This window comes from Salvelinus sp. IW2-2015, linkage group LG20, assembly GCF_002910315.2.
Source record: "Salvelinus sp. IW2-2015 linkage group LG20, ASM291031v2, whole genome shotgun sequence".
Classification (NCBI taxonomy): Eukaryota; Metazoa; Chordata; class Actinopteri; order Salmoniformes; family Salmonidae; genus Salvelinus; species Salvelinus sp. IW2-2015.
The window spans coordinates 57582499-57654587 of record NC_036860.1 but is presented as its reverse complement, the minus strand read 5'-3'; the positions used below and the strand labels follow the sequence as shown (position 1 = coordinate 57654587).

Here is a 72089-nt window from a genome sequence, read left to right as displayed (position 1 = left end):
CATCCAGTGATAGTGCATAGCCACATCGTTTCAACAGAAATACTCATCATAAATGTAGATGATAATACAAGTTATACACATGGAATTATAGATATACCTCTCCTTAATGCAACCGCTGTGTCAGATTTTTAAAAATAATTACAGAAAAAGCAAACCATGCAATAATCTGAGACGGAGCTCAGAACAATAGTAAAATTAGCCACCATGTTGGAGTCAACAGAAACCAGAAAATACATGATAAATGTTTCCTTACCTTTGATGAACTTCATCAGAATGCAGTCCTAGGAATCCCAGMTCCACAATAAATGCTTGATTTGTTCGATAATGTCCGTTATTTATGTCCAATTAGCTACTTTGGTTAGCGCGTTTGGTAAACAATTCCAAAGTCACAAAGTGCGTCCACTATAACGTGACGAAATGTCCAAAAGTTCCGTAACAGTCAGTAGAAACATGTCAAACGATGTATTGAATCAATCTTTAGAATGTTGTTAACATACATCTTGAATAACGTTCCAACAGGAAAAATCCAAACAGGAAGTGGAACTTCTCAGGTTTTTGCCTGCCATATGAGTTCTGTTATACTCACAGACATAATTCAAACAGTTTTAGAAACTTCAGAGTGTTTTCTATCCATTACTAATAATAATATGCATATATTAGCAACTATGACTGAGGAGCAGGCCGTTTACCTCTGTGCACCTTTCATCCAAGCTACTCAATACTGCCCCTGCAGCCATAAGAAGTTAACGAGCTAGCTGTGTCAACACAATCACTATTATTGTTAGCTGGATAATACAACAACTATCTAGCTATGCTTAGCTAGCTATATGCCTAAACTATAGAAGTCGTGATTTATGATAACTAGGGGCAATGTAAAGTGTTTATGCTAAATGGTCATACATTCTTCTTCTCTACCACAGATTACCACAAGGTCTCAGACTCTAGGATGGGAAAATACTTACAAGAAAGAAACAGATTGAGACAGTTGTCGATTTCCACTGTTACGTGTAATGTTAAAAAGGAAAGAAAAAAGACAATCCCATGTTTCTAAATTAGCTAGCTTTCTAGAGAAGGGTGCAATTGTGCCCCCCAATTCGGGGAGTTCCTGCATGTGATTATACACACCATTAGGCTACCACTAATTGCATTCTGAAAATACAACTATTCGTTTCAGAAAATTGAAAGAAATCACATGAAAGGAGGCATTATCAATTTCATTCAAGATCAGAACAATATTTTTGGTTTACTATTGCACTTCCACTCTCAGCACATACGTTTCACTTCACTGACGTTTAGGCCTATACTGGAGATGCAAATGATGGCAAAAATAAAAGCCATGGTCTGCTCAACAAATTATCCAAACAGTCCTCCTGACTTCCCATTCCTCAACAGATATGAAGCAGCCTTACTCCCTATTACTTTGTAGCAGTGCATTGTATGTGGGGGAAATAACAGACAAAAGAGAAAAGGAAACTTACTGTTGAGATGTATTAGCTCATAAAAACATGGCTATATTTTCTCTGAATTCTACGAGACAGGCCAGGCTAAAACTACAGACAATAGAAACATAGTACAGTAGAGTAGGCCAACCTCAGACAGCTAAACTACATAGGGTTCACTGTGGGTGACTGACCACCAAGAAAGATCGATGTGTACATACATAAGTACAGCAGATCGCAAGTTGATTCATGTCAATTTGCTGCTAGCAGAGGAAGAGTGCCAAAACAAAGCATGAGGTGCTGACGAAACAGAAGGGCAGAGGGCTGTGAGTCATAAAGCAGCTGACTCGGCACAGGATTTAGGCTGATCAGCAACATCCCTCCAGTGCATAACTGCATCATCTCCTTTATATCACCCCAGAGAAAACACTACAGAGGAGGAGAGGGGGGAAGGGTGGGAAAAATAACTAAATCCGAAATGTTAATGAATGCTCTGACTCACCATCTTCCCTCCATTGGGCCACATTTGAAAAGGTGAGAGGATGGAATAATGTGTAGGCTATGGTTCACATATCAGCAGACTGAATAAAAGCAGTCAGGGGGATGCAGTTTATACAGTGTTATCAGCCCTGTACTCTGCAATGTCCTCTGTGTGTAAGTCAAGTGGATTTTCAACAGCTGAGCTCGGTGTGTCTCAAAATGGAGAACAAACTCTTTTTGTACGACCTTCACAACTTCATAGGAAACTTCTTAACAAGTTGTCTGTGTTTACTGTTACAGGAGGGCCTGGCTATCTCAGATTGGTGTCATCATGAGTTTGTGCTCTTCACACTAGAATCTCAGCCTGATATCAACACAGTGAGGAGGCAGAGGACACTCTCCCCAGGAAGTTAAACCTGGCATCTAGACTCAGTCACAGAGGGCCCATTCATGTTTAAACAGCAGTAAGCTTAGGCGTCACACCCCCTAACCAAGTGGTGGGCCAACTCCCCTGTAGAAATGCATTACAGATTAGACACCTACTGATGTTAGCCATGCTCTGACTGGGAGGCTGAGAGATTCAACTTTGAGCGCTGGCTGTCTTCCCCCCAGGCAACACAGAGTCACAGCATATCACGGCAGGCGAGCTGACAGCAGTGCTTTTTAATCCACTTTAATAAGGAGGCAGTGGGCGGGCAGATAACTGGGGGGGAGATGTAGCGATATAAAATAACCTTGTGTAGTGCTGCAATCAACTGTGCTATCACTAATATTACACACGTTTCAGCAAGGGTCACATGGGTTTCGACTCTAGGCACACGTGAAGGTTTGTCTGAAAGTCTGAAACTTTCTCACACAACCCTAGGGAAGATCTTATTCTACTGGGAGAACTATTTTGCAGCTTCCAGTAGTAGGAAATATTTTAGCTTATTTGACTTGATCAATACCGTATTTATTACTAAGCTATTAGGCTACATATCAATACCTTATTTATTACTAAGCTATTAGGCTACATAGATAGTAGCCCAATAAACACGGCAACTAATAGGGACAGCACTCACTTACCAACAGTCCATTTAGCTGTGTATTGGGACATAAAAACGATTCACACACCTTGACTTTATAGAGATTGATGACATTTCACAAAGGTGCTTTCTTTTTTCTCCTGATTGCAAGCTTACGCTCATGTGTTACAATACATCTCCTTTCCTCAGAGTTCTTCTTTTCAAGAACAGAGTTCCTTTCCTCAGAGTCCTTGGAAAGAGTATCCAGCAGAGCTGCAACAATCTGTGAAATGTTCCTCCTCACAGACTATGACAGAACAAACAAACTCATACAGTACATTATTTACATCCCAGCGCCAGCCTCAGGCCCCAGGTGGACACATCAGAGAAGGAAACAAACTAGCTCACTGCTAAGAAACTAAGACCCATGCTGATGTGCAACTAAACACCGGAAGATACACAAATTTGGCATTTAAACGACAATACTACAGTCCCAGTCTGCTCCAACAAATTTTAATTTGTGAGCAAATATTTCCTCAGTTACATAACATCTCCAGGGGAGGAGTCAATAGAGGAAACATGAGAGAATGAGAGGGAGCGAGGGATGGAGCTAGGGAAGAAGAGCGCAAGAAGGATGGGGGAGATAGGGAGGGAGGAAGGGGGAGATGTTTAGTCAATGCAAGATGTTTGTAAGCATTTGTGACATCCTGACACTTGTCCATTGAATCATTATTGGCAGAATGATTGAGGAGATTTTGGGCACCACTATAGGCATATACTGCAAGACGAATTCTTACTAGCCTACTCTTTTCATACACTGTTTCTTCATATGAGAGGCTATTACACTAATTGCACATCAAGAAAAGAAAGGATTTGGAAAGGGAAAGGGTAACTGTGCAGTGCCATTCCCTAAGGTTGGGTTTCAAATGTCAGTGTTACTTATTAGCTAAATTGAATGACGTATCAGAGCAGGACTTTAGGCTACTGCATAAGTCCTGTTCTGATACTGTTGAATTAAAAGCTAGTTATTAAGTTATTTCTTTGAAAAGGAAAGAACAAAGTACCTAGAGATATAGTCCCATATTTCAAATCCCATGGCAAACGTTCACTAAGTGCTCGTCCTTAGTAGGCCTTTCCATGAAATTGGATATAAACAATATCTAAAACTGACAAATAATTACAAAGCGGTACTGAAGCACCCCATCTCAGTCACTCATTGATGCAAATAACTTACTTCAGCATTACTGTGCATATGAACCTCCTAATCCAAATCACACTTGTCTGTCACTGAAATGCAAGAATCCACCACTACACAGTCTTGAGTGACTACAGTGGCCCTACAAAATAGACTAAATAGAAGAATTTATAAATAGCACGATGATGCTAAGTGAAAGGATGAACGAAAAGGCTCAGTCCCTCTCTGGATTTTGACAAAGTGCCACTGAACTGGCAATTTGACTATCCTACAGATTGAATGAAGACCTGAACGTTTGGACCATGTGATTGTAAAACAGAGCAGACATACAGTCAACAGCGGTTGCTGCAGTTATTCCTGGCTCTGCCTCTGTGGGTTTGAGTTGAGACAGCCGAATGCTCCACTCAGCCCATCACCGGGAGCGTGTGTGAGATTCAGACTGACACAATGAGGACGTGATTCAGAGTTCAGAGCCTCTCTCAGTCCACTATTGGATGGTGTCGACTAGAGGATGGATCTGCCCGGAGGAGAGTCATCATCAGGCCCGGAGCTCCAGGTTACACACCCTTTCAAAGACCACAAGGTATTTCAGGGACACATCTGAGTCATTTCACTTTGATCCTAACAAGAGTCTTAACGCTCTGCTTCAGTGGCTTCCTTCAACTACTGTATTATTCTCTGAAATCCCAGACCACATTGGCACATTATGAGATGCAACTAGTCTGTCTGGACTCTAGAGAGACTACTACTGCATCACTGATGACTTCAAAATGTAATATTTTCCCAACCAACCTACTAACGTTACTATTTGATCAATGGTTAGGCTATACTGGTGGGAGAAACTTTTAACAATTTACTGTTCAAACCTCAAAGTCAGTTGCGTTTGGGATAGGTTGGTGAATGACAAGCCACAATGGAAGGTTTGGGAGCTATGTCATAGAGCTCTGTAAATTGTCTTTTGCTTTGAGTCAAGAAACTTGCCATGAGGCCTACAGGAGGACACAGACTAACAGAGTTCAAGGAAACAACTCTGACTCCACAAAACCAATGCTGGGTCCATCCATTTCAGTCTTCAATCCACAGCCTCTTGGGAACATAGTTACTTTATAGGGGAGATCGATTTATCAGGTAACTGCCTAGATGCCTGCTGTGTCATCATGGTTTGATCTTACAGTAATTGCGGGAACACTGACACTTACTGTAAAATAAATTTCTGAAATCACCTCCCTTCCTGAATAAATTAATTTGACTGTGAATGTACAGTATAATCATCCATCACCTAATCTACTCTGCCTTTATCAGTACATCCTTCCACCACTACCAATCCATTAGTCAGCTGTCTGCATGAAATTATGGAGACACATAATAAAAATGATCAAAACCTCAAACTTGCTGGCGGCCCTTTTCACCTCCCTCGGCCCCTGGCTGCTCGGGCCAATCACACAGCAGCAGTGTCAGACCAGAGTCACGTAATCTGGTTTGATGGCACAGTTGTAGCTCTGCAGCAGCCCAGTCAGTCTCTCTCAGTGGTCTTTGCCTTTACCCAGACTGGGCAACATTCTAGGGGCGGACACCATACTGTATGTGACTGTCATGTTTACACTGCTGAGAGAGACTGACTGGGCTGCTGCAGCGCTACAACTGTTTGCCATCAAACCAGATGACGTGACACTGGGCTGACACTGCTGCTGTCCTGTCTTCAGTCAGCTGTTCATTCCACCCCCCCAAAAAACTGTTAAGATGGCTATTTTATTTTTATGATGGTTTTCATCCATAATCATCGGTTACACAATTGTACAGTAATTGTGCCAGCCATAACAGCAGCCCCTGTTGTAGCAGTGTAAGCAACAGTAATGCTTAGGAATAACAGCAGTAGCTACCTTTATAAGTAGAGCTCACTGGTGCTGAAGTAAATCAGCTGCATTGATTGAGTCTGACTTGATTTGTACTGTAAAACTCCCTCTACCCTCTACTCTTCCTCTTTCTCTCACTCGTTACATTCCATTTCTGGTACTGGCATTCCGGCATTTTCCTTCCTTCGCTCCGCTCTTTGCTGTGTGATTTTCTTCAGGTCGAAATAACAACAAACAAGATGAAAGCCCTGTAACATGGCATAAATCATCTTCTACAGAGGCAACAACAGTATGCATGCATGCAGCTTTTGCATCAAACTTGCATCAAACCATTAGTCTATCTTATCAAACAGTCCATCACAACACTATTTCCAAATGTTTATTGCAAGTTTGGACAATCATCATTAATCAAGTAGCCAAAATCCTTTTAGAGAATTACAAGCACATACTGTACCACAGTGAGAATGAATGTTCACAGTTATCACAGCATGCCTTAGTTAGATAGAATGTGGAATTGTTGTTTCTCTTCCTAATTGTGACAATATTCACAATTGCCTCTCAAATGTCATAGATGGAACATCGGACTGAGAAATAGTTTAAGGGTGCAACAGGGTCATCCTAAGTCAACTCCTCCCTGTGCCCATTTGAGTATAATTTCTTCTTGCAGGCCTGGACATTTTAAGAACTTTGAAATATACTGAACAAAAATATAAAACGCAACATGAGCTGAAATAAAAGATCCCAAAATATTCCATATGCACAAAAAGCTTATTCTCCTCATATTTTGTGCACAAATGTGTTTATATCCCGGTCATTGAGCATTTATCTTTTGCCAGGATAATCCATCCACCTGACAGGTGTGGCATATCAAGAAGCTGATTAAACAGTATGATCATTACACAGGTGCACCTTGTGCTGGGGACAATAAAGAGCCACTCTAAAATAGTGCAGTTTTGTCATACAACACAAGGCCACAGATGTCTCAGGTTGAGGGAGCATCCATCCACCTGACAGGTGTGGCATATCAAGTAACTGATTAAACAGTATGATCATTACACAGGTGCACCTTGTGCTGGGGACAATAAAGAGCCACTCTAAAATAGTTCAGTTTTGTCATACAACACAAGGCCACAGATGTCTCAGGTTGAGGGAGCATTCCTGTTGACTGCAGGAATGGCTACCAGAGCTGTTGCCAGAGAATGTTAATGTTCATTTCTCTACCAATGTTGTTTTTGAGATTTTGGCACTAATCTCAAAAATATTTTGCACAAATATTTTGCACAAACTGTTGTTTTGCAGAAACCATCTTGGGGAAGGTCATCTGAGTGCTCGTCGTCCTCACCAGGGTCTTGACCTGACTGCAGTTCAGCGTCGTAACCGACTTCAGTATGCAAATGCTTACCTTCGATGGCCACTGGCACGCTGGAGAAGTGCGCTCTTTGCATACGAATCCCGGTTTCAACTGCACCGGGCAGATGGCAGACAGCGTATATGGCGTTGTGTGGGCGAGCGGTTTGCTGATATCAAAGTTGTGAACAGAGTGCCTGATGGTGGCGGTGGGGTTATGGTATGGGCAGGCACAAGCTACAGACAACGAACACAAATGCATTTTATCGATGGCACAGAGATACCATAACGAGATCCTGAGGCCCATTGTCGTGACTTTAATTTTCCGACATCACATCATGTTTCAGCATGATAATGCATGGCCCCATGTCGCAAGGATCTGTACACAATTCCTGGAAGCTGAAAGTGTTCCAGTTCTTCCATGGCCTGCACACTCACCAGACATGTCACCCATTGCGTTTGGGATGCTCTGGATTGACGGCATGTTCCAGTTCCTGCGAGTGGGACAACGTTCCACAGGCCACAATCAACAGCCTGATCTTTAATGACTTGTTACTTTAATTTCTTATCCGTATTTTTTTTAACTGCATTGTTGGTTAGGGTCTCATAAGTAAGCATTTCACTGTGAAGTCTACACCTGTTGTATTCGGCGCATGTGACTAATACAATACGATTTGATTTGGCTGATACTCCTCCTGATACGTAAATGTTTTGATTCAATTAGTGTCACAATGGACCTCTACATGTCCCACGGCCCACGGAATGGCTTAGAAAAAACAACAAAACAAAGCAACCTAAACATACGGTACTTATGGTATGTAAGTTATGCTTACTGAGTACTGTAGTAGTACTTTTTTATTTTATTTATTTAACTAGGCAAGTCAGTTAAGAACAAATTCTTATTTACAATGACGGCCTAGGAACAGATATGTACCTTATCAGCTCAGGGATTCAATCTAGCAACCTTTCGGTTACTGGCCCAAAGCTCTAACCACTAGGCTACCTGCCACACTAGTACTGTAGTGTATGCCTTTATTAAGAAGCCTGGTGCTTAGCCCAGAGCTAAGAAAAATTATGAGTTATGAGCTGACACTCAAATTTGAATTATGAGTTTGTTTCATAAGCTAAGGCATTTAGGGAAATATTGAACATTAGGGATTTTTTTTGAACATATTTATGCAAGTAATCATTTCTTCCGTGACTTATATAAAAGCCTAAGGGGAGCTCACTTGGCAAAAAAATCTATTTTGATGCCAGAGCAGTGAGGGCACTGATTGGCAGGTGTTCTCTCTGCAGTTGGTTCTCTCCAAATCATGTTTCTCAGATGGTGTGCTGAGGCATTGCAAGTTGTCCTTGCTAGTTCCCGATCAAACCATCTTTAATTATGGACCAACACTGATAGCCCAAACACAGTAGGGGGAAAGCCAAGTTCCTCTGCCAATGTGAACAAAAGACGGCCTACATCAGACCCATTTCCACACTGATTAAACTGGGATTAGTTAGAATCTGTGGTTCTTGTTAAACATGGACATGATTAACCATTCTCCAGATTTCAAACTCTTCAAAAAACGAGTTGAAATGCAAAATGAAGAACTTTATAATTAGTGCCGTGGGTGCAATCTAACGTCGGCCCATCGTCATTTGAAGTGAGGACAAGGAGACCGTGCTAAATGAATGCGGAACCTAGATGGATGGAAAGCTGCAGTGGCTTTGTGACAGATCTGAAGATGTCTTTTTGCTTAATACTTCTGTTCTGATGCCACACCCTGTCCCACCCACCCCCTAAAAACACACCAGTATACATACAATAGCCTACCCACACACTTTGCCAAGCCATTCTTCACCTGAGAAACCAACATCAAACCCGAATGCACGAGCATCATTTACCCTGAAGTGACCTCCCATAGGCCCATTACGCCACTCCTTTCCTCTGTCTCAACATATACATCACCCTCCTAAACCAAGCCAATCTATCCTCTCTGCCCTTAGATGTGGTTCATACAGAAGTCATCAGAATCACAATCAACAACAGTTAATGGCCAACTAATCCTTGTTGATAGGATATTGTGGTGGTGTTCAGATAGGCCCATATCTGTAATGTATTCTATAGGTCTTCTCTAAATTGTATGCTGTTAATGAATGTGACCATATTTGGGGAGAATTTCATTTTGGAGGCAGTTGTTTAAATTTGGTCTGTTCTGCCATGTCAAATACTGCTGTGGTGAAACTTTAGTGAAGACTGATCGTAATGAGCCCCAAGCATGTCTCTGAATGACACGTTTTTAAATGACACTCAGCTGAGTATGTGTACCTCTACGCTCCTCTCTCCCAGTCCTTCCTTTTCCACTGTGAAACAAAAAGAAACACAACTGCATATTGGGCGGAAAGAAGTTTATCCTAGAAATATTGTTCCCAATTTTTATAAAATACACAATTGGCCTAGGGTCGTCCGAGTTTGGCCGGGGTAGGCCGTCATTGTAAATAAGAATTTGTTCTAAACTGACTTGCCTAGTTAAATAAAAAATGTTTTATAAAAAGAATAGGACCATATATGGTAATGAAACTCCCATGACTTGTGATGTTTTGCATCACAGACCACAATACTACAGTTCATCAGAATTCAATCACAAAGAAGCAGTTAGCTCAGCAAAAAAGAAGGGATTCTGCACTCAGACATCAGCCTAAATAATAGGAGACATCAACAAAACGAGGACATAGTACCACCATGATTCTTCCTAGTAGAGACACAATAGCTAAGAGCTCATCTTGTCATGACATGAGGAACAGAGAGGGTAGTCAAAGCATTACCTGGAGTGATTGTAGGGCCGGGACGATAGCAGTATTGCGATACTCGTTAGTATCGTGGCAAAGAAACAAAACACAAAGCAGATTAGTTATTTAGGAAAACAGCCCTAATGTCGCAAACAGACATCATTATGTTGTCATCTAGAATCAAATTATTTATAAATTATTTTCCAAGCTATAGCACACAATATTTTACATTCAGCAGCTTTTTAAAGGATCAAAGGGTTAGGTTTGCTTCGTGTTTTTATTTTTGCAATACTGCTATATTTGCTATCCACCAACAGCTGTTGTTGTGAGTAATACATGCAATCAGTGCTATTTAGCAAACTGACAATGTAGCCCGTGGTCATGAAAGAGTGATGCCATTGCTTATTGTTGAGTACAAAACACAGGCTCAATGAGGATAGGATAGAATAAGACTATAACCCTGCATCCATTCACTTAGTAATGGCTTTGACTACTAATTAGCTGAGCCCTACTCTCTCCCTGCCTCTTTCTCTCCTTCTGATCACTCCATCACACTTCCAGCAGACTTAATGAAATTGCTTTTTTTTATTACCATCGGCTGCTGCACTGGGTCGATACAATCAAGCAAGAGTTGGTCCTGCTTGCTTTGTAGGTGTCCGAAAACACAGAAGAGATACACAAGGATGTTTATGATCTCTACAAGGAAACATTGTCACGCCCTGACCATAGTTTGTTTTGTATGTTTCTATGTTTTGTTTGGTCAGGGTGTGATATGAGTGGGCATTCTATGTTGTTTGTCTAGTTTGTCTATTTCTATGTGTTTGGCCTGATATGGTTCTCAATCAGAGGCAGGTGTTTGTCGTTGTCTCTGATTGGGAGCCATATTTAGGTAGCCTGTTTTGTATTGTGGGTTGTGGGTTATTGTTCCTGTTTTATGTGTACTTGTGTTCACGTTACGGGACTGTTTCGTCGTCGTTTGTTTGTTGTTTTTTGTTTTTTGTTTTGTTCAAGTATTCTATTAAAATGAATACTCACCACGCTGCATCTTGGTCCTCCTCTCTTTCGCCCGACGAAGAACGTTACAGAATAACCCACCACCAAGGACCAAGCAGCGTGGTAACGGGCAGCAGCAGCAGCAGCAGCGATCGCAGGACTCCTGGACCTGGGAGGAGATTCTGGACGGCAAGGGACCCTGGGACAGGCTGGAGAATATCGCCGCCTCAGGAAGAGCTGGAGGCAGCCAAGCCGAGAGGCGGTGGTATGAGGAGGCAGCACGAAAGCGCGGCTGGAAGCCAGAGAGGCAGCCCCAAAAATGTATTGGGGGGGGGGGGGGGCACACGGGGAGTGTGGTTAAGTCAGGTAGGAGACCTGAGCCAACTCCCGTGCTTACCGTGGAGAGAGAGGGACCGGGCAGGCACGTGTTATGCCGTGAGGCAGCAGGTGTCCCCGGTGCGCAGGCATAGCCCGGTGCGGTACATAGCAGCGCCTCGTTTGGCGGCTGCTAGAGTGGGCATCGAGCCAGGTGGCCATGAAGCCGGCTCAGCGCATCTGGTCTCCAGTGCGTCTCCTCGGGCCGGGGTACATGGCACCAGCCCTACGCATGGTGTCCCCGGTTCGCCAGCACAGCCCAGTGCGGGTTATTCCACCTCGCCGCACTGGCCTGGCTACGGGGAGCATTCAGCCAGTAGGGTTGGGCAAGCTCGGTGCTCGAGATGTAGTGCGCCTCCACGGTCTGGTCTATCCGGTGCCTCTCCACGCACCAGGCCTCCGGTGGCAGCCCCCCGCAGCCTGGTGCGGGGGGCTCTCTCCGTTTCTCTCCGTTTTCCTCTCTACAGGTACTCCTCCTGTCCAGTGCGCCTGAGTCTCCCTCCTGTCCAGCGGCCGCCTGAGTCTCCTCCTGTCCAGCTCCGCTAGCGCCGTCTGTCAGCGCCGCCTGAGCCGCCCGTCTGTCCAGCGCCGCCTGAGCCGCCGTCTGTCCAGCGCCGCCTGAGCCGCCCGTCTGTCAGCACCGCCTGAGCCGCCCGTCTGTCCAGCGCTGCCTGAGCCGCCCGTCTGTCAGGAGCCGCCGTCAGTAGGAGCCGCAGAGCCGCCGTCAGTCAGGAGCCGCCCGTCAGTCAGGATCCGCCAGAGGCGCCTTCAGTCAGGAGCCGCCAGAGCCGCCGTCAGTCAGGAGCCGCCAGAGCCGCCAGTCAGTCAAAAGCCGCCAGTCGGAGCTGCATCTCAGTCGGAGCTGCCCAGTCCGGAGCTGCCCCTCAGTGCCGGAGCTGCCCTCAGTCCAGAGGCGCCCTCTAGTCCAGAGGCGCCCTTCAGTCCAGACGCGCTCCTCAGTCCAGTGGGGCCCTTTATTAGGGTTTCAGTCCAAGGTCGGCGGCGAGGGTCGCCACTCCTAAGAGGCCACTGAGCGTGTAATGATATGGTGGAGTGGGGTCCACGTCCCGGCAGAGCGCCACGCGAACAGATGCCACCCAGACCCCTCCCTATAGGTTTTGCGGCCGGAGTCCGCACCTTGGGGGGGGGGGGGGGTACTGTCACGCCCTGACCATAGTTTGTTTGTAATGTTCCTATATTTTGTTTGGTCAGGGTGTGATATGAGTGGGCATTCTATGTTGTTTGTCTAGTTTGTCTATTTCTATGCGTTTGGCCTGATATGGTTCTCATCAGAGGCAGGTGTTTTGTCGTTGTCTTGATTGGGAGCCATATTTAGGTAAGCCTGTTTTGTATTGTGGGTTGTGGGTTATTGTTCCTGTTTTATGTGTACTTGTGCTCACGTTACGGGACTGTTTCGTCGTCGTTTGTTTGTTGGTTTTTTGTTTTTGTTTTGTTCAAGTATTCTATTAAAATGAATACTCACCACGCTGCATCTTGATCCTCCTCTCTTTCGCCCGACGAAGAACGTTAAAAACATGGATGATCCGTCTTTTAACTTCTTTATTCAAATGAGTGTGTGCGTGTGTTCACGCTCACGCATGGCCATGGACTGACAGAATTGTCGTCAGGATGGTACCTTATGCTGTGCTATGCTGTGCTATGCAGAACAGAAGAGACAGAAAAACTAACACATAGCCATAGATCAGAGCTGAACGTCAGACATCTGATTCATAACAGTGAGAATAGTCAATAATACACTGGATGCAATAGTAGTAGAGCCGGCATGATAAACCGGAAAACACTGACCATACCGATCACTTATCGCAGGCATTTTGCTGATTACGGTCAGAACAATAAGAAGCCTATACTAGAGAAATGTGAAGTTTGAAATGAAATACATTTGCTAATATGTGTGATTGTTAATGGGACAATTGACCGCTTCAACAATCAAAATAGTAGTAGTTGAAATTATCATTTTAAACTGGTGCACATTAATGTTACAAATGTGTTGTTCTATTTATCGTTATCACATCAATTCAGGCAGCCTTCTCCAACCAATACTGATAATCTAAAGAGAGACATAAAACAACCTTTAAAAACAACAGCCAGATAGGTGGTACGTTTCTGGAAGCAGGCTCCACCTGTATAGGTGGGTGAAGGGAGGGAAATAGGGGGGAGGAGAAGCAGAGAATAACATTGAGAAAAAGTTGCACTACCGGTTTCCCTTGTGACCCTGATGAAGTAATGTTTTTTGTGTAACGTCTAACAATGAGTGTTTTAAAATGGATTTGCCTTTTTGATACTACCGGTATCCATGTCAGTCAACCAATCTGGACTTCAACAGCAACACTGACAGTAACACTGATTAAACGCATGAGATTGAGAGGTTATAACACTACTATAACCATACTAGTGGTAAAATAAATATGTTGGTAAACGCTCATTGCCATTCGCGGTGAGTAATGTAACGCTACCTATACTTTCAATGCATTTTTCTGCAAAAGGTGGGTAAACACTCGCTCAAAATAAAAATGGTGCGTAATAGCCGTTTATGTGTGTTTACCCCCCAATACACCAGTGAATATAAGACTGGATATTTTGCCATCATATTATTACAAACATGTCACTTATGATTTATTTATTTTAAATCTAAATTACAGCTAGGCTAACCTTTGGACTGTCGACAAAAATTTGTACTCAAACTTTCATTGCTGAAAGAATATGTTTTCATTAGGCCTTTTCTGTGAATTAGGAATGTGTTTTGTAACAGTACAGTAGGTGAAAATCATCTTATCTATGGGATAAGTTGGACTCTGAGGGCAGTAAATGAGAGAACTGGTAATGAAAATCAGACGTGAGTAGAGAGAGAGAAGGTTAACCTGAACAGACTATTCTCAGGGTTCATTAAAAGACACTTTATAACTGGTGAAGTAAACACACACAGGTAAGATGAAAACCCTGAGAATAGAACTACAGTGTTCTATCCTTCCGTTCCAGTGCTGCTAATGTCCCGCCCTGCTATGATGTGTGTCAGCACAATGACTAGTACCTGAGAGGGCCCAAAATCTGTCTTCTCCAGCAAGTGGCGTTTTTCCTTATTTAAAAAATAAGGAGTTTTTGTATGGAGGTCAATGAGAGTGTTGAATTTGGTCAATGGCCACTTATATCAGAGGCGTGCCTGTTCACATGTGTATCTGCCCTTTCATTGACTAGAATGGTCCCATCTGATCTTGCCTCCTCCCTCTCAGGGGGAGTGGGATATGCAAAAAAACAAATGTCCAATTTGTTCATGTGTGAAATAGGAAAAATGTAAGTACCCAACTAATTATTATTTAAGTGTCTGCTTCATGGCAAAATTCTCCACTGCTTCTTTAATGTGTGGCTTACTGTACATTTATGGTTAACTTCCCTTCAGCTACGATACAAATCGGACCAAAACACTGTCTTCTGGTGTCTACAATGAAATGTCTGTGTGGGAGTATGAAAGAGCCTTTAGAATATACATGTCTCTAAGTTGGCTCTGAAAGCAAGTGGCTCATTGACAGCCACCCTATTACCAATTATGACAGGAAAGTACTGCTGGCATGTCTAAAAAATAAGGTATGGAGCAGCATTACAGCATTATCTCATAGCTTTCGACATCTTGCAACTGTAAGCAACTCTGGATAAAAGCGTCTGCTAAATGACAAAAAGACAGCAGGGATTCAAAATGAAGAACCCAGTTCCTACATTTGAATATAAAAATGCATTTTATCAAACACAACTATGCTACATTTAACTCTGGGACCCTCAGGATGACAAATCAGAACAAGATTACTGAATGTAAGTAAATGATCTACAGTTGAAGTCGGAAGTTTACATACACTTAGGTTGGAGTCATTAAAACTCGTTTTTCAACCACTCCACAAATTTCTTGTTAAGAAACTATAGTTTTGGCAAGTCGGTTAGGACATCTACTTTGTGCATGACACAAGTAATTTTTCCAACAATATTTACAGACAGATTATTTAACTTATAATTCATTGTATCACAATTTCAGTGGGTCAGAATTTTACATACACTAAGTTGACTGTGCCTTTAAACAGCTTGGAAAATTCCAGAAAATTATGTCATGGCTTTGAAGCTTCTGATAGGCCAATTGACATCATTTGAGTCAACTGGAGGTGTACCTGTGGATGTATTTCAAGGCCCATTTACTAGGATTAAATGTCAGGAATTGTGAAAAACTGAGTTTAAATGTATTTTGTGTATGTAAACTTCCAACTTCAACTGTACCTTCAGAGGTGAATGTATCAAACCAGTTGCCGTGCTAAAAGTGTTGTGCACTCCCCTCAAACAGCAGTATGCTATTTTTTCACTGTAACAGCTACTGTAAATTGGACACTGCAGTTAGATTAACATGAATTTAAGCTTTCTGCCCATATAAGACATGTCCTGTAAAGTTGGCGGTTATTTACAACATTAGCGCACGCTAGCAACAACCGTCCCGGTTTAGGGACACCAATCCCGTAGAGATTCAGCATAATTTATTCACATCACTTCAATCAAATATTTGTTTTATTTGATTTCATTCCAAGTCATCATTTCATCTCTTTTTCTCCCCAATTGGTAGTTACAGTCCCGTCCCATCGCTGCAACTCCCGTAGACTCGGGAGAGGCGAAGCCCCCAAAACACAACCCAGCCAAGCCACACTGCTTCATAACACAACAACCACTTAACCCGGAAGCCAGCCGCACCAATGTGTCAGAGGAAACGCTGTACACCTGGCAACCATGTCAGCATGCATTGTGCCCGGCCCGCCACAGGAGTCGCTAGTGTGTTGGGACAGGAACATTCCTGCCGGCCAAACCCTCCCCTAACCCGGACGAGGCTGGGCCAATTGTGCGCCGCCCCATGGGTCTCCCGGTCACGGCCGGCTACGACAGAGCCTGGACTCGAACCAGACCACTGCACCACTTGGGAGGCCATCTCATCTCTGTAGAGCTGCTGCCTTCAATGTAGTTCTTCAATGTAAATAAGGCATACTTTGACTGCTGAATACCAACTATCCAATCACTTAGATAATGTATTTTCAAGTAGATAAAGCATCGCAAGTCACAGACAAAAGAGTCTCTGTGTCTGCTCCACACAGATCAAGACCGGACAAGTAAGCAGGTGTGCAATGGTTTATGGTCATTGTAGTTAATTACCACATTTTCTGTGCTAAAATAGGTAGAAACCACAACATCGCACAGTTCGGGCTTGATCTGATTTGGAATTCAAATAATCGAACCGACGTTGGTCAATTAGTTGTTTAAAAACTGAAAAATAACCAACATTTGGTTAATCGCTCAGCACTATAGGTTATTAACTGAGGAGTGCAGTTTGAGAACACACATATAGGACTGTTAACTTTTACTGCCTCAGAAACCCGGATCCGGGAGCACCCCCCACCCCCCACACACTGATTAGCATAGATAGCATAGCTTCAGAAGTAGATAGTAGCATCTAAATATCATTAAATCACAAGTCCAAGACACCAGATGAAAGATACAGATCTTGTGAATAAAGCCACCATTTCAGATTTTTAAAATGTTTTACAGGGAAAGAGCAAAATATGTATATATCTATCTAGCTACACACGTTAAGCAAAATACACCCACTATTCTAACTCCATCAGTTTTTTACTCCTTCAGGGTGCTATCACCAATTCGGCTTCAACTAAGATATTGATAGCCATACCTATATAACAAAACACCAATCAGATGACAGTCCTGATAACATATTCATGGTATAGGATAGTTTTTGTTAGAAAAAAGTGCATATTCAGGTAGAAATCACAGTTATACAATTGCACCGACCATCACAAATCCACTAGAATTACTAGATAGAGCAACGTGTATGACAATTTACTCATCATAAACATTTCATAAAAATAGACAAAGCATAGCAATGGAAGACCCAGTTCTTGTGATTTCAGACCATATTCAGATTTTCTAAGCTTTTTCAGCGAAAACACAATAAAATCGATAATGTTAGCATACTACATGTTCCAACGTTACCAGAGCATCGATTCCAGCCAAAGAGCGCTATACGTATAACCTACCGCCGCAAAAGATATTAATTTTTTCACTAACCTTCTCAGAATTCTTCCGATACACTCCTGTAACATCATTTAACAACATACAACATTCTAGTTTGTTCGAAAAGGTGCTATTTAGCCATACAAAACGTGGTTACACAATGAAAATACTAGGAAATAAGCCTCAATATGTTGACGTCATCTATCAGAGTGATCTAGTTTAATTAAAAGCTATCATTATACTTGACTAAAAATACAGGGTTGACAAGGAATCGAAAGACAAATTAGTTCTTAACGGCAAACCGCTGATTTACATTTTTAAAATATCCTTTACTTTTCAATACAGGGTTGGCCAAGTGAAGCTTATACAAACAAAATGCGATATATGCGTTTAAAATATTTCGACAGAAACAACGGTTTATTATATTAAATATTGCTTAACTTTGAGCTGATCTTCCATCATATTCTTGGGCATTGTATCCTTTCTATGTTATAAACGTCTTTTGGTCGATAGATGTCCTGTCCTTCGAAATGTCATCACCAACGACCGACACCCTAAAGCGTGTCCAAACTTTCAGAGTGCACGACAAATAAATTCCTCAGAATCGCACTAAACGGTATAAATTGATATAAAACCGGTTCAAATTCACTACATTATGATGTTTTTAACAACTATAACGACTGAAAACATGACCGGAGAAATATTGCTGTTAGAAACGACTTGGAACGAGACAGGTCCGATGGCCTTCACGCTTGAGGCGCACGTTGAGAAAGGCGGTCTCTGTACATTTTGGTCATTTATAATGGCTTGAACGTCCATCGATTTCATTGAAAACGTGATGACGTACAGACACCCAGAGGAAGACGTAGGAGTGTCGTTTCTTCATAGGCATTCACTGTGGCCTTATAACACAGACCCAGATCAGAGGTAAAAATTTCTAAGAAATCTGAACCCTGTTATGAAAGTGCTGTAGAATTGTTCTGTACGCGACTCAAGACAAAAATTCAACTCCTATAGAAAGCAGTAGACGTTTTCTATCCATAATAAATTAATATCTATTTGTCGATCACGATTGGAGTACGAGGCAGTTTAATTTGGAAATGTAAAAAAAAAAATAATGCTAACAGCTCCCCCTATTGACAAAAGGTTAATGTACTGCAATCTAGTACCAAAACTAAACATAAAAGCTAGATGGATTGCCAATTGGTTGACATTGAACTGGCCCAGCGAGAAAAAATTATGACGAATCTTCGTATAAAATATCATACATAGACAGGGTAGAATATTGCATAGAGATGTCATGTCCCGCAAGGCAAAGGGTCATGGATGAGAGCACCGAGCAGGAATAACTAGAGAGGAGAGATACTCTGATGACAATGCATACAGGTGTATCTTTAGTGTTTTACAATGTCACAGTCCTATTTTAACTACCAATCCACAAAAGGAAAATGTTTACAAAAGGTTTAGTTATTTATTCACATGACAAAGCTTGACTGGTCTGTCCCGGAGTACAGTTTGAGAGAGAGGAAATTAACCAATGTTCCCTCAAAAAAAATTCAGCAATGAGCCAATTTCAGCTAAGAGCAAACTTCAAGTTCTGAAAAATCTGTGTCACTTCTGGTTTGAGTTTGAGTTTATTATATTTTTACAGGGATAGTGCACATTAATCAACGTTTCAGTAAAAGTGCTGGTTTTAGCCAGTCGGCTAATTTTCAACCGCAGTCCCTGGGCAGGTTATTAAAAACAATTACAATACAGACTATCAATGAGCAGTGAGCACATGCAGAGCAATATAGGACAAGCAAGACATAGCATACAGACAGAGCAACATAGCACAAAAAGCAACAAGACAAAATCCATAAAAGCAACAAAGTGTTTCCACATCTCACAAGCTACAGACAACAGACAACATAGAAAGCGGCAATACACAGCTAGGGATTATGTTCACAAATCTGATTGACCTTGAGCCATGTCTTCATGTTTTTTGTGAAAGTGTGATAGGTGGTGCAGTTATGTGTGTCTGATGGCAGTGTATTCCAGACATGGGAAGCTCTCACAGAGAAAGCGGATTTACTAAAAGTGCTTTTCCTTAAGGAAACTATACAGTCACCTCTCATGGCAGACCTTGTGGATCTGCTGCCATATGTTTGGGTTTTCTGCTTAAAAAAAATACTGAGTGGAGGGGGAGCCAGGCCATTTAGGATCTTGAATACAAGACATGTGTCGGTGTATTGCACAAGATTTTCCCAACTCAGGAGCTCATGCTTTCTGAGGATGTAACAGTGATGATGGCTATTGGGCTTCCTATCAAGCACTTTGAGAGCCTGTTTGTAGACAGACTGAATGGGTTTTAATGTTGTACAGCAAGCTTGGGCCCAACTAGTCAAGCAGTATGTTAAGTGGGGGAGTATCATAGATTTGAAGTACAGTTTTGCTACCTCTGTAGTCAAACAATTTCGTATAAATCGGAAATGAGCTAGGTTGAATTTGGTTATTTGAATTACCTTTTTCACCTGCTTTTTAAAAGAGGGGTTGGAATCAAGTATGTTGCCAAGGTACTTAAAATCAGATACCACCTGGAGCTTCTCCCCTGACACATAGACATCTGGCTCAGTAGCATCTGTTGCCCTCTTTGTGAAGAACATGCACGTTTTTTTTCACATTGAAATGCAAACAAGAGTCACTGAGCCACTTTGTAACCTGGACCATTACAGTAGTGAGTTCTTGTGCAGCTTGTTGTTTGCTCTTTGCATGCACATATATCACTGTATAATTTGCATACATTTCAACTTCAGACCCAGTACAGACAGAAGGCAGATCATTAATGTACAGGCTGAACAGGAGGGGCCCCAGTATTGACCCTTGGGGCACACCCACATCATAGCTAAGAGTGGGCGACAGCTCATTGCTCACTCTGACACACTGAGTTCTGCATTCAAGGTATGATTTCATCCATCTCATGCACATGGTGCGCATTTACTTTGAACACTGAGGCTGTTATGCTTTAACTTACAGTTATAACACAGTGTCCAAGTACTACTGTGGTTATTTGATCATAATGTAGGCCTATCAGAGTGGCTTACCATACAAAACAATGGAGAAAATGCATCCCATAACATTTTAACATGGAAATAGCTGTTCTATCATTTAGCCTACAGTAGCAGCCAATGTGTAGTGTTCAATGTAGGCCAACATTCCATGAGATAAAAAACAAACAAACATGTACAGTAGGGATTGACATTCACCTGTACACTTGTCCTTCAGACAAGGTGGTGACTGAAAATGTTGTTGTTTGATGCAAGAAACCACTTTACAAGATAAAATTAATTATTCTTCCCATACCATTATTACAGAGAATCAGACAAATTATGCTACCCTCTGCATGTTTATTGGCTACTTAGTTTATTCAAGCCCGTCTCCAAATACAACACTGTCCCTTTAAGAAATAAAAAAAGCTCTTTATCTGACTTGTTTTTCAAAGATGGCTAGACGCACACATTTTGTGCTCTTGTAGGAAGCAACAACTCCCCCATTGCTAACTAGAAATTTGCTTTAACTTGGCTAATAACTCACTTACTAGCAAAGAATATGAACAAATGTGCACGTGGCTACATGCAGCTCTCACTTAGATCTCAAAACAAGCGCATCTACTCACGACCACTCATGTTGTAACACAGTCCAGTTCAAAGTGAATGGCACAGATCCATATGGCAATGGTCTATTTACAGATAGGGATACATTAGCTCTGACTGGTTATGGTGCACTGGTCTGTGTAGAGTATGGGCCTGAGTCGTGCCTGTCAATGCAATAGAATCTTTCTCCAATGCGCTCTGCCTACAAGAAAATATCTTGCATAAATCGTTTTGTTTTGGTATGTTGCATTGAAAATGGCTAATATTGCGTTGATTCGATCACAATTCCCACGGTAAAGGGAAACGTAGATAGTGTTAACTACTTCCAATGTCCCAGAGAAGGAACATTGGAAGTAACTACTACATAAGTAGAACAATATTGAGGAAAAGGTGTAACCTGCATGTTTAGACAATAGACTTAACTGAAAAAGCCATTTCCTCAACAAGTAAAACGTTTCTAAAGAGTTCTAAAGAAAACAACAGCTATTTTTGTAATTTCTGCAGTGGAATGTGGAACTGGATTTTGAGTCATGTAGACTAGAGGATTAGTGACAAATAATGTATGTAACCTGATTCTGTTCTTCTCAATCCAATAACTTCAAAGACATCTCTTTTTCAACAATTTGGCTAGGTTTCTTCCTGAAACGAGTAATTCCGGTGATGCTGCACACAAATATCCTAGGTTAATCAATGCATAGGCCTACACCACAAGGAATTATAATAACAATAGTAACAAAATACAATTTCTTTGCTTAGGCATAATATTCATAATACTTATTTTAAACACATCAATCAAAGTCAAAGAGCATGCCGGTAGCATATCTATTGTCTGTACTGTAAACATCACAAATCCCACAAAGGGTATCAGCAGTTTTCGGTCAGCATTTGTCCTAAAGGCTCTATGCTTTTGAGTATATCATCGGGAGATGCTTCATTCAATCTCAATGAAAATCAAGGATAGCCAAAGATGCATGAAATGGGTAAGTACTAGGAGTGAAAAGTGGGAATCTGAAAGGACCACATTTGTGTATTGGTGTCAGCTCAAGTAATTGTTGCATGTTCATTCAACTGTGGGGGCCCCATGTTTGAATAACTAGTGTTGTTTAATGTGTTACTGCATACAGTATGCTACCTCCAGAAATAGAATATCCACATAATTCATGATTACCACAACCCAATTTCTTCACAAAGCAACTTCAGCAAAAATTGCAAGTATCCCAATGTTCAAGACTCACTGTTGCCTGAGAGATCAAATCACAGATTATGAATGATTTAGCTAGCTCATTTTTCCATTCATAAAATAATAAAATTTTGTTATTCTAGCTAAAGACTTGTCAGTATTGAAAAATATTTATTTGACTATTATGGACACAACTAGGTCATGCAGTAGTCCACAGGGCTAGAAGACAAGCCAGTACAACAGGGGCGTATTCATTACGCCAATTCTGTTGCTAAACGTTTCTTAAACGGGAGCATGCGGAACGAAACAGGGAGAGACCGATCTGCATTTGTCCAATAGAAACGCTCGTTTTAGGTGCAAACCTGTTTGATTAATGACTACGGCCCGATACCAGAACGAAACTTGCTCGTGCACCTGTCAAACAAGCTGCAATGTCACATCTGAGCAAAGACTCACTGGGACTGCGCTCGAGGCTCGATTTATTTTTTAACATTTGTCATTTCACCTGCATTGAAATACATGACATCGCAGCGGGGAATTCGCTACAATGGCGAATTCTACAATTCAATCCTATTGTCACTATAGATATGATGGCCCAAAATGTTACAATTATGTATCAATGATGTAACAAGAAATCAAACTGTAGCTATAGCAATAGGATAACAAATGTATAGAGAACCAATGATTGTACAAATCACTCACCTTTGAATATAACTCGTTTACGGACATGGTCCAACAACAAGAGCACTCTCCAACAATATCACCGAAACTACGGGAGCATGGAGAAGCACCGCACTATTTATAAACGATAATATCTCATAATTGTTGATAATCTCAAAGTTTTTTCATCTAATTAGAATTGTCATATTCCCGAATTCCAGAGTTGAGCTAAATGTGTTTGCCACTTCTGACCCCTTTCCTGGTGACGGCAGGTGTCTTCCTTGGATGAGTTGTCGAACAACTCAGTTTTGCTTGATCACCCTCATATTCCTCAAAAATGAAAAACGCCAAAGATTTACGACTTGATATGGGTATGCTACCCAGCCCAATGTAGAATACAAGTGCAAATACATAAACTATAAATAGTTTAATAATAGCTTCCCTTTAGTTAATCGCCGTTATAACCATGGACTCAGTCATGTTGACTGGTAATTTACAGAGCCGCATGCACGTTCAGAGTCCGCACGAGACCCCATCTGGCTCATCAGCGCACTACAGTGTATTCGACATTCTAAATTAGAAAGACCAGTGGGGGATAACCGGGACACAATAAACATTTTATTTGTGTGTGTGTGGGGGGGGGGGGGGGATCTTAATTAAATGTAACCTTTTTCCTCCACAAAATCTTAATAAACATGATGTGCCTATAGTTATGTTGGAGAGGGGTAACTAATAATGAAACATCTTCATATAGCCTTAGTTCATGCCATAATTTAATCTAATTAGATATTTCCTGAATAGCCAAGGTATGGATAATCATTTTTTATGATTTCCTGAACTCAGTGGACAGTAACTTAGTTCAAGGCTAGCATTGACAAGTCCTAAGTGTTATCTAATTGATTGTAGTACAATATGTGACTTGAACTAGGCTGATTCCTGAAGCCTATGAAAATGTAATGCTTGAACTTTGATATTGGTGACCGTTGAAAGATTACACACATTTGGGGACATTAGACTTTATAAAACACAGCATAATTGATACCTCCTCTTCCGCATTTAGTCCCACTATGATCAACAACATCACAAAATACAACATGTAACGTAGGTCTAAAGCAGTATGTTACCTGGCAGTAAACTTCATAGTCAATCTTCTCCTCTTGTTTTTTCGCTATGGTGTTAGGTTCTTTCTGTTGCCTTTTCATGATGGTGTTATATTCCTTAGATATGTACTAGAAGATTCTGCTACTCGATTCAGAGTTAGCTGTGATTATTCCATGTTCCAGATCATACTGGTCTCAATACATTCTTGCCAGTAGGCTATCTGGGAGTTGAAGCTTCGCTTGAGCAATATTTCAAGCCTGCCTGAGCAGAAGACAGAACAAAACACTCTGTTCCAATAGCAGGCCATGACTCCTCCACTCCCAAACCACTCCTTCTGCAGGTATGGGGTGTTGACTGGCTTCACCTGCCAAGCTGCTATATGGAATTAGACAAAAGACATTCTACCCATCAAAATCATTAAAGAGAACAGATACGATCACAGATGGAACAGGTCAAAAGGAAAACATGTTATTTGTCAATGTGGTTTCCAAAAATTCAGTCCAGGTCTTGTACCGGAATACATATATTTTTTTTACGTTCTACAATTTGTATGCATTCTACTGAAGTTCATATGGAACTAGTATACATAACTCGTACTTATAAGGACAAGGGTTTGTGTTATTATGAAATAGGCCTAAAACAGTTAGTTACCAAGATGGATAGATATTACTCAGTCAGTACTTGTGAAATGTTTTCCACATCAATCCATTTGGAGAGGTGTGTATACAAAACTCGTTCCACATCAACAGCAGGTGATCCTAATGTTGGGGCTAACACCATGGGTTGCTTTGGGAAACGTCACTGATAATTAGTATGACTCAATGCTTTGAAAGGGTGTTTCCTGATCATGCCACTAACAGCATGTTCTGATAGGTCAGACTGACCGCTGAAGTCCTATCATCTGCTCAACTGCCTACTGGTATTTCATAAAAGGTATGTGTCATGTGATGAGTCTAAGCATAACAATAGCCTCAATGGCAGTATGGCACTAAAATTCAGTCAGTCTAGTTGGGTGATACAATAAGCTTTTAGTCCAATTCTTATTTCTGGCACCACTGTTTCACACCTTAATTAACATGCTAAGTACTGGCACATCAGACCCCTTGACTTTTTCCACATTTTGTTACGTTACAGCCTTATTCTAAAATTGATTAAATAAATGAAAATCCTCATCAATCAACACACAATACCCCATAATTAGACATTTTTGCAAATGTATAAAAAAAACTGAAATACTTTATTTACCTAACTATTCAGACCCTTTGCTATGAGACTTGAAATTGAGCTCAGGTTCAGCCTGGCCAAACTGGGGAGAAGGGCATTGGTCAGGGAGGTGAGCAAGAACCAGATAGTCACTCTGACAGAGCTCTAGAGTTCCTCTGTGGAGATGGGAGAACCTTCCAGAAGGGCAACCATCTCTGCAGCACTCCACCAATCAGGCCTTTATGATAGAGTGGCCAGACAGAAGTCACTCCTCAGTAAAAGACCCATGACAGCCCACTTGGAGTTTGCCAAAAGGCACCTAAAGGACTCAGACCATGAGAAACAAGATTCTCTGGTCTGATGAAACTAAGATTGAACTGTTTGGCCTGAATGGTAAGCGTCACGTCTGGAGGAATCCTGGCACCATCCCTACAGTGAAGCATGGTGGTGGCACCATCATGCTGTGGGGTTGTTTTTCAGCGGCATAGACTGGGAGACCTGTCAGGATTGAGGGAAAGATGAACGGAGAAAAGTACAGAGAGATCCTTGATGAAAACTGGGGCAAAGGTTCCCCTTCCAACAGGACAACGACCCTAAGCACACAGCCAAGACAACACAGGAATGGCTTCTGGACAAGTCCCTTAATGTCCTTGAGTGGCTCAGCCAGAGCCCGGACTTGAACCTGATTGAACATATCTGGAGAGACCTGAAAATAACTGTGCAGCAACGCTCCCCATCCAACTTGACAGAGCTTGAGAGGATCTGCAGAGAATAATGGGAGAAACTCCCCAAATACAGGTGTGCCAAGCTTGTAGCGTCATACCTAATAAGACTTGAGGCTATAATCGCTGCCAAAGGTGCTTCAACAAAGTACTGAGTGAAGGGTCCGAATTCTTATGTAAATGTGATATTTCCATTTTTTTTTTTTTTTATAAATTTGCATTATGGGGTATTGTGTGTAGATTGATGAGGGGGGGAAAAAACGATTTAATCCATTTTAGAATAAGTCTGTAACATAACAAATTGTGGAAAAAGGGAAGGGGTCTGAATACTTTCTGAATGCACTGTATTAGCACATGATGCATTATCTTAAATATCTCACACACACACTCTACAAGATTGTCTTTCTTTCTCTGCTTTCACTCGCTGTTGCTATATCCAGAGAATGCAACTTAATTAAATACAAGAGCACTTAAGCTCATGACACAATGTATTTCACACACTTTATCCCTGTATTACCCAACAATGTTTTGCTTGCCATCATCACGTGAGATTACATTACAGTACAATGAAATCCAGACAGACACTCCTTTATTCATGTACATGCAGGCAGGCCTCCAACTCCACAGTAATATAACCCCGCACATCAACTCGGTGCCGGTATCCCCTGTATATAGCCTCTTTATTGTTATTTTATTGTGTTACTTTTCTTTACTTAACTCTATTCTCTTAAAACTGCATTGTTGGTTAAGGGCTTGTAAGTAAGCGTAAGTAAGGTCTACCTGTTGTATTCGGCGCATGTGACAAAAATCAAATTTTTATGATTATGCAATTGCAAATTGATTTATCCTTAAATAGGTCAATTTAATATTCCAACAATGTGCTCAAATAGGAGTTTCTAAAATTTAACATTGACATTTTTTATTTACAGCTCTAGTTACTGCACAAAATATAAACAGCTTAATTCCTGGGCAAATCTTCCATCAATGAATGCAATAGCAATCTGCCAATGAGCAAAGTAGAACGTTTATTTCCTGAACTCATGAGTAAGCATCATGAGCAAACGTATTTTATTTGCATTTTATATCACTATACCATTTGAGAAACATGGACAGCTAATTTATCTTAAGAGGATTACAGCGTAACGCGTTTGCCAGAGATGTGTTTTTATGAGGTTAGACATCGTTAAACAGGGTTAGGTGTGTGTGCATGTGGGTGTGTGATAGTTAGAGATAAGTGTTTGTGTACTTTAGCTGAGTAATGAATGGTGTGTGTGCATGTGATGTGTATCTGAGTATGTGTTCGCTGCCGAGCCAGGCCATAAATGCATTTGCTTTACTTCACAGGTTGCTCCAAGTAAGCATGGGGAAGATCTCCTGCATCTTCCTGTTGTACTGCTCCTGGTAGACCAGGACCTGCTGGTGCTCCTGGTAGACCAGGCCCTGCTTGTACTCCTGGTAGACCAGGCCCTGCTGGTGCTCCTGGTAGACCAGGCCCTGCTGGTGCTCCTGCTCTGTCTGAACCCTTCCCTCATCACTCAACTGCTGCTGGGCCAGCAGGTCTGCTTGGAACTCCTGACAGCCCCGTCTCAGACCGGGAAAGGAAAGCAGAGGTATGTATTGATTGGGAAGACTTTTGCTGTGTATAAAAGAGGGTTAGATATATAGAGAAAAAATTTGTATGTGTATTGCTGTGAGGACAACTGTCAGAATATTTTTCTCTTCCTCATCCAGCAGTTTGTTCAGCTCTATTCTCTCCCTGGCCAGCTGGGCTTGTTTCTGCATGTTCAGATCCACTAAGGTAAAAGCACAAACACACACACCATGATACCACATTCCAGGGCACATTCTCAGAGCATGCGCAGAACAGCTGGCAGGCATATTCACGATCATTTTCAACCTCTCCTTGTCCCAGTCTGTAATCCCCACGTTTTAAGATGACCACAACCTTCCCTGTCCCCAAGACCTCTAAGACTTCATGCCACAATGACTACCGCCCTGTAGAGCTCACTTCTGTAATCATGAAGTGCTTTGAGAGGCTGGTTATGGCACACATTAACTCCACCATCCCAGCCACCCTAGACCCACTCCAATTTGCATACCGCCCCAACAGATCCATAGATGACGCAATCTCAATTTCTCTCCACACTGACCTCACCCACCTAGATAAGAGGAATATCTATGTGAGAATGTTGTTGACTGACTACAGCTCAGCGTTCAACAACATTGCCTCCTCTAAGCTCGTCACCAAGCTTAGGACCCTGGGACTGAACCCCTTCCTCTGCAACTGGATCCTGGACTTCCTGATAGGCTGACCCAGGTGGTGAGGGTAGGCAACAACACCTCCACCATGCTTATTCTTAACACAGGGGCCCCGCAAGGGTGTGTGCTTAGTGCCGCCCTGTACTCCCTGTTCACCCATGACTGTGTGGCCACACACGATTCCAACACCATAATCAAGTTCGCTGACGACACAACGGGGGTAGGCCTGATCACCGGTGACGATGAGTCAGCCTACAGGGAGAAGGTCAGTGACCTGGCAGTGTGGTGCCAGAGCAACAACCGCTCCCTCAATGTCAGCAAGACCAAGGAGATGATCGTAGACTACAGGAAACAAGGGGGTGAGCACGCCCCCATCCACATCGACGGGGCGGCAGTGGACCAGATAGACAGCTTCAAGTTCCTCGGTGTCCAAATCACTAAAGACTTAAAATGGTCCAAAAACACTCAGTCGTGAAGAAGGCACAACAGTGCTTCTTCCCCCTCAGGAGGTTAGAAAAGTTAGGCATGGGCCCTCAAATCCTGGAAAGGTTCTACAGCTGTACCATTGAGAGCATATTTACTGGTTGCATCACTGCTTGGTATGGCAATAGCACCGCCCTCGATCGCATGGCGCTACAGAGGGTTGTGCGGACAGCCCCAGTACATTACTGGGGCCAAGCTCCCTGCCATCAAGGACCTCTATATCAGGCGGTGTGAAAAGAAGGCCCGGAAAATCATCAAAGACCCCAACCACCCAAGCTATAGACTATTTTCTCTGCTGCCGCACGGCAGGAGGTGCCAGTGCATCAAGTCTGACACCAACAGGCTCTTGAACAGCTTCTATTCCCAAGCAATACGACTAATAAATACAATGCATTCTGAAAGTATTCAGAACCCTTCCCTTTTTCTGCATTTTGTTACGTTACAACCTTATTCTAAAATGGATTAAATAAATGTTTTTCCTCCTAAATCTACACACCATACCCCATAATGACAAAGCGAAAACAGGTTTTTATACATTTTAGCAAATTTATTTAAAAGAAATAACAGAAATACCTTATTTACATAAGTATTCAGACCCTTTGCTATGAGAATTGAAATTGAACTCTATTCTATTGATCATCCTTGAGATGATCAACTGTGGTAATTTCAATTGATTGGACATGATTTGGAAAGGCACACACCTGTCTCTATAAGGTTCCACAGTTGACAGTGCATGTCAGAGCAAAATCCAAGCCATGAGGTCAAAGGAAATGTCCGTAGAACTCAGTGACAGGATTGTGCCGAGGCATAGATCTGGGGAAGGGTACCAAAACATTTAAGGTCCCCAAGAACACAGTGGCCTCCATCATTCTTAAATGGAAGAAGTTTGGAACCACCAAGACTCTTCCTAGAGCTGTCCGCCTGGCCAAACTGAGCAATCTGGGGAGAAGGGTCTTGGTCAGGGAGGTGACCAAGAACCCGATTGTTACTCTGACAGAGCTCCAAAGTTCCTCTGTGGAGATGGGAGAACCTTCCAGAAGGACAACCATCTCTGCAGCACTCCACCAATCAGGCCTTTATGGTAGAGTGGTCAGACGGAAGCCACCCCTCAGTAAAAAGCACATGACAGCCCACTTGGAGTTTGCCAAAAGGCACCTGAAGGACTCTCAGACCAAGTCTCTGAATGTCTTTGGTCTGATGAAACCAAGACTGAACTCTTTGCCCTGATTGCCAAGCGTCACGTCTGGAGGAAACCTGGCACCATCCCTGTGGTGAAGCATGTGGTGGCAGCATCATGCTGCGGGGATGTTTTTCAGCGGCAGGGACTGGGAGACTGACTAGTCAAGGTCGAGGGGAAAGATGAACGGAGCAAAGTACAGAGAGTTCCTTGATGAAAACCTGCTCCAGAGCGCTCAGGACCTCAGACTTGGGCAAAGGTTCACCTTCCAAGAGGACAACGACCCTAAGCACACAGCCAAGACAATGCAGGAGTGGCTTCGGGACAAGTCTCTGAATGTCCTTGAGTGGCCCAGCCAGAGCCTGATCGAACATCTCTAGAGAGACCTGAAAATAGCTGTGCAGTAACACTCCCCATCCAACCTGACAGACCCTACAATCTCCATAGACTAACATTGGCAAATACTGACATCGCACTCTGGAACATGTAGTGACGTTTAGTAATCATGGTTATATGGGCCAGCTGTTTCTCCTGAACAAGTGACCTGGCCAAGGAATCCTCCAAGCCCTAGTTATTTGCTTTAACTAAAACATTTGGGCTCTCAAGTGGCGCAGCAGTCTAAGGCACTGCATCTCAGTGCAAGAGGGGTCACTGCAGTCCCTGGTTTGAATCCAGGCTGCATCACATCCGGCCGTGATTGGAAGACTCATAGGACGGCGCACGATTGGCCCAGCGTTGTCCGATGATGGCCGGGGTAAGCCATCATAGTAAATAAGAATTTGTTCTTATTTGACTTGCCTAGTTAAATAAATTAAAACGTTTTGGAACTGTTTCATATGGACCTTTATGAGAAGTCTCATTCGGATTTGTTGATGGAACAAGTAAAATGTTACCATGAAAACTACAAAACATACTGCAGGAGTGGATGGGAGAAGATTCTTTGATCTCGAAAGATCTCTACTGGAGGCTTAGTGCTTAGGCATTTGCTCATGCTGTACGATACCTATCAAAACATTTTCTCTGTCGTCTAAATATTTCACATAATGGCAACATATCAAGTAAGCAGAGAGAAGTGCATTTAAATAAATTGAAGTAGAGTTGTTTATTCTTTTGGTTTAATAAGCCCATTTTATTTCAGGGAGCAGTGCAATCATGGCCCAATCAAAATCGTGTTGTCCTCTTAGGTGTGTTAGTGCTCGTTGGAACAAAAATGTGGATTGACTGTATGTACTAAGTTCATGAATCTGATAGCAAGAAGTGAGTGGAGCTGATGGAAATGAGACTGCCTGGAGAACTGGTTTCTATGTGACACTGAAACCCCTGAAGTATATCTCACAGGGCACATAAGATGTGGCATTGTGTGGTACAGGGTTTGGACAGGAGGGACAGTTAATATACGGCTCATCATATCTAAAACAGTCTGTACTGCTAGGTTGTATGAGGGGTTCTGGATTGCTGTGCCAGAGCTTGGAGAGGATGGAGACCCTGTTGTGTGAGGAGAGGATGTAGTGGAGTGTACTGGGGGGGTTTTGCTCAGGCGCTGGTTGTAGTATACATGAGGAGCTGGGACATCTGAGTATATGCTGGATATGGCACCCTCCTCTATCTAGTTTCCAGCATCATTCTCTGGTGCAGCTTCACCAGACTGCACTGGGTCAAGCACTATATCAATCTCACTGTGATGACAATGATACACATAGAGGATTTGGCAGCCATGGTCCTCCTGGAAAACAGGTAAAGAAAGACAGGGTTGCAAAATTCCGTTAACTTTCCCAAAATCCCCTGGTTTTCCAGGAAATCCTGGTTGGAAGATTCCTGGAATTAAGAGGAAATAAGGAAAAAATCCAAGAATCCTCCAACCAGGATTTTTGGAATACCAGGGGGGAAAGTTACCGGAATTTTGCAACACTAATCAGGATATAACTGCTGCAAGAACTGCTTTCTAGTGCAGTGTTCTATACTGAACCAAAATGTAAACGCAACAATTTTTTTATTTTTTATTTTTTTTTATTTAACCAGTTAGGCCAGTTGAGAACAAGTTCTCATATACAACTGCGACCTGGCCAAGATAAAGCAAAACAGTGCGACAAAAACAACGACAAAAACAACAACACAGTTACACATAAAACAAACGTACAGTCAAAATCACAACAGAAAAGAAAATCAGAAAAATCTATGTACAGTGTGTGCAAATGCAGAAGAGTAGGTAGACAATAAATAGGCCATAGAAGCGAAATAATTGCAATTTAGCATTAATACTGGAGTGATAGATGTGCAGATGATGATGTGCAAGAAGAGATACTGGGGTGCAAAAGAGCAAGAGGGTAAGTAATAATATGGGGATGATGTAGTTGGGTGTGCTATTTACAGATTGGCTGTGTACAGGTGCAGTGATCGGTAAGCTGCTCTGACAGCTGATGCTTAAAGTTAGAGAGGGAGATACAAGACTCCAGCTTCAGTGATTTTTTTCAATTTGTTCCAGTCATTGGCAGCAGAAAACTGGAAGGAAAGGCAGCCAAAGTAAGTGTTGGCTTTGGGGATGACCAGTGCAATATACCTGCTGGAGCGTGTGCTACGGGTGGGTGTTGCTATGGTGACCAGTGTGCTGAGATAAGGTGGGGCTTTACCTAGCAAAGACTTATAGATGACCTGGAGCCAGTGGGTTTGGCGACGGATATGTAGTGAGGGACAGCCAACGAGAGCATACAGGTCGCAGTGGTGGGTAGTATATGGGGCTTTGGTGACAAAACGGATGGTACTGTGATAGCAAACTGGATGTAGTCTGAGTAGAGTGTTGGGGGCTATTTTGTAAATGACATCACCGAAGTCAAGGATCGGTAGGATGGTCAGTTTTACGAGGGTATGTTTGGCAGCATGAGCGAAGGAGGCTTTGTTGCGATAGGAAGCCGATTCTAGATTTAAATTTGGATTGGAGATGCTTAATGTGAGTCTGCATGGAGAGTTTACAGTCTAACCAGACACCTAGGTATTTGTAGTTGTCCACATATTCTAGGTCAGAACCGTCCAGAGTAGTGATGCTAGTCGGGCGGGAGGGTGCGGGCAGCAATCTGTTGAAGAGCATGCACTTTTAAAAGCAGTTGGAGGCCACGGGAGGAGTGTTGTATGGCATTGAAGCTCATTTGGAGGTTTGTTAGCACAGTGTCCAAATAAGGGACAGATGTATACAGAATGGTGTCGTCTGCGTAGAGGTGGATCAGAGAATCACCAGCAGCAAGAGCGACATCCTTGATATATACAGAGAAAAGAGTTGGCCCGAGAATTGAACCCTGTGGCACCCCCATAGAGACTGCCAGAGGTCCGGACAACAGGCCCTCTGATTTGACACACTGAACTCTGTCTGCGAAGTAGTTGGTGAATCAGGCGAGGCAGTCATTTGGCCAGGTCAATGAAGACGGCTGCACAGTACTGTCATTTATCGATGGCGGTTATGATATCGTTTAGGACCTTGAACGTGGTTGAGGTGCACCCATGACCAGCTCGGAAACCAGATTGCATAGTGGAGAAGGTACGGTTGGATTCGAAATGGTCAGTGATCTGATTTTAGAAGGGCAGGATGGATATAGGTCTATAACAGTTTGGGTCTAGGGTGTCACCCCCTTTGAAGACCGCGGCAGCTTTCCAATCTTTGGGGATCTCAGACAATACGAAAGAGAGGTTGAATAGGCTAGTAATAGGGGTTTCGGCGGGTAGTTTTAGAAAGAGAGGGTCCAGATTGTCTAGCCCAGCTGATTTGTAGGGATCCAGAAATTGCATCTCTTTCAGAACATCAGCTGTCTGGATTTGGGTGAAGGAGAAGCAGAGGGAGGGGGGCTTGAGAAAGTTGCTGCAGCGGATGCTGAGATGTTGGCCGGGGTAGGGGTAGCCAGGTGGAAAACATGGCCAGCCGTAAAAAAAAAAAAATGCTTATTGAAATTATCGATTATCGTGGATTTATCGGTGGTGACAGTATTTCCTATGGTCAGTGCAGTGGGCATCTGGGAGAAGGTGCTCTTATTCTCCATAGACTTTACAGTGTCCCAAAACTTTTTGGAATTAGTGCTACGGGAAGCAAATTTCTGTTTGAAAAAGCTAGCCTTAGCTTTCCTAACTGACTGAGTATATTGGTTCCTGACTTCCCTGAAAAGTTGTATATCGCGGGGGCTATTCGATGCTAATGCAGAACGCCACAGGATGTTTTTGTGCTGGTCAAGGGCAGTCAAGTCTGGGGTGAACCAAGGACTATATCTGTTCTTTGTTCTAAATTTTTTATTTGGGGCATGCTTATTTAAGATGGTGAGGAAAGCACTTTGAAGAGCAACCAGGCATCCTCTACTGATGGGATGAGGTCAATATCCTTCCTGGATACTCGGGCCAGGTCGATAAGGCCTGCTCGCTGAAGTGTTTTAGGGAGCGTTTGACAGTGATGATGGGTGGTCGTTTGACCGCGGACCCATTACGCACGCAGGCAATGAGGCAGTTATCTCTGAGATCCTGGTTGAAGACAGCAGAGGTGTATTTAGAGGGCAAGTTGGTCAGGATGATATCTAAGAAGGTGCCCATGGTTACGGATTTAGCGTTGTACCTGGTAGGTTCCTTGATAATTTGTGTGAGATTGATGGCATCTAGGTTCGATTGTAAGACGGCCGGGGTGTTAAACATGTCCCAATTTAAGTCACTGCAGAACGCCACAGTCGTGACACAAGAAGACTCGAGGCTGTAATCGTGGTCAAAGGTGCTTCAACAAAGTACTGAGTAAAGAGTCTGAATAGTTATGTAAATGTGATATTTCAGTTAGAATTTTTTATAAATTAGCAAACATTTCTAAAAACCTGTTTTTACTTGGCATTATGGGTTATTGTGTGAAGAATCCATTTTAGAATAAGACTGTAACGGAAGGGGTCTGAAGGGGTCTGAATACTTTTTGAATGTAACCTTTATTTAACTAGGCAAGTCAGGTAAGAACAAATTCTTATTTACAATGACGGCCTACTCCAGTCAAACCCTAACCCGTACAAAGCTGGGCCAATTGTGCGCCGCCCTATGGGACTCCCAATCACGTCCGGTTGTGATACAGCCTGGAATCGAACCAGGGGGCGTCACCAGTAGTGACGCCTCTCGCACTGAGATACAGTGCCTTAGACCACTGCGCCACTCGGGAACCCCGAATGCACTGTATATGCAAAAATAAGATGGAGTGGGACTGAGGACCTACCGGTGGTGTCAACCATTCCGCCTTCCACACTTGCTTTGGAATTGTAGGATACAGATTCTCTTTCACATTGTTGACACAATAATATAAATAGTTGATAAAACAGTAAAATGGACAGGTCCTGAAAAACAGCCACCAATGGAGTTGGAGCTGTCTTTGTAACAGCATTTGACAACATGACAGTAAACACGTTCCTACCATTTCCAGTTTCTGAAGCATAAGATCGTGACCAGCGTGAGGAGACAGGCAGCCGAACTCAGGGAAATGACAATCGCTGTGATCAACTGATCAGCTGTGGAATGGAGTCAGAAAGTTCCAGCTTTTTACAAAGCAGCAGCAATACAAAATACACATCACTTGAATAGGTCAGGACATACTCTGCGGGACCATTTGGACAAAGACTGGTGAAGACTCTCCGCCATCCCCTACTGATGTGAGGGCCTTCACTATGAATCTGTAGGGGCTGATAGGTAGGCCTGTCAGGTTCTTAGCCTCAGCCTCATCTGGCCATCAGAGCAGACAAAAAAAAAGTTTAAAAAAAGAAAGCACAACAAGATATGTTTTAATGTATTCAATTTGTTATTGAATACCATACATCCTCTCTCTGGGTATGTGTGTCATCATACCTGTAGTGACATTGAAAGCTCTCATGCTGGAAGGATGGGAGGTATCAGAGTATTATATGATGTAACCACAAATGAACGCAGTCTGATTCTCAGGGGGAATACCAGTCCAGGAGATCAGAACTGTGTCTGAACCATGCTGTTCTGCAGCCAAACCCTGAACCTGTCCATTTGGAAATAATGAGCAAAGATGGAGAGGGATGGGTCAAATACTATAGCAAAAGGAAAGTGAATGAAGAATTCTGGATTGAATTATTAAGTCAGAAGAGTGGATCCTTACCTAACTCTTTCACAAAGCCATCCCTGTTCTCCAGTAGCTCTGGGACCCATGGAGTACAGGCATAGATGGAGTGTGTATCTCACCCTCTCTTTAAAGCTATCTGGGATTGAGAAACCGGGACGAGGGAAAGAAGGTTTACACATTTTTCACAAACCAAACTTAACTTGTGACATGCTGTTTGAGCATTTTCAACACACCACCCCCTTACTAAGGTTCATCAAAGATGTGCCTTCTTACCTGATTGGATTCTGGCCTTGGTAATACCAGGTGGTACCTTCTTCCACTCCAGTCTGCATTCAATGTATGTGGGACACCAGTCCACCATGTAGCCACAGCTAGCATTGGGGCTAGCGGAACAAGGTAGGGCAAACCCACCATCACGGCCAACAATTTTCATGGAGCTTTTCATTCTGTGAGGGAGCCTGGGAATAGTGACGATCAAGCTGCCAGCAGAGTTTTGGGCTGTAACTGTGACTATGTCCCTCGTTGGTAAATTGATCACCGAGGAGAAAGTAATGCTGAGGTGGATGGACAATGGTCTTCTGCCTACCCCAGGTCACCTCATAGTCCTTGATCTGCCCATGACTCTGTTTCACTGTAAGGGGCTAAAGAGGAAGAATGAATATCACAAACTGTTTAATGTTATGTCTAATTAAAATCTTGATTATCAGCCCAGTCCTCTAATGTGCTGTATGACCAATAGCACATATCGTGTGCACACAATCTTCAAAACATACTTTCCATAGTATAGTATATATCTAACGCTTCAGGAACTGGGACAAAAAAACACACACAATGACATAAAAATTGTGAACTGTATGTATTCAAATACAATGCACACTGAAATCTTTACACACACTGTGTGTGTGTAATCTGTCTCCCTTTTTACTCTTATTTGAAAAGGTGTGTGTATGTAGTTGCATAGGGATTTGATACTCACTGTCCTCCGTGGTTTGGAAGGTACTATCTCTACTCCAGTCGCTCCATTTCCAGAAGTTCTGTTTTAATCCACAAAGCACCTGCACTTTGTATGTCTGGGCAGGTGCTAGGTCACGTAAAACTACTGACGTAAGATTTATGCCAGAAAATCTCCTCTGTGAATAGAGTGTAAATGGGTGTGGCATTAGTAATGCCTAGTTAATAACTCTATTGTTCAGACTTTGTGAAAGGGTGAACCATTCTACTGTAGGTGTCCTACTGTAACTCACCATGCATATGTGTCCACTGTGGTTCAGCTGTACTTTACAAACCATTGAACACGGGCATTTCTGGCATTCTTATCTGAAGCTACCACTTCCATGGGAGCCAGTAAACTCACTGGAATGTAGAACCACACAACATTCAATGGCCTTGTAAATAAATAGACTGAGAGTAAAGAACAGATTTTTATGTGGTGTGAGGAGTAGCGATCACACTACTCTACCTCTCTTCTTCAGGTCAGCTGTGTCTCTGAGCTCCAGAGCGGGTTTCTGGGAGTCAATGTCCAATTCCTCTCCCCCTGATCCACACGTACTGTTTGGTAGCAGTTTGAGACTGTATCGTGTGGACAAGCTCTGAAAAGTACATGGACGGAGAATGTCACCTCCAGTGATAAAATAAAAGGGTAAAGCTTTTGTGCAGTTATTTGACCTTTATTTAAAAAATAACTGACTAGGCAAGTCAGTTAAGAACAAATTCTTATTTTCAATGATGGCCTAGGAACAGTGGGTTAACTGCCTTGCTCAGGGGCAGAACGACAGATTTTCACCTTGTCAGCTCGGGGATTCAATCTTGTCACCTTTCGGTTACAAGTCCAACACTCAAACCACTAGGCTACCTGCCGCCCCACCCTGACGAAGACAGCTTGCTGTCGAAATGTTCAAGTCTCTATCCCGGCCCAAGAACACAGCAGAAGGTGAAGTTGCTATCGACTTTAACCACTCTGCTCTTTGGGTAAACCTGTGGGTGTGATGACGAGGCTATCCCTGTAGAAAATAAGGTTACTGATGTGAAGGACCAACACCATGTGTGTGCGTGTGTCTGTGACGTGAAATACAAACACTAACCAGTGATGTTCTGTAGGGGGCTCCATTGACTGGCATAGCTCTGGTATCGGGAGCAGAGCCTGACTGAGTGGGAGGTGCACTCTAGGGGTAAAGCAGAAGTCCAATTCCAGTGATGTTTACTGCCAACCTGGTCTGGTGTGACATCCACAGCTTCCTGAGGACACCCAGTCACTGGTACTATACTTACTTATAATAATCTTGCAAAAGCAACCAGTTGTAGAAAGAAGTTCCATTGTTGTAAATTGCATATTATTCCTTGATTTAACAAACACTCACATTGTATACTTCTTTCATATTGTGTTTTAAGAGAACCGCCACATCATAAATCCGTTTGTCCGGTACTCTGTAGGTAGAAGGGCCATCTTCCCATGTTACAGAGATCCTCTGGTGTTGTAGGTTGTAATCCACCCTCACATTCAGAGGTCCAGACAGCAGGACCACTGGAGTTACATAGGTGTAGTCTCATAATACAATTCAACATGACATACAGTACTGTATCAGTCAAAAGTATTGTAACGATAAAGTTTTGTACTCACCATCCTGACAGTTCTGTTCTTGGACGCTTGAGAGGAACAGTGAAGCCCATAGCAGGAAATCCGACATGTTAATCCCATAAGATATATTTTGGTGAGGTGTTGGTTTATAGAGTGAGCCTCAGTAGTCTCTGGTCATTGTAATTGTTTGATTTGCCCATACTATGAGTTTTGTTTCAGAATTTAAATCTAAATTAAAGCGTGGTTCATTTAGGTTGACCAAGATAGGCAGTATGTCACATTCATAATAAGGACGGGACCAAGGCGCAGCGTGTGTAGAGTTCCACATCATTATTACGGTGAAACTTTAAACAAAAAAACAATAACGAAACGTGAAAGTAGTGGTGCACATGCACAAAACAATATCCCACAAACACAGGTGGGAAAAATGGCTACTTAAATATGATCCCCAATTAGAGGCAACGATTACCAGCTGCCTCTAATTGGGAACCATACAAAACACCAACATAGAAATATTGAGCTAGAACACCCCCTAGTCACGCCCTGACCTACTACACCATAGAGAACCAAGGGCTCTCTATGGTCAGGGCGTGACAGTACCCCCACCCCCAAAAGGTGCGAACTCCGGGTCGTAGCCCCCCCCCAGACCCTGGATCTGACCATGGCGCTGGGCTGAACGCCGTGCCTGGACTGGGCACCGGCGCAGAGGAGGGCTCTGGCCCTGGAGCTGGGTTGGACGCCGTGCCTGGACTGGGCACCGGCGCAGAGGGCTCCGGCCCTGGAGCTGGGTTGGACGCCGTGCCTGGGCTGGGCATCGGCGCAGAGGAAGGCTCCGGCCTAGGAGCTGGGTTGGACGCCGCGCCCGGACACCGGCGCAGAGGAAGGCTCCTGCCATGGAGCTGAGCTGGACGCCGTGCCTGGACTGGACACCGGCGCAGAGGAAGGCTCTGGCCATGGAGCTGGGTTGGCCGCCGTGCCTGGACTGGGCATCGGCGCAGAGGAAGGCTCCGGCCTTGGAGCGGGACTGAGGAGACGCACGGGAGGCCTGGTGCGTGGAGCCGGCACAGGTGGCACCGGACTGGTGACACACACTTCAGGGCGAGTGCAGGGAGCTGGCACAGGACGTACCGGACTGGGGAGGCGCACTGGAGGCCTGGTACGTGGAGCTGGCACAGGTGGCACCGGACTGGTGACACGCACTTCAGGGCGAGTGTGGGGAGCTGGCACAGGACGTACCGGACTGGGGAGGTGCACTGGAGGCCTGGTACGTGGAGCCGGCACAGGTGGCACCGGACTGGTGACATGCACTTCAGGGCGAGTGTGGGGAGCTGGCACAGGACGTACCGGACTGGGGATGTGCACTGGAGGCCTGGTACGTGGAGCCGGCACAGGTGGCACCGGACTGGTGACATGCACTTCAGGGCGAGTGCGGAGAGCTGGCACAGGACTCACCAGACTGCTGACAGGCTCTTCAGGTCGGATGCCGTGCAGAACACACCTACATAACATTTCTCTCATCTCTCTCTCTCCCAACTTCTCCATCGCCTCCCTGACGGTCTCTGGCTCTTCATGGTGAGTACGTGGAGCTGGCAGATGGCACCAGACTGATGACCCGCTCTTCCACTCTCCGCTGCTCCGCCGACCACCCCTCGTGCCCCCCCCCAAAAAAAAATCTTGGGGTTTCTGTGGCCGCGGTCCCCGGCGTCGTTGCTGTCCTTCCACCTTCCTTGGTGTCTCCTTCCAAGGAAGGGTCTCACAACCTCCCATAATTTCTTCCCAGGTCCAAAACTCCTTTACCTCCGTCACACGCTGCTTGGTCCTTGCTTGGTGGGATATTCTGTCACGATCGTCGTAATGAGCGGACCAAGGCGCAGCGTGTGTAGAGTTCCACATTATTATTACTGTGAAACTTTAAACAAAAAAACAATAACGAAACGTAAAAGTAGTGGTGCACATGAACAAACACAAAACAATATCCCACAAACACAGGTGGGAAAAATGGCTACCTAAATATGATCCCCAATTAGAGGCAACGATTACCAGCTGCCTCTAATTGGGAACCATACAAAACACAAACATAGAAATATTGAGCTAGAACACCCCCTAGTCACATCCTGACCTACTACACCATAGAGAACCAAGGGATCTCTATGGTCAGGGCATGACACAGTATTCTTACAAAGAGTGTTAATGTTTTTGAACTGGAGATGTGAGGCATTGCTAGGGGAGGTCTTTCCTGTAAAGCAGTGTTGAAAAAATAATAATAAAAGGGATGCATTTGGCAGATAAGCACATTTTTCTCCAGGCTGATTTCCATGCAACAGAGGAAAGTCATGGGCCAGACTGCTTAAATTACACATAAACAAGTTAACTCCCACACACTGGTTTTGGATGATCTGACTCCATACCAAAATCTAAACTCATAGTTGAAGACACATTGATACAATGAAATACAGTGACATAAGTGAGTAGATTATGTTTTTATTATCAATGCATCCCTTTAATAAGACTGATTCTAATGGCCTATATAAAATGCCAAAAACATACATGGTTCTGTACAAGGAAAACCACAAATTGGGGGGGACGACACAGACTTATACACATCTTCTTGTTTTCACTTGAGGAAAAATATAAATAACACTTCTCTTATCGTTGTCTCTCTGTTCCTAAACGGTCCAGGTACATAAAGGCTTTGTTTTCACATCCCCATACAGTGCTTTATCAACACAAGTCCACTTCAAATCATTCAAATGTAGACAAAAGTTAAATATTTAAGTTACTACTTCCTGTTGTTTCAAACAATTGCTAGATAACAAATAATTCTTGGCTTTTCAGTTGAGCTTTTTGGTCCCCAACAGAAAGTAGTACAATTATGTTCCCAAATAATTGACCTTTTTCAATATATATCTGAAACATCAGTACTATGTTCAAATGTGTCTAACTATGAAATGTACTGTAGACTTGACAAAAAAAAACATTTTACCACTATTTAGAATTTTGTTGCAGTTCGTTGAAAAGGTGAACTGAGGCCTCTTAGAATGCAAACGTGCAAAATAAGGTTATATGAAGGTATAGTTGAGTGGAAACTTTTCAACATTACGCATTTATACAGAAAAATATTTTCTGTAGTAATTGCATACTTAGTTAAATGTTGATTGCTAAGTGCAATTGCAGTGCACCCCAATCCTCTTTTCACCAGTCCATTTAGCTAACCAATTCATCACTTAACCAAGGCCATTTTCAACAGTAGGCCTAAACACTTCCATTGTCATAATAGTCATATGTGCATGTTGTTGAAGGATTCAGTGCAGCAAGTACCATCTTCAGTCGAAGTGAATCATGTTGGAAAGGATCACACAATGGTAGCCACCACTTCTTTAAAACAGTAATGAAACAATGAGTCAACAGCTAAACAAAATTCAAACAAAAGATGAAATATATCAAACCAGTTAATAACCTATACATGTACATTTGGACTCACAATTAACAGGCATCTTGCATAGCAAAAAACCCCAGTACAATGACTGTTTTAAACCGTCATTTTACAAACATGTAGCTAGATTTCGACCCGGAAGTGGCTGAGTTTTCCAATTAAATGAGTGTTCTTATTGGACCTGAGCTCCACTTCAAAACGTTTACTCCAGTTTCATTATTCCCCAGTTTTACCAGATTAAGAACAAGCAGACAGTGACTCCCAAGGACACTGTCTAAGGAACAGCAACTAACACAGGACTGAGAAATGGAAACTGACAGGAATGGCTTCTGACTGTGGAATGTCAACTGACAGAAATGAATGGAAACTGGCGGGAATGAATGGAAACTGGCGGGAATGGCAACTGACAGAAATGAATGGAAACTGGCGGGAATGAATGGAAACTGGCGGGAATGGCAACTGACAGAAATGAATGGAAACTGGCGGGAATGGCAACTGACAGGAATGAATGGAAACTGGCGGGAATGAATGGAAACTGGCGGGAATGAATGGAAACTGGCGGGAATGGCTACTGAATGACTGTGGAATGAAGCAGCAACTCTACATGGCCATCAAATAGGGACTGTTTTCATGAACCATGTTCTAAAGAAATTTATGACAGAAAGGGTAGCAATCATACATGTCTTCCTCCACTTTAATGAGAACCAAATCTCTTGTTTCAACCCTGCACTTTTACTTTAGGGTTGAAATTTCTAGGTCGTAAACAAAAATAAATGCAGCCATAGTTTCAAACATCAGTTGAGTAACTGACCGTTAATAACGCCTCTGTGCTGATACACACAGACGTTCAATGGCAATGATTTGGTAGATTTCACTCCTACATGTAGTTGTTCAGTTCTTAATATAAATGCTTAAAAACACAGACAAACAAAATCCTAAACAAAACAACAAAACAAAATCCAGCAAAGGGAAGGAGGAACATTTCCTCTTTAGCACGTCAACAAATAAGAGAGACAACCACCAAACTGCATCAGTGACTGATGATCGTTTGGCTGACCTGTATCTGCCGTCATTAAATAGAGCAATACCAAAAGTATTTTCATCACTATTCTCCTTCACTGTTCTTTGTTCAGGTGCAGTGATTTTCACAATGGCATGGTCCTCTCTCCAGATGCAGAGAGGTTTTAGTGTTATGCAGAGGAACCCTACTCTTAGTGTTTTAGTCAAAGTCAATGGATCCACTTTGGGAGAAGCCGAGCTAAAAACAACATGCTGTGGTATTTCACACCAGTGGTTGGGATGCAGTCATATATTTTTTTTAAACTGAGGAAACCCTCAGGAATGATGGACCGTTTTAAGTCATTTGGATTTGATTGTGATCCAAGCTCAGTTTGTGATGAATTTCCCAAAATGAGCTCTGTTAAAAACGCTCACAGCTGGCTGCCATCATTTGATCAGATAAAAAAAACGGAATATTTGTTCATCCTGCGTTATCATCCATCATATCTCAAACTTAGTCAATAGGAAGAACATATTTCTTCCCTCCTTCTCCATATTTTCATCTTTGTTCAAATCCCAGGAGGACATACAGTGAGTGCACTCTGGTATGGAGAGGTAAGGGAGGATGTGGGGGCGAAAGGTGACTCAGACCCTACAGAGCTGTGGTTGGTAGTGACTCAAGGGTTTGTGGTTAAGGGGTTAGGGTTGTCTCACACGTCAGGGGTGGGGGTTGACTGAAGTTTGAGGGCTACAAAGTCCAAGGTTCAGGGGGGTGTGGGTTGAGGGTTAACTGAAGATTCAAGGGGGTTGAGGTTTGAGGGTCTAAACTGAAACGTTTCCGGGGGTGGGGGTTGACGTTGAGGGTTAACTGAAGGTTCCGGGGGTGGGGGTTGAGGTTTGAGGGTTAAACTGAAGGTTCCAGGAGGTGGGGGCTGACGTTTGAGGGTTAACTGAAGGTTCCGGGGTTGGGGGTTGAGGTTTGAGGGTTAGCTGAAGGTTCCGGGGGTGGGGTGTGATTCATGCTTTAGGGTTGTGGTTGACTGGAAGATCAGTAGTGGTGACTCAGGGTTTGACAGGCTGTGAGACAGAAGGAAAGGGCAGTAGGATTGACTCAGGGCTCAGCGGGAGGGTCGGCCGGTCCATTCTTTGGGGGCTTGGAGAGGATGGCCTCTGCTCTTCGTACATCTGAGGAAGAGCAGAAGTGAAAAGAAGAACAGCCAACATGAAATGTTTATTATTTTTGAATGTGTGTGTTGTTTACCGGAATGAATGGCACGTCTTGAAAGAGCTCCTGGATGAAGCGGCGTGCGGACAGACGGAACATGCAGTGGGCAAGCAGGTAAGACACTCAGAATAGAGACAGATGTCATCGAATGCATAGGGGAACTTCTCCTTGATCCTGTCAAGACAACAGACACAGCCAGGGATATCAACCTCGGTTTGAGTGTGTTGTGTGTGTGTGTGTGTGTGTGTGTGTGTGTGTGTGTGTGTGTGTGTGTGTGTGTGTGTGTGTGGTGTGTGTGTGTGTGTGTGTGTGCTGTGTGTGGTTGTCTTACTTAGCAGGTTAGTCTCGTGGCCTTTGATCCCCACTGAGGAGCTGAGGTTGACCACGAGACGCAGGACCTCCTTCCTGAGGAGAACCCTGCCGGCCGGAGATTCCTCTGGGATGGACTTCACTCCTGAGGGGGGAGATAGACCGCAGAGAGCCAGTAGGTTTAGTCCATCCATCTTCAACAACAAAAGAAAACCCTTCGCTTGGACAAAAGCATGATATGAGAGAAAACAAAAACATGACATTTACCCAAAATCAGTTCAGTGCTGCGGGTGCTTCCTGGGGAGCCCTGAGACACAGCATCACTGCACCCGGACACCCCTGACAGTTTGGTTTGGCCCATGACCTCCAGGTGGTTCTGCACAGGCGGACCGCACCATTCTGAGAAAGGTGGTTCCTCTGTCAAGTCTGATGGAGAAACGTGAGTTTAAGTTGTTTATCGGTTGCTGACTGCTAATAATATAAACATACAAGGAAGTACAAGGATGCAAACGGCACAAATTGATAAACAGCATAATGTTCTGTTTTGTGTTTGTATCTGCCGCTGACCTGGGCTGCTATTGGAAGCGCTGAAGCCGAGCACAGAGAGCCCAGTGCAGTAGAGGCAGTTATCATCGTTGTGTTCTTGTAAACCAGTCTCCTCTGAGCCCAGCAACTTCTGCTGCTCCGCCCGGCTCACCCCCATCAGCTCTGTGATGCTCAGCTGGGAGCGAAGCACTGCATGCCTGGAGTGAGGGCTGGGGCCTGGGAGAAGGGGCACATATCCACATGATCATGCATTTCCCCGCTTTTTATTCAAGCCTGTTGGTCCTGAGTGGGCCTCCTTTATCAGTAGCAAAGCCATCATTCCTCCTGTGCTAAACTCAGTGTTATACAACTCCTTACTGAAGAAAACAGATTGTGTTGGCCCCGGGCTGTTTCTTACCATCTGAGTCTCCAGAGAAGAATTTGGCAGATCTGTCCTCAGAGGGAGGGCTGGTCCTCTTCAGGAAATATGGTGTTTCTTTTATCTAGGAACAAAACACTCACAACTTTATCCAAATATTAACATGGAGTTATGACACAAGTTTAAATAGAGGTCTTAAATAGATTGGTAAACAAACTCAATTTCTTGTAAAATATCTAGAGTAGAAGTAAAATAAAAGGAGAGATAAGGGATGAGAGGGTTCAGAGAGAGGGGTCATACGATGGTCAGTACCTGGAACATGTTGTTAATGTCCACAGGCAGCGCCAGGCCGATGAAGTCATCAGAGCTGCCGTAGGTGGCGCTGGACACCATGGATCTCACTGAGGAGGACCGCTGCAGAGTGTTCTGGCTGATGGGGCTCAGCAGATCCTCCTTGTCCAGGGAGGCAAAACTCAGAGCCTTCAGGAACCTGGAGATAAAATAAACATTCAGTGAGTTAGGAGGCAGGAAAGGTCTACCTGCTCATCTTACACCTCATTCCAAAATCATATTAGTTTGTAGGCCAAACCATTCTGACACTACAGATGTTTTTGTGAGAATACCAATTTTCCGGTGTCTCGTGGTCTGATAATCACCGCTGTAGCTCAGCAACCTTCCACCGCTATGCACTAGGCTGACATAGGAAGATGCAGTGGATTGAGACACAGCCCGTGCAAAAAAACAAATACACTATACATTCAAAATGATGTGGACACCCCTTCAAATTATTGGATTCAGCCGTTTCAGCCAGACCTGTTGCTGAGGTGTATAAAATCGAGCACACAGCCATACAATCTCCATAGACAAATATTGGCAGTATAATGGCCCGTACTGAAGAGCTCAGTGACGTTCAACATGGCACTGTCATTGGTTGCCACTTTCCAACAAGTCAGTTCATCAAATTTCTACCCTGCTAGAGCTGTCCCGGTAAACTATAAGTGCTGTTGAAGTGGAAGCGTTTAGGAGCAACAAAGGCTCAACCATGAAGTGGTAGGCCATACAAGCTCACAGACCGGAACCGCCGAGTGCTGAAGCGCGTAAAAATCGTCTGTCCTCGGTGGTTGCAACACTCACTACCGAGTTCCAAACTGCCTTTGGAAGCAACGTCAGCACAATAACTGTTCGTCGGGAGCTTCATGAAATGGATTTCCGTGGCCGAGCAGACGCACACAAGCCTAAGATCACCATGCGCAATGCCAAGTGTCGGCTGGAGTGGTGTAAAGCTCGCCGCCATTGGACTCTGGAGCAGTGGAAGTGCGTTCTCTGGAGCGATGAATCACGATTCACCATCTGGAAGTCCGACGGACCAATCTGGATTTGGCAGATGCCAGGAAAACACTACCTGCCGAATGCACAGTGCCAACTGTAAAGTTTGGTGGAGGAGGAATAATAGTCTGGGGCTGTTTTTCATGGTTCGGGCTAGGCCCCTTAGTTCCAGTGGAAAAAAAAGGGAAATCTTAACGCTACAGCATACAATGACATTCTATACAATTCTTTGTGGCAACAGTTTGGGGAAGGCCCTTTCCTGTTTCAGGAAAACAACACTCAATATTTCAGGAAATTACAGAAGCAAAACCTAATTCAAGCCAGAGCAGAGGTCAAACTCAGTTGATCTTGTCATCAAAGAATGAGAAGCCTCTAAAGAGAAAGAGGAGTGAGAAGCCTCTAAAGAGAAGGAGGAGTGAGAAGCCTCTAAAGAGAAAGAGGAGTGAGAAGCCTCTAAAGAGAAAGAGGAGTGAGAAGCCTCTAAAGAGAAAGAGGAGCAACAAGAGGAAGTAAGAGAAAGGGCAACTGAAGATCTGAGAAAGAGGGAGGGGGGAATATTCAGAGAAGTAGTAGTCAGTAGTAGTCATGGGAGATTCTAGGAAAGGAGTTCTTAAGGGGGTGTGCGTGTGGACAAGTACGAGTCAAGGGGGACTGAGTGAGTGTGTATGTGTGTATGTGTATGTGTGTGTGTGTTACCGCCGTGGGGTGAGTCTGGAATCCAGGCTGCCTGTCTTCATGGTGATGGTATCAGTGAAGAGCACGTCTTTGGCTGGGGAGGCCAGAGCCTCGCTGTGGGACAGGGACGAGTGGATCCTCTGCTGCTGCAGCCTCTTCAGAGTAGCGTAGCCCAGCGCATCACGCTGACTGGCGTACGTGTCACAGGAAGTGGCGTACTTCAGCGTGGCGTAGCCCAGCGCGTCGCGGGAGTTTGAGTACATGAGGCTGCAGTCCGTCAGGCCGCTCAGGGTGGTCAACGAAGGTGACTTGAGGGACTGGGCGCGGCGGGGGAGGGTGTGGGAGGAGCCGGGGGGCACCAGGGAGGCAGAGCTAGATTTGGACAGGGAGGAGAGGTGGGCAGTGTGGGGCTGGGGGGTGAGGGAGGTCAGGGTCTGGATGGTCTGGGCGCTGATCACACTGTTGAGGCTGACACCGTCCGTGTCGATGGTGGAGGGCAGGGTCTCCCTGGAGGGGCTGGAGCTCATAGAGCTGATGCCGCTGGTGGTTGTGTCCGTGTTGAAGCTCTGACTGCGCGATTTAAACTGAGCCCCCCCGCCCCCTCCGGACGGGCCATCCCCGGCCAGGCGTTCCCGGCTAGTCTGCTCTCTCTGGTTCTCCCCCACCCCTGACCCTCCTACCCCCACTGACCGGCCTGGCAGCCTCCCCTCCCCATCTCCTTCACCGAAGCTGGGGGTGCTGCCCTGGTTTTCAGAGGTCTTGCTGCCCAGGTTGGCAGAGGGGCTTTTGGGCAGGTGGCCGTCATTATAGATTGGGAAGACATCTGAAGATCCAAAGGTATAGCTGGGTTCAGTGACGGTGCGTTTGCGCCCATGTTCCTCTTCCATCCCTCCTCCGTGGTCCCTGGTGGTGCCCTTGGGGTCGCTGGTGCTGCGCAGCATCTTCCCGGAGAGCGACAGAGAGTGGAGGAGGCGGTTGCGGAAGTGGCTGGAAGCCAGGAGGGTGAAGGGGCTGCGGTCCTTGTACTTGGGTCTCATGTACATGGGAGGATCGTCCGACAGGTCACAGTTCTCCAGCCGCTCATCGTCCATGATGTACATACCTGGAAATGACCACTCAAGGTTAACTCTTAGGAGTATGGAGTAAACATTTGGCGATACTGTACAGGTTAAAAATAAATTAATACCAGTACTATGATTACAGACTTACTGGGCTGAGACTTACTGGGCTGAGACTTACTGGGCTGAGACTTACTGGGCTGTGTGGAGTCACTCTCACTGTTGTGTCTAGAGCTGGTGGAGTCAGAGGCGAGGCTGAGGGTGGAGGGGACAGAGGACAGCAGGCTGGGCGGGTTGGGGGGGGGCTCCATGTCGTCTGGGACAACGGGCCACAGCGTCCGCCGGCTGTGTCTTACAGCGTCCCAGCCGTGCTGCTTCAGCATGTCACAGCCCTGACGCGTCTTCGAGATCAGCCCCAACACGTACAGACACGTCCTACACAGAGACAGCAGACAAACATTATAGAGAGATCCTGGACAGAGATATAGTACTCTTTTGGGACAGTACAAGCATGCTGCTTCGTCAGAAGCACCTTGAATATTGGAGTTGCAAATATCAATGTGTCTTACCCCCTGATGGAGAGAACCTCACAGTGCTGGGCCAGAACCACTATGTCAGGGATCACCCCCTCCTCCTGTAAGAGGTTCAACCCCCAGTTTGATGATCCTATGTTACCCTGGAAACAAACAGTTTAACAACATTAATACTCATGTTATTATGTAAACGATGTGTGAATCTTATCAATAATTGGCACATAACTGTGGAACTCTGATGATGACAACAGATGTGGTAGTTAGTCATTCTCCATTATTAAACTGGGTGGTTCCAGCCCTGAATGCAGATTGGCTGACAGCCGTGGTATATGAGAGAGTATAGCATGGGTATAACAAAACACTTGTTTTTATTGCTTTAATTACTTTAGTAACCAGTTTATAATAGCAATAAGGCACGTTAGGGGTTTGTGGTATATGGCCAATATACCATGGCTAATGGCTGTATACAGGCACTCCGCGATGCGTCGTGCATAAGAACAGCCCTTAGCCGTGGTATATTGGCCATATACCACACCCCCTCGGGCCTTATTGCTTAATTATACTGACCAAGGCCCAAAGTGCTGCCTTTAGCTGTTTGATGCCCTCCCACTTGTCCAGCATTGGGGAACGGACAGTGTAGCTTAGGTCAGGAACCACATTCTGAAGAGAAAGATGAAAAGGGTTTAACTTCTTATGGCTGGGGGGCAGTATTGAGTAGCTTGGGTGAATAAGGTGCCCAGAGTAAACTGCCTGCTACTCAGGCCCAGAAGCTAAGATATGCATATTATTAGTAGATTTGGATAGAAAACTCTGAAGTTTCTAAAACTGTTTGAATGATGTCTGTGAGTATAACAGAACTCATATGGCAGGCAAAAACCAGAGAAAAAATCCAACCAGGAAGTGGGAAATCTGAGGTTTGTAGGTTTTCAAGTCTTTGCCTATCCAATATACAGTGTAAATTTGTTTCAGGCTTCTACTGTGAAGGGGGAGAGAATAAGAGCTGTTTGAGTCAGGTGTCTGGCAGAATGCCATGAGTCAGGTGCGCGCCCGTGAGCGTTAGCTGCGTTCCTTTTCCTTTCTAAAGACAAAGGAATTGTCCGGTTGAATCATTATTTAAGATTTATGTTAAAAACATCCTAAAGATTGATTCTATACATCGTTTGACATGTTTCTACGAACTGTAATATAACTTCTTTGACTTTTCGTCTGGACTAAGTGTCTGCGCCTCTTGAATTTGGATTTGTGAACTAAATGCGCAAACAAAAAGGAGGTATTTGGACATAAATGGACTTTATCGAACAAAACAAACATTTATTGTGGAACTGGGATTCCTGGGAGTGCATTCCGATGAAGATCATCAAAGGTAAGTGAATATTTATAATGCTATTTCTGACTTCTGTTGACTCTACAACATGGTGGGTATCTGTATGGCTTGTTTTGGTGCCTGAGCGCTGTACTCAGATTATTACATGGTGTGCTTTTTCCTTAAAGCTTTTTTGAAATATGACACAGCGGTTGCATTAAGGAGAAGTATATCTTTAAACGCATTATGCTTGTAATTGCTACTCGACTAGTGTAATAGTGAATGGTTCAAGTAGATGCAGTTACCTGGACTTCCAGTAGATGGCAGCCTGTCTTATCATGGACAAGCTGGCCATACAGATGAACAGGAAGATAAACATTTGGCCTCTGTAACCTTTGGTTGCTTCGGCGTACATAGTTGTCTCCATCGACAGGTTTGCGGTACGTGGTGAGAGCCTCGTTAAGCTGCTCCTCTATCATGTCCACATACTTCAGGTTATAGTCCTGCAAAACACAATGATGTAAAAATTTGTTTTCTATGTTTTCATGTGACAGCGAAAAGATGCAAATCATCATTTATGGCATTGTTGGTTGAGTATAAATGTACCTTCTGCCATTTTTCTAGCTGCTTGGTGACGTAACCCCTCTCACTTAGGTAGGAGAAGCCTTTTGGAATGGACAAGAACCTGGAGATAAGAATCACAGCGGTCAGAGCCAAAGGGACCTAATACAGAAAAGCAAACAATAGCTCAGTTTTCTCCCTGCAGCTTACCGTAGCAGCAGCAGGACACCCTTGTCCCCCAGGTGTGTGAGAGCTGGCTTCATCTGGATCAGAGCATGGAGGTTTGCCTAGAGGGAAAAAAAACACCAGAGGGACATGTCAGCTAATATACTTCTGGAGTCAAAAGCTGCTGGACTAAACTAAAGTACAAGACTGTAAGGTATAACAGTGCCCAGGAAACAGCACATAGCAAGGCACCACAACAGACACTCAGGCCCCTCATCCCTGACCTTGTCCTCACAGGCCTCGTCCAGTATGTCCAACGCCTCCATGGAGATGGTCTTGTTGCGGTCGTGGAGCTGGGTGACCAGCAGCTCGATGCCCCAGTTACTGAAGAACTCCACATTGGCACGAAGCAACACCCGCAGGTGTTTAGTGGCATACAACCTGCAGTTCTGTGGCACACCAACAGAGGGCGGAAGAGGACAGGCTGTCATTCAAAAACACTAACATATGCTCCACTGAAAACACAACAAACCAAATTGCTCATAATGTTGCTTTCCAAACACCTGTGCAAGCTACTCCGACCACCTCTAGGAAACCAAGATGTATCAATTAATGTTTGAATTCCATCTGGGTGTTTTCTGTGTTAGTGGTGGGGTTCTTACGTCAGTGGCAGCAGTGAGGATCTTGGACAGGATGACCCTGGACAGCCCATCACGGCTGTAGTCCAGTATGGAGACAGTGAGTTTCAGCAGGTGGTCCTGATTTTTCAGAGTACAGATGTTCAACAGGCTAGTAGGAGAGCACAGGATACAGAGAATCAATGTACTGCTCCATACACACTCCAACACAATGACTTGAGTGAAGATGAAGTGAGTGTGAAAGAGGACAAAGGAAACTCTGCAGCAGCTTAAAAAGGCATCTTTAAATGGGACAGTTTCCAAGATATTAGGGATCTCCCAAGAGGTACGATCAGAGTACATGTTTGGAAAAACAGACTAGTGGACGGTGAGAGACTGACCACTGGAAGACACTGCACTTCTCCAGCATCTTGACACCGTGCGGGTGTGAGGAAAGAGTGCCCAGGAACAGGAAGTAGTGCTGGCTGAGAGTGGTGAGCAACCCGTTGCTCTGGAGACCGCGGTCAGGCTTGAGCCCCGAGGAAGAGGAGAGCCATTGGACTATGTCCTTCACCAGGTCCTCCAGGTATGCCTGCCCATCCTGACACACAGACAGGGGTAATGTTTAGGTAATGTTGGACATTGATAGAGAGGTCACGTGAAGTCATGTAACTCAATATTTGATTATCAATGGAGTTCCAATATAAAGTTATTTAACTTTGTGTACTTATCATTAATAGGTCTGGATAGTGCAATTCTCGTCCGCTGTGTGTAAATATCAGTAGTCTATTCAAATTTTGCCTCATAGTAAACCCTCTCACCTCCTCAGACTCCAGGAGGAACTCGATGAACTGACATCCCACCACAGTGAGCTGCCTGGCCTTACTGTGGTCCAGCTCCAGGCTGGCGTACAGTTTACTGCTGGGCTTATAGAAGAATAGCAGCCTGCGTACAAACCTGCAGAAACAGAACCCGGTGTCAGACAGAGAGAGAGAGCCCGGTGTCAGACAGAGAGAGAGAGCCCGGTGTCAGACAGAGAGAGAGAGCCCGGTGTCAGACAGAGAGAGAGAGCCCGGTGTCAGACAGAGAGAGAACATTTGGTTTGCTACAGTTACAAACAGGAGGTGAAATAAGTGGTTATAATGGTACTTACCTGTGCATTTGTTCATCTTTATTGCTCCGCAGGTTAACGTTTGGCCACTACAGATGGGGAAAAGGAAACATTAAAAAACAAACATAATTTGAACAAAGGACAGTATTGTAAAAGATACTGACTGGAATAAGTATTTATTGCAGTCTTAGTCCACTCACCTTCAATACTGTTGCAATGAGAACCCAGTTCCAGTCCAGGTTCTCTTTGTGGTTGAGGATGTGGCTGTCTCTCAGGTTCATCATAAGAGCATCCTCAGTGTCCTTCAATGCAAACAAGGACAGCATTACAAATACCACTCCAAGAAATCCAAGAAGCTTGTGTTGCAACACAGGGGCATGGTTTGATATGTACCTTAATGACAAAGATATCTCTCTGTGGTCTAAAGTGCTGATCTCTACAGTAGTGAGAAGCCTTCGATTTGCGGATGATGTGGTCCAGGTACAGGCTGTTGGGTTTGGGTCCTCTCTTCTTCTTCTCGTGGAAACGTTTCAGGTAGTTGACCGCTGCACTCGCCCGTCTGAAAAATGATGAAAACAGCTGTTGTGTCCGTGTTAATAATATGAAACTCTCTTGTAGCACATGCATTGGATGTACAAAACATTAGGAACACCTTCCTAATTTGAGTTGCATGGACTCTACAAGGGGTCGAAAGCATTCCACAGGGATGCTGGCCCATGTTGACCACAATGCTTCCCACGGTTGTGTCAAGTTGGCTGGATGTCCTTTGGGTGGTGGACCATTCTTGATACACACGGGGAACTGTTGAGAGTGAAAAACCCAGCAACATTTAAGTTGTTGACACACTCAAAGCCACTTAAATATTTTGTCTTGCCCAGTCACCCTCTGAATGGCACACATACACAAGCCATGTCTCAATTGTCTTAAGGCTTAAAAATCTTTCTTTAACTTGTCTGCTCCCCTTCATCTACACTGATTGAAGTGGATTTAACAAGTGACATCAATAAGGGATCATAGCTTTCACTTGGATTCACCTGGTCAGTCTATCTCATGGAAAGAGCAGCTGTTCATAATGTTTTGTACACTCAGTGTATATTGTTAAATGAGGATTAGGTTAGAGAGTTTCATGTAACTAGTAATACAGTCTTTTCTCCTGTCTGCAAGAGAGTAAATTTCTCACAATGGTCCCTGTCTATAGTGACCCCAAGAAATGTCCTCAGTACTCTATGGTAGGTAGCTGTCACTCACAGTCTCTTCTCCTGGGCGATGTCGAAGGAGGCAGCCTTGTTGATGAGTGTGGGCAGACAGTGCAGGTGGTGGCTATGGGAGTGGGGGAGGATGGTGTTGGCCTGGGAGGGAAACAGAAATAAACAGTTACAACAACAACAATGGGGACCATGCAAAACGAATTCAAAACTGGGACCATAAAAACGTGTCAAAAACTCCTAGAGCATTTCCTCCTCTGGTCCAGTTCGCTGACCTCACAAAATGTTAACAGCTGAGCAAACAGGGAGTTGAGTTACCATGTGAAGCAGTTCTCCCAGTAGAATGGTGGCTCGCACAGAGATGGGGTCATCAGTGCTTGTGATAACCTCAACGAGACCCTGTTGAGAGGTACACAGGCTTTACACGACAGACAATAGCGGTTTGTGTGTGGGATCTTTAGGTACCAATAGACAGATATGCAACTGCCATTATTGGTTGAATATAGACAAACTTATCGATCCTGATATTGATGACCATACCTCAAGAAGGCCACTCTTGATGAAGGCAGACAGTACCAACGCCAGGTAATTATCCATTAAGTCAGGCCTAAGAGCAGTAAGAGAACAAATGGAGTTTATGCAGACAATGTTTTCCTCAATCATGAGTTAAAGAGTTCAAATAAGTGATGGTTCTTACCTTGATCGAGCTCGATGTGGAAGGATAACTTTTGCTTCAGAAGCCACAAAGCCATCTGATAACCTCCAATTGTCTTGGAACCTGCTAGGGTCTACAGGAGGAATATAGACAAGTATACTTTGTTACCTAATAATACATGGTACATGAGATATATGATAAGAAAAGAAAGGCTCTTAACTTGAATAAAGACACAAAAAGTGACATTGTACCCACCCACACTGATAAGTGCTTCAATAAAGTCTGCAGTCACAACTGGCACGGGGAGCCGAAATATATCATATATCACCTCTAATAAGCCTTTCTGTGGGAGGTCGAGAGGAACCAGGTTTACACACATTAATAGAGACTTCATTCATTTTATAACATTTTGATGAGAAGACAGAAAATAATGAGTTTTAGGGGTGTGCCCTACATCATTCTTACATTACACTGAGTAACATTGTTATATATGTTATTGAGCACAACCATAAAGTAATCTTGAGGTAAACTGGAGGACACTGCATTCTCCTTCACCTCAGTTGTCAGGTGCTGATAATGTTTATTTGATGCTATACTTACCCTTACTTCCATATTTGGTATACAGAGCAGGCCAATAAGAGACTGGATTCCAGAGTTGCCTGACTTGCACAGGTTAATGATGCCTGGAGTGAGATGTAGACAGTAGGGTCAGATAGGAACATGTTCATCCTGTTTATACCACACCACTAATATCACATAAGAGCTATCAAGGTATATACACACACTCAAACTCAGATATCATTGAATATGAAGGGGTAAAGTTTACCTGACCAGGAGCGAAAGGAAGCAACTATGGACATTTTACTAGCCAGGAAACGAGCCTCCCTGTCTTCCCTGGGGTGGACATCAAAATGCATGATTAAAATCTCCCAAATTATTGAAACAGTCAATACAACACTCCATAAAATACACTGCATAGGACATAATTAAATATACTGCACAGGACATAATTAAATATACTGCACAAATATATTGCACTATCATGCACACTGACTTGAGCTGCCCCTCTGCCGTGTCTGCATTGTGTCTGTAGTGGAAGTCAGTGTAAGGGGCCAGGATTTGCTGGAAGAGAAACAGAAAAAGAAGAACAATCTCATTCAATGAGGAAATAATCCAATTCATCAAATTCCTGTTAATGAATGCTGCTCTTTGTGTGCGAGAGTGTATGTGTGTTGTCAGTACCTCGAGCTCCACATCCGAGTGCACATACTGGCGTGTGTGTGGGTGGTTGAGGAGGTGTAGGATGGTAGTGATGAGTGCCTCGTTGATGCGGCTCAGCTGACAGTCGATCACGTTCTTCAGAATGGTGCTGAGACCACGCCTCTGGGCCACCACCACAGGGTTCTTCACAGCTGCAGAACAAAGGAACCACACAGGGTTTAACCATAACACCACCTATAGTATAGATAAGTGTGTGTGTTTGCTCTTCTGACCTACCAAGTTCACAGATGATGGCGATACAGGCACGAACCATGCGGTCTCGCTCCTGTAGCCCATCGTTGCCCACGGCAATGAGGGAGTTGGTGACAGATGAGGGGAAGAGCAGTGCATTCACAGTGATCATCTGTAGAGGGACAGCAGAGAGGGGACAGATCAATGTCTCACACTCATCTCACATAGTAGTACTCGGGTGATAGAGGGATGTTTATGTTTATCAGATAGACATCTAACTGGTCACATCTCTACATATTACTGAACGGTACATTACGAATTAAATCAATTTAGTTAGGGAGAGGCTGGGCTGTCTCACCTTTCGCACCAGCCTGAGAGCCTGTGTCCTCTCCACCTCATTGCTTTGCTGGATGTCTATGCACCTGGAGAGGAAAATACACAATTAGTGGTTGAAAGGTTAAGTGGGCTCAACATTGGCATAAGACACACACACAGCATAGATGTAGCACTCACCTGGCGATCAGGTAGTCCACCTGAAGACGGAGGACCTTCTGGAGAATAGTGCTGTCTCTGACCAGGTAGCGTAGAGCCCTCAGCCCTGCAGCTCGCACTTCCTTAGCCTCGTTCAACAGCGCTAACCGGAGACTAGAACAGGGGAAGAACGGAAAGTGGAGAGAGAGAGAGAGAGAAAGACAGAAAGAGGTAGAGACAGAGAGAAAAGTTGAATGAGGAACAATGAATCTGCATTTTAAATCATGGTATAGTAGAAACATCCCAAAATCAACCCAGAGAAACAGCTAGTACTGTACATATAGCACTGGTGAAGATTCATTTCTCAAAAGACTCACCAAATGATGATCTCTTCATGTGTAAACCCAAGCTTCTCTTCTGAGTGGCCTACCTTGCAGAGAAGCTGTGACAGATGGAGAAAAACTAACTGATAAGAACACATCCAAACACAAAGAATCAAACATTACATCCAGTTAAAGGGATTATTTGGGATTTTGGGAATGAGGACTCGTGGATACCATTTTCAGGTCTATGTGTCCAGTATGAAGGAAGTTAGAGGTAGTTTCACAAGCCAATACTAACTAGAGTTAACACAATGACTGGAAGTCTATGGGCATCTGAATGGCATGCTAGCAGATACCATAGACTTCCAGTCATTTCGCTAATGCTAGTTAGCAGTTGAGCTAGCACTCGTTAGTAACTTCCTTCAAACTTCACGTAAACATATAAAAATGGTATCTGTGAGTTCATCTTACTCTGGGGAAGTAGATAAAGGGACTCATTGCCAAAATCCTAAAGTATCCCTTTGCAGTCTTTCCAACACTCAGTCCTTGGGACCCCAAGGTGTGCACGTTTTGGTTTTTGCCCTAGCACTACACAGCTGATAAAAATAATCAAAAATTAATGATGAGATTATTCTTTGAATCAGCTGTGTAGTACTAGGGCAACAACCAAAACGTGACCACTTGGGGTCCCCAGGACTGAGTTTGGGAAACACTGCTTTAATGGTCTGCTGAGATGTTGCCCCACAAACCTTTATGAAGTTGTTCAGGTGACCGAGTTTGCGCATGTTGGAGACTCCTTGTTGCTTGGCAACATTCTGTAGAATTTCCCGAAGGTTGTCTGAAGGATCTGAAATGATACATCAAGGTCAATAAGTGGTCAGTAAGTTTATTCACCTGGCTCAACTCTGTTCCAATACATTCCAGTAACAAAACACACAGTGTTCAGGTGAGATGAGCATGACAACGCCTCATTAGTGAATGTGACCAGCAATAAACTGGAAACAGAAACACATTTGGGATCAGGGCACACCGAAATAAAAAGGTAGCCCCACCGAAAGAAGAGTTTGTAATGACACACGACTGTAAAGTCTAGTGTGAATAAAAGTACCCACAGGTTCTATATACATGGTAGGATGTTATTTGTAGGTCCCTGTCATGATTCAACAAATTGTACCATGTTGTTATTTCAACACTACTTGGGATAAATGCAAAACATGTGTTTGAGGCACAGGGTTTAATCAAATCTATTCAACTAAAATTCAGAATGTTAGCACTGTAGTTTGTCTGTTTGAAAACAACCATGCCATGTTTATTCTATCCTGAAGTAAACAATTATTCAGACTGAGGGTAGCAATAGACAAATTAGAGCTATAAATGATTAAAACATTACAATTCTTCAATGGTCAGAATGTATTATTCTATGCTTCAGACAAGTGACTTCAACTTTGGAGCATGAAGTGAATTAGTGTAAAGTGTCCCTGAGGAAATATAGGCTATCACAGGGACAGTGTATTTCTGTAAAAAGGACAGTTACATTTTCTCCCATGATGTAAAAACAGAAACACTGCATAAAGGTCCTTAGCATTTGGATCATGATGATAAGGTAGGACAGTCCTAACTGCTGGTATTAAGCTTCAATACAAGGCATGGGCCTATTCTACAAAAATCAATGAACGGACTGGGACATTTCTCAAGTTGAAAACCAGTGGCATTGAATTAGCGTTGAATTGTAGCTATACAAGCCATATTCAGTAAGGTAGAAACAATGAATGACATTAGCTAGAATCCTATCTATTTCGCTATCACTGTTAGCTATTACTGCAAATCAGATGCATTAAAACAACAATGTGATGATAATGTTATGAATTACTGCTAGCTATGCTAACTAGCTAAATGTAAATAAAGGGGAAAGAAACCCTGTTAGTAACAAGGATGTTGTATGCAGATACATTAGGATGTTCGGCCATTTATTAACTAGCTAGCAGCATTTTAATAATAGGATAGCTATCTACGATTCAATAAATGGGATGCTGACTATCCAATTTCCAATCTGATTCACCCACCTCTGGAAAGATCGAGTGGTACATTTTCCTCCCCACTGTCATTCCGACCTGTCAAAGCAAAGCAAGCACAACAACCAATAAAGGTTAGCAAGGAGACCACAACTAACAGGCACAATGAAAGTTCAGCTTTATGTTTTGGAGGGTTGCTAATCTCTGGTCCAGATTGCAATATCTCTTGTCTCACCTCGCATCCGAATGCTTCGGCTCGGACGGCCTCGGATGCTGACCGCCATCTTTCCAGAATCATTCAGCACTAACCGGATCGGAATCAACAGGGATTATCGCGAGAAATCCCGCACTCATTGCCTCTCCGCCCAACCACAGTTGTCTCATGAAAGAAAAACTATTTTTGCAGCAAATATATACATCTATGTGTTTTGCATCTGTGCTCTCTGTCTGCACCTTGCAATCCAGACATTTCGTGTATTCATTATTTGAGGACAGTGTGGATTTATGACAGCCGGAATTCGGCAAATTTTTCTTGTGTTTCTGTCTGGCCTGTAATTCTCTGAAATTTCTTGTATGATTTTGGTACCTGGAAATGTGTCTCCTGTCCTATGTACAGCCAAAGACGCAAGTTTACATTTGGAAGTTGTTAGGAGTACTTCCCTACTTCCACACTGTGATGCGACGTTGCGCCACTGAGGTATATTAACCATAGACTTAGATAGATATCGCATCATTGTATATGCCCCATTATGGTGACTGTAAGAGCAGGGCAGCGCAATCTCCATTTTGAAGTAATACATTTTTCTTATTCTACTACTTTTCTTATTTTTATCTCTTACTTTTATGTATTTTCTTAAAACTGCATTGTTGGTTAAGGACTTGTAAGTAAGCATTTCACTGTAAGGTGTTGTATTCGTTGTATTCGTTGTATTCGGCACATGTGACAAATACAATTTTATTTTATTTACCATTCTTAACTTTATTAATTAAGTTACATATGAAGGGAGTTTGAATGCTAAGATTGCTTTGTAAATAAATAAAAGAGAATGCAGCTGTCTTTTTACAGACAGAGAGGTCCATCCCACATTTTTATACGGACTACAATAATGAGTCATAAAGTTGTCCGCTGTGATAAAACGTCGTTGCTTGTTCTGCCCACTATACTTAATTTGCTCCCATTGGAAACGATGCCAATGAGATATCTTGGGTTAGTTAACAATATCTTCGCAAAAAATGTGCATTCTGCCACTAGTGTTGCCAACCAGATTTTCAGTGAGAATCAGTGGTGTATTTTGCCTAACAGTTTACCCACCTTTGAGGAAAAAAATATTGAAAGAATAGGAGCGTTTTTTTCACCGCGACCGGCGATCAGAATTTAGCGACCAATTGTTTTACCACTACATCACTGATGAGAATTCATATTGTATTTTTGATTTGTCGCTAGATTACAATTTGCCGTTGCTGGGATGATGTCACCGCACCAATTTTCCTTGCTGCGGCACAGCTACGGTACCTGACACAGATTCTCAAATCAAAAGCTAATCTAATCATGTTTTATTTGTCACATGCACCAAAAGAACAGGTGTAGACCAGGGTTGGAAATGTTTCCACTTGCATCTAAATAAATGTATATTTAATGTTCAAGCACTCTTATTGGTTGGTTCAATTCCGATGACAATAAGGCGTGTTATTGGCCCCGCTTGCAGATAGGGGGAGATCGCGAACGTCAGGTCTCCCCAGTATGAAAATGTGATACAAGGGATTTTACCATCAACATCATTAAGCCATGCACATCTAACGTGCTGTTTCCTATTTAATCACAGATAATAAATAACGCTCAACTGGTACCACTGGCTGGGGTGATTTCTTTGAACTAAACACAACTCAAGGAGAGTACGATCAACATCTGTTACACTTACAGGAAATGCTAACAAGCCCTTAGCCCTTAACCAACAATGCAGTTTTAAGAAAAAAAGTGTTAAGAAAGTATTTACTACTTTCGTTTGCTGCAGAATTAAATGATATACAAATCATAGATAGAAACCCTCGGTGTCAATACTCCCAAAAGGCAGGAAAAGTAGCTGAATTTGTTGCTAGACTCTTTAATCAATAAAAGTCTCTGGGGTCTGGAGTATGTTGTTTTAACAGGTATAAAGCCATGGTTGGCGATTTATTGCCACCTGCAGTTATGGAACGTTAGCTCCCTCCTGGTGACCTGGGGGTAATTATGTGATCCTTCCTTAACCCAAAGGAAGTCCCACCCAATTGACTACTTCCAGAAATACTTATGGTACTTCAAAATGGTGCACGTCATCAATGGCGCTGTCCATGCTAAAATAGGCTTTTGGACACCAGAGTCCTATATCTATCTCTATGATATGAACGCCGTGAGTTTTTGTTCCTTAGCAGTCTCATAAAAAAAAATAGTAGTTCAATTAAAATGAAACGCGGTGGACCGGTGTATGGACCATGACGTGTACGGCAAAGCGGTGATGGGAGGAGTGATCTTCTCAAATCGAACCGTAATCTGCGCCTCTCGATAACGTTATCAACAAGGCAATATGGTGCATCGTTCAGAAACATACATATCTTTTCAGTACATTTTATATGTTCGACTTTTCAAATTAGTTTTCAGTGGAAAGGCAGGTAAAGTAATTTTATCAAAAGCAATCACTTTTGCATTTGAAAACACAGAATCCTACTCATTACTCCATGTGCTTAAAGTACGTCACTTTTGGTTTGAGCCGATTTCGCCGTCGGCCAGAGCGGTGCACCTTGTTTACGCCTGGGAGGCAGCCCAGTGTTCCAAAACGAATTAAATAATTTTCACCAGAAAAAAACTCCTACCACCGGAGCAACCCGGAACAGTTAATCGAATCTTCAAACATTAAAAATAAAATTTGTTCAAGAGGACGTTTGCGTCACTTCCGCTTGCACGAAGACTTTCAGCCAATCACAGCACGCTGCAGAGCTGAGGGCGGGCGATCTTGCGGGAGGTTTAAACAGTCTGGTTTAGGTTCAGAGGAGTAAAGTTGTCTAGTTACTTATTTTCTATTGATTTCTAACACGGATTTTTAGGTTTCCTATTTCAAGCAAATACCCGGGAAGATGTCACACGAAGGGTATGTTTAAAAAACTTCACAACCATTTTTAGATTTTTAAGCTATTGATTGCATGGTGTGGGTGGACGCATTCTAGAATGCAGTGCGGATGGTTCCAGCTTGAATTGACCAAACATATTATTATTAGTCATATTTGGTCGATTCGTCGTGCTATGCAAGCCTCAAATTAAAATAGTAATTATTGATTTTTAATTACGATGATGAGAACACAAGTACTGTTCGAGCAAATAATACCACAAATGCATTGGAAGACAGAGCAATCGAAATCACGCGCGCCCAACACAGGGAGGTAGCTAGCACGTCAGCATTCGATAATTTATACATAATAAAACACTTTTTTTATTGCTAGGTAGTAGGAACGCTAGCGAATGTATTATTTGTATTGCATACATACCTATCTATTTAAACGCTTCTTTTTTGGTGTGATATGGCGCGATCTTTTTGGAGATTACTAAAATGGAACGCCTGCAAACATTATGGCGGGCCATCCATTGTAGCTAACTAACGTTACCTAATTTGGCTTGCTAATTGTTACTTCATGTAACGATGGGAATTAAAATAGGTTTTGTTTTAACTACATCAGTCGTTACATCCCGGGTAATACAACATGCGTACACACACAAGGATTGTCCCCCTTTTTTGTATTAGGCCTCTGCAGGAGTTGCCCTGTCTGAATGAGTATTTGGAGGGATCAATGCTGTCCATATCCCAGAAGAGCAAACGGAAAAAGAGAGAACGCATCGGAGACGGTCTGGACACAGAGAACACCCCACACGAGCTCATTCACCAGTGGTCACCACCTCACAAGCAGCGGGTGGTCTGCAAGGGCAAAGAGAATGAGGAGAACCAGTTTGTGCTTGCCAGGCGACCAAGGAAAAGGAGGGAGTTCTCAGGTGTGTATAGATATACATGTGTTGGAAGGAATACAATAAGCTCAGAAGAAGACTTGCTACCACTTGTATAAATATATATGGAATTATGTTTCAGAGAAGTCACACTTTTTTTGAGTTATTGATGTTTTTCTGATAGGCTTGTCCTGGGACACACTACCAGATGAGTTACTGTTGGGGATCCTTTCCTGCCTTCCCCTGCAGGACCTCCTCCGGATGTCCCGGGTCTGCAAGCGCTGGCATCGCTTGGCGTATGTCTGCGACCATTCAATCATGCTTGTAAAGTTCTTAGTCCCGTGGGGCTCAGTTGGTAGAACATGGTGCTTGCAATGCCAGGGTTGTGGGTACGATTCCTACAGTGGACCAGATGAAAAAGTAAAAAATATGTATGTGCTCACTACTGTAAGTTGCTCTGGATAAGAGCACCTGCTAAATGACTCAAATGTATTACTACATTGCAGTATTTCTGCATGATAAATATTAGATATCACCCTCAGATCTCCTAACACAGTCAAATGGGTCAACAAAACCTGTCATTAAGTCAATGCATGCCTTTGTGCCTGTCAGGTTTGACGAGTCTCTGTGGCATAGTGTGGATCTTGTAGGGAACCCCCAGCTGGATCAAGCTCTTGGGCAGGTGCTTATGGCTGGAGTACTGGGACTACGCTGCCCCCATACCTGCATTGGAGAACCACATTTCACCCACACACGGTGAGTCCTCATACATACTCATGCCTATTATGGGAGCTTCTGAAGCTAAGCAGGGTTGGTCCTGGTCAGTCCCTGGATGGGAGACCAGGTGCTGCTGGAAGTGGTGTTGGAGGGCCAGTAGGAGGCACTCTTTCCTCTGGTCTAAACAAAGATCCCAATGCCCCAGGGCAGTGATTGGGGACACTGCTCTGTGTAGGGTGCCGTCTTTCGGATGGGACGTTAAACGGGTGTCCTGACTCTCTGAGGTCATTAAAGATCCCATGGCACTTATCGTAAGAGTAGGGGTGTTAACCCCGGTGTCCTGGCTAAATTCCCAATCTGGCCCTCAACCATCACGGTCACCTAATAATCCCCAGTTTACAATTGGCTCATTCATCCCCCTCTCCCCTGCAACTATTCCCCAGGTCGTTGCTGCAAATGAGAACGTGTTCTCAGTCAACTTACCTGGTAAAATAACGGTAAAATAAAAAAAATGGGGATACAGAGCTTTCTTTTCCAACTGTTGAAGGTGAACGCAGACAACTTAGGTTGTGGTGCTGTATGTCACGTTTTTTTCCCAGACACCTGCGTGTCCAACACATGGATCTCTCCAGCTGCACTGTCTCAACCGTGTTTCTAGATGACATCATCTCCCGCTGCAGGCGACTAGAGAATCTAAGCTTGGAGGGACTGGAGCTCTCTGACTGGATCATTCAGTGCGTAAAGAAAACATGCTCTTTTGCAATGATCTGTCAAATGATGTAGTGTAAATATTACCAGTCATTTTAGACAACATTCGGCACGATTCTTAACATTGTTACTCTACAGGTCCCTATCCCAGAATACTGAGCTGGTACGGCTCAACCTGTGTGGCTGCTCTGGCTTCTCACCCGACTCGCTTGGTGAGATGCTCAAATCATGCTCACGGTAAGCTTGGAGTCTGTCAATTTGTATTTCTGTTTTGAAGTCCTATTTCTGAATGACAGCATAATCAATGTATTTAACTCACTGTTTAGACTATCTGTGCATTGGTAAACTAATGCAGAAATGTCTCTTTCCATTCCTACACCAAGGCTTGAAGAGTTGAACTTGTCATGGTGTGACTTCAGTACTGATCATGTGAAGGCTGTTGTCAGTAACATCCCCTCCAATATCACCCAGCTCAACCTTAGTGGCTACAGACAGAACCTTACTATGGAAGGTGAGGAAGCCTGTGGCATTGAACATTTTCCCTATGCCCATATTTGTATTGAATGTTTACATATATCTATTGATGTTAAACTTACCAATGGCCTCTTTTCAGATCTGAAAGACTTGGTGGAGAGATGTCCTCACCTTGTAAATCTGGATTTAAGGTGAGGAATTCCTAGTACAGGTCTTGACCTGGGCTGAACTGTGGATCCAGATGATTGCTTTGACTGATGTGATTTGACATGGATACTGTGCAACTACTGTGTTCTATCCCATAATGTCATTATGATAACTGACTGTATTTGTGTTACAGTGACAGTGTTCTGATGACGACATCAAGTTTCCCCATCCTCCAGCAGCTGCAGTCTCTTAGACACTTAGCGTTGAGCCGTTGCTACCAGATCCACCCTGCTGCCTTAGCGTAAGTCACACGTATCTTTTTATGTGATAACAGGAATGCTTCTTAGCTGCAAATTGTCCTCTTTATAATTTGTGCAGTACTAAATAAACCTGTTTATTTCAGTGACTTTGAGAAGTTCCCAGAGCTGCAGACGTTAGAGGTGTACGGGCTGGTCCAGGACACTTACCTGCCAATCCTGAGTAAAAGTTTGCCCCGTCTCCAAATCAACACCCGTCCATTCTCGGGCGTGGCCCGTCCCACCGAGGCCACCCGGCGGGACCGCGCCATGTGGGGTATGACCTGTCGCCTGGTGTTCAGGTCCTAGTCACAACGCCTTCCTAACGCTGTCATAACTTATTTCTGTCTGATGTGGTCATTCTATACAAGGAACGTAAGCTATTTTTTGTGTCCGCCGTTGTGTGTATGCAAATTAATTTGAGCCGTACGTAATTTGTGGTACACTGACACAATTGTTCTCACTGCTGATGAAGATTTCTGTTTTGTTGTGCTTTTGGCAACACTTATTTTGTATAATGGCGGGCATTGGTTCAAAGTTACTCTAAGGTCAGTAATAGAACATGGCCTTCATATGCACAGTAGTGGGAATTCTAAATGCCGGTAGATTGCATTTCTCCACAGTAATCTTACTTGAATAACATGCAACTGAATTCTTAAGATTTTAAAAGGGTACCTGTTTTAGACAATTTAACCCTGATAATGTTGAAGACTGAGCGTGTAGTCGTAAGGGAAATGCCTTTATTTTTTACTTGCTATAATATTACATTCTGATTTATAGGATACGTTATCAGGATCCTATGACCTGTCCAATATATTGACTTTCGAACATTCCAAAGACAGATCTGTTGGGAAAAAATCTTGATAATGTTGGTTTGTTCTGTAACGTTTCACTAGCTGGATATAGGAAAGTTAATTTCAGTTCAGGTCTATCAACTGTAAGCCGGGTTTGCCAGAAAGACAAGCTAGGAAGATTGGTCTGTTAGACTAATGCATAGGTGCTCTACCATTAGCAGTTGGCATCTTTCCCTCCATGATGCAATGATTTGGAATTCCCTCTTCAGTGTTTTATAAAATACAAATTCAATCTGCATTTTAAGGCCCAGTTTTAACAATGATGTCATTTACTTGATCTATTTTGTTTTGTATTTTAAAGTTGGAAACCATAAGAAATCAATGAAGCCACGCTGTTCGTATTACATTTTAAATCCAGCTCTATGTCCCTTTTGACTGAATGAAAGCTGAGGCGGCTCTAACATAAAATATGCTAGAGCCGTTGGCATTTTTGTGGAAATTAACATTTTTAATCTTGTGCCTAAATTAGGTACGATATGAGAATGTGCACTACACCTATGTAGTAAATGGTAGCCTTGGCCACAAGGGAGCAGTAGTTATGTATCGGTGCCATGTTTGCTGTTCTTGCTCACATTTGTTTGAGAAACTTTTTTCCTTTCTATTCATGTGTTTTAAAAATAAGATTTACTATGTTAAATACTAAAATGTGAAACTTACCAATTTTATGTAAATAAATGTTTTATTTAAAGTTGTGATCACTAGTTGATTTGCCACCTTTGTTTTCACACCATTTAAAAATCAGACATGCCTCCTGTGTCGTTTCCCCTTTGGCATATTAATCTTATTACACTGATTTATAAATAAACATTCCTGTTAACTCCAGGATGTTTTCCAACAGACCCCATGGTGAAGGCTGGAACCAACTATATTTAACTGTTTCCTAAAGTGTCAGATTGGCCCAGGCACATTCTGTTTTGAGGACCTGGCAGGTTGGGAACAATACAATGCCTTCAGTTTCATATTGTCCTCTAGTCTGGTTGAAGCCAAGCTGCTCAATAATGAAATAATGCAAGTTCCTTGCTCAGAACATGAAAGCTGGTGGTTCAATATTCCCAGTTACGAAGTTTTAGGAATTATGACAGTCGACTATTTCTCTGTATTCCTTTTGTATGTCATATACCTTTTGACTATTAGATGTTCTTATAGGCACTTTAGTATTACCAGCCGAATCTCGGGAGTTGATAGGCTTGAAGTTATTAAGGGCTGCTGGCAAAACGCAGTAAAGTGCTGTTTGAATGAATGCTTACGAGCCTGCTGCTACCCACCACCACTCAGCTCAGTCAGACTGCTCTATCAAATCAGATTTAATTATAAACACAAATACAAGCCTTGGGTCATTAATATGGTCAAATCCAGAAACAAAACATTTATTCTTTCAGTGAAATACGGAACCGTTCCGTATTTTATCGAACAGGTGCCAACCCTAAGTCTAAATATTGCTGTTACATTGCACAACCTTCAATGTTATGTACAATTCTGGCAAATTAGTCCGCAACGAGCCAGGCGGCCCAAACTGATGCATATGCCGCGACTGCTTGCACTGAACGCAAGAGAAGTGACACAATTTCCCTAGTTAATACTGCCTGCTAGCATTAATTTATTTTAACTAAAATATGCAGGTTTAAAAATATATAGTTCTGTGTATTGATTTTAAGAAAGCCATTGATGTTTAGATACGTGTGCAGATAGTTTTTTTCCCCCGGCAATGCGCTTTTGTTAAATGACCCGTTTGGCGAAGTAGGCTGTGATTCGATGATAAATTAACAGCCACCGCATTGATTATATGCAATGCAGGACAAGCTAGTTAAACCATCAACCATGTGTAGTTAACTAGTGATTATGTTAAGATTGTTTTGTAATGTAAGTTTAATGCTAGCTAGGAACTCACCTTGGCTCCTTGCTGCACTCGTGAAACAGGTTGTCAGCCTGCCACGCAGTTTCCTCGTGAATTGCAATGCAATCAGCGTCCAAAAATGCCGATTACCTATTGTTATTAAAATTTTAAATCGGCCATGCCAATTAATCGGTCGACCTCTAATTGCAATTGTTCCACCAATACCAACTATAAGCTTTTGTGCAGTCAATTCACTATCAACATTCTTTCTAATAGGAATTGGTACTTAACCGACTAATATAATTACAAACGAAGCTGATAGCAGCGCAAACTATGCTTAAAATCCTCTTCAGTCAGGTAATGTCATGTGTTACAGAAACTATGAAATGTACCTCATCCTCGGTTGTAAAAGTAAGCATTTAACATGGCAAGATCTCTGGGCAGTAAACGCACTACTCAGGGAGGGAGGGCAAACTACATATCACCTGAAAAGGACATTTACAGCAATTCAAATTATACTTTTCCAGGGGAAAAAAGCCCTGTAAGTCAACCATCGTTGTGGGTTCGCTCTGTCCTTCAGTTTGGCCTAATATCCCAATGAGTGGAGAGGATTGATGGGGTAGCGTTTAGCAACGGTAAATGTCTGAGGCAAGGTCAAACGACTCACAGCATCCTGACAGAATTACTTTCGTCTCATGTAACAAATGAAATCATGCTTAAGCAAACTCAATGGTAGAACATGGCAGATGTGACAAGTTTATTTTGAGGTCACAGGTCATAATAAGAAACTAGTCCCAACTCCCTTTATAGATCACTGCTGCTGAGGGTCTTGTATGAGCTCTAAGGATGATTGGCCGGTCAGTCAGTTTTCAAGGAGCACAGTCTGGAGCTGGTCCTCCTCATTAATCGTGATTGTTGCTATGGCACCATCGTTGAACTCAAAAGAAGTCCCGCCATCCACCACCATGCACGCGTCCCAGCACCGTGAGCGCACACACACCCTGAAGAGCAAGAGCAAAAATACTAAAGTGATCTTGTACATCAAACCCCACTGCAAGACCAAATGAATGGGTACTGTAGATAAACTGACCTGTTGGCAAAACCTCTTTGGCGACTGCTGGATAATACTCTGTTGACGATGGGCTCTCTGATGCTGAAGAACATTTAGCCTTCCTCCGGACCAAACACCAGACACTCGTTGTATTCATCAGTCACTGACAAAAGACAGTGAGATTCATGTATAGGAATTTTCCTTGAGCATCCATCCATTCATACAACACATTCAGCTGTACATATTTTGGAACTCACCTTTCTCAATAAAGTCCTGACTCAGTTGAATATCAAGACCCGTTTGTGCCTTTCCTGGGGAGAAAAAGATAAGGGCAGGACAATGATTGAATTATCAGTGTACTATACAGGTTCTCCAAAATCATAGATTGGAATTACTGCTGGAAATTGAAACATTTAGACAGATTTAACAAGAAAATAAATCCACATGATCATTGCTCTTCATGAGGAAAGGTTGGAGTCCACATACCTATCCTTAGGACATCTTCCACAGCCTGTTCAACCAGTTTGTTAATATTGTATGACCTGTAGATGAGACAAACTAGAATGATTCTCATTAAGCTCACTTTCCATGAAGCTAACATTCAAGCCCTGGAGGACCACTAAAGGCTGTGCTGTCAATCACAGTTTTTATTGATAGAGATTTTAGAACTTTCATGAATGAGATGCAGCATTGACAGGGCTCTTCCAGTATCAGCAAAAAAATAAATAGAGGCCTGTGTTGGCACTACGTATAAAAATAAAGGGAACTAACACTTGCACTTGTCTTTACCTACTAGCACTGACTTTGCTGATAACTACGTAATTGAGGGGGGGAAAAGTACTTAGGATGACTGTGATATGTGGTTGTGTCACACACCTGTAGCTATCTTAAGATGAATGCACTAACTAAGTCGCTCTGGATAAGAGGGTCTACTAAATGACTAAAATGTACATGTAAAATGTCTACCAGGCTTTAGATCCGGTCCCTGTGCAGATACTGAGGCCAGAGCTCTTTTGCTTCTCCCACGGTCAGTTATCCACAGAGGTCTCATAGTAGGAAGCTCTATTGAGCAAGCGGGTGAGATGGGGATTCAAGGATTTACACTTCATCCTAAGAGTCACGGACAGAAATCCACCAATGAGTGCATAGCGAGATGGGTGGGCGTGATAGTAGTGCAGGGGTGGGGTTGATGAACAGAAAAACAGGCATTCATGTTTAGGGGGGGGGGGGGGGGTTCATGATGCTATGGCTTGGTTGGAGGACATGGGTACCTTGAGGAGAGAGATTCCCCAGTGAAGATCTCATTCAGTCCTCTGACAGGTAGTATGTAGGGCTTGGATAGCCGGTAAACCTCACCTGTATCAAAGAAACAGATTAATTCATAGAGGGACAGTTAGTGAAGGGCTTTTTGACAAATTACATGAAAATAATTGTCAATGAACGACAACAGAGACTGAACACACACACACAGCTGTAAGTCAAGAAGACATGTTATTCATTCAATACAGTGCACCGTCCATTCAATAAGTGTTAGATTTGTCTCAAGGGCCCAGACAGAGATTGATACAGGTACACAGGAGGCCGAGGGTCCGTACTGCGCTGGGCCGCCATTGAGGGTAATGCGGTGTGCCTGGTTGTGTTGCTCCAGACTGAGCTGCTGTTCATGTAGGTCTACTGGGATGGGGTTGATCCCGGTGCCCTCCAGGTGTAGACGGATCCTCTGCCGCCACTGCCACCTGCATGAGGTAGACAGGAAACCCCCGGGATCAGGGTGGAGGAGAGAGAATGGGAGAGGAGTGGATGGGGAAGTAAATTATTCAAAAGGAGTTAAGTAGTAGAATATGCAGTAGACAGGGAGAGGAACATATGGAGAAAGAAGAGGGGGTGGTGAAACATGCCATGATATTAATACGCATTACTGATCCTGGAATCAGAAACTCATGTCTGACAGTTCAGCAACAGTAACACTAGAGGGCAGAGTAGTAAGACCAGGGGTGTAATATCTCCCGGGTGGCGCAGTGGTCTAGGGCGGTCTAGGGCACTGCATCGCAGTGCTAGCTGCGCCACCAGAGTCTCTGGGTTCGCGCCCAGGCTGGGCTGGGTTCGCGCCCAGGCTCTGTCGCAGCCGGCCGCAACCGGGAGATCCGTGGGGCGACGCACAATTGGCATAGCGTCGTCCGGGTTAGGGAGGGTTTGGCCGGTAGGGAGGGTTTGGCCGGTAGGGATATCCTTGTCTCAGTATGTAAAAATGTAATAAAATGTATGCACTCTACTGTAAGTCGCTCTGGATAAGAGCGTCTGCTCTTGGCCGGTAGGGATATCCTTGTCTCAGTATGTAAAAAAAAATGTAATAAAATGTATGCACTCTACTGTAAGTCGCTCTGGATAAGAGCGTCTGCTAAATGACTAAAATGTCAAATGTAAATGTAATAGTTTTGCCGATTCTAGAGCAAAAGATTTAGTCTGTTGCAAACACTATGCAATAAAAACCGTTAACTTTAAACTGAAAACGCAAACAAGACTTTCTATTGGACATATTCAGGTATGTACATCCCCGCTCCGTTTGGTCCTTAAACGATAATCATTAGTCCAAAACTTTTTGCAATGGAAACAAGAGTTTATATTAGACAAATTCAGGTAGGTCCCACCCTGTTTCGCTCCTAGTGAATACACCCCAGGCATGTGAAACAAAACTTTAGAGGTGTGGCAAAGAAATCAGACTATTCTTTACACATAAACATAGCCTTCCTAACAGCAGTATTCTGGTCAGGGAAGTGAAAGGGAAAATCCCACCTGAACTGACCACGACAGTTTCTGTAGTGCCTCAGGGAAGGCATGTGTGTAACACACAGGAAGGCACAGATGTCCCTCTGACCTTCATGCAAAAAAAATTATAAAAAGATGCTTGTAATAATATATATATATAATATGAGCACTTTTTTCATCAAACAAGATAAAGTAATTTATCTCCTCTCATTCTATAACAAAATGCTGAAATTCACAACAATGAATTCCCCAACCTGTCTCTTCTAAACTAGCTAAGAACCTTACCAGTCAAGTAAACTTACCACCTGTCCAAACCCATATCACCACTTTATATTCACTAACCTATTTT

At 43.4% G+C, this 72089-nt stretch overlaps 3 protein-coding genes, 1 long non-coding RNA gene and 1 pseudogene across 5 annotated transcripts in view; 1 reads left to right on the top strand and 4 right to left on the bottom strand.

The window, feature by feature from the left end:
- The window catches only part of LOC111980022 (unconventional myosin-Vb), an 86643-nt gene extending 62292 nt beyond the window's left edge, over positions 1 to 24351 (bottom strand). The window contains exon 1 of the mRNA XM_070449755.1: positions 24118 to 24351. Within this exon, the coding sequence (XP_070305856.1) occupies positions 24118 to 24195 (78 nt within the window). The 5' untranslated portion in view covers positions 24196 to 24351. The remainder of the gene's footprint in view (positions 1 to 24117) is intronic.
- A 10582-nt stretch (positions 24352 to 34933) lies between these two features.
- LOC111981909 (uncharacterized) lies at positions 34934 to 39159 on the bottom strand. Its single transcript, XR_002879640.2, has 9 exons — positions 38096 to 39159; positions 37474 to 37603; positions 37259 to 37367; positions 36991 to 37144; positions 36288 to 36655; positions 36051 to 36150; positions 35774 to 35933; positions 35525 to 35650; positions 34934 to 35439 (listed from the first exon to the last, which is right to left on the bottom strand). It is a non-coding gene; the product is annotated as an uncharacterized lncRNA (long non-coding RNA).
- A 4846-nt stretch (positions 39160 to 44005) lies between these two features.
- Positions 44006 to 59555, bottom strand: LOC111980782 (rapamycin-insensitive companion of mTOR). Its single transcript, XM_070449513.1, is given in 39 exon segments — positions 44006 to 44200; positions 44203 to 44206; positions 44283 to 44368; positions 44371 to 44419; positions 44576 to 44700; positions 44823 to 44981; positions 45123 to 45317; positions 45499 to 45583; positions 45772 to 45949; positions 47482 to 48562; positions 48715 to 48953; positions 49088 to 49194; positions 49619 to 49711; positions 50660 to 50857; positions 50961 to 51039; positions 51126 to 51202; positions 51365 to 51529; positions 51743 to 51869; positions 52099 to 52298; positions 52519 to 52654; positions 52851 to 52897; positions 53009 to 53110; positions 53202 to 53367; positions 54057 to 54157; positions 54332 to 54412; positions 54554 to 54620; positions 54711 to 54801; positions 54924 to 55011; positions 55269 to 55351; positions 55495 to 55562; positions 55723 to 55790; positions 55911 to 56080; positions 56166 to 56292; positions 56479 to 56542; positions 56634 to 56765; positions 56969 to 57033; positions 57664 to 57761; positions 58978 to 59025; positions 59162 to 59555. Coding segments are annotated over 39 exon segments (5166 nt in total). The 5' UTR covers positions 59211 to 59555; the 3' UTR covers positions 44006 to 44132.
- A 2380-nt stretch (positions 59556 to 61935) lies between these two features.
- On the top strand, positions 61936 to 66004 carry LOC111981396 (S-phase kinase-associated protein 2). Of its 2 annotated transcripts, XM_024012632.2 has the most exons (10): positions 61936 to 62048; positions 62697 to 62941; positions 63078 to 63189; positions 63506 to 63649; positions 64210 to 64344; positions 64457 to 64555; positions 64702 to 64829; positions 64932 to 64983; positions 65133 to 65240; positions 65343 to 66004. In XM_024012632.2, exons 1-10 carry the CDS (start codon positions 62035 to 62037, stop codon positions 65542 to 65544), a joined length of 1239 nt encoding a protein of 412 aa, XP_023868400.1. In that variant the 5' UTR covers positions 61936 to 62034; the 3' UTR covers positions 65545 to 66004. The 2 variants fall into 2 exon arrangements, with proteins under 2 accessions (XP_023868400.1, XP_023868399.1); XM_024012631.2 differs by lacking the exon at positions 61936 to 62048 and having other exon boundaries at positions 62562 to 62941.
- Positions 66005 to 68649: 2645 nt separating this feature from the next.
- LOC111980021 (NAD kinase 2, mitochondrial-like) overlaps positions 68650 to 72089 on the bottom strand; it is a 9148-nt pseudogene continuing 5708 nt past the window's right edge.

Coding starts and splice junctions, on each gene's coding strand:
- LOC111981396 (XM_024012631.2), top strand. CDS start 62,656: ATGCGTACACACACAAGGATTGTCCCCCTTTTTTGTATTAGGCCTCTG. Junction 62,942..63,077: donor GAAAAGGAGGGAGTTCTCAG/GTGTGTATAGAT, acceptor TTTTTCTGATAG/GCTTGTCCTGGGACACACTA. Junction 65,241..65,342: donor ATCCACCCTGCTGCCTTAGC/GTAAGTCACACG, acceptor TGTTTATTTCAG/TGACTTTGAGAAGTTCCCAG.